This window comes from Arachis stenosperma, chromosome 8 (genome assembly GCF_014773155.1).
Source record: "Arachis stenosperma cultivar V10309 chromosome 8, arast.V10309.gnm1.PFL2, whole genome shotgun sequence".
NCBI lineage: Eukaryota > Viridiplantae > Streptophyta > Magnoliopsida > Fabales > Fabaceae > Arachis > Arachis stenosperma.
Genome location: NC_080384.1, coordinates 13,254,763 through 13,310,478, shown reverse-complemented (window position 1 = coordinate 13,310,478; position 55,716 = coordinate 13,254,763). Strand labels below are relative to the sequence as shown.

The 55,716-nt window shown below is 35.8% G+C and overlaps 1 protein-coding gene and 1 non-coding gene across 2 annotated transcripts; both read left to right on the top strand.

Moving 5' to 3' along the window:
- The first annotated feature begins 26,587 nt into the window (after window positions 1–26,587).
- LOC130947077 (small nucleolar RNA R71) lies at window positions 26,588–26,695 on the top strand. The gene has a single exon (XR_009072489.1). It is a non-coding gene; the product is annotated as a small nucleolar RNA R71 (small nucleolar RNA).
- Window positions 26,696–48,396: 21,701 nt separating this feature from the next.
- Window positions 48,397–54,313, top strand: LOC130945420 (long chain acyl-CoA synthetase 9, chloroplastic-like). The gene is made up of 11 exons (XM_057874141.1): window positions 48,397–48,849; window positions 49,493–49,573; window positions 49,669–49,932; window positions 50,035–50,166; window positions 50,281–50,454; window positions 50,538–50,767; window positions 51,177–51,294; window positions 51,855–51,986; window positions 52,913–53,047; window positions 53,125–53,331; window positions 54,139–54,313. Exons 1-11 carry the CDS (start codon window positions 48,397–48,399, stop codon window positions 54,304–54,306), a joined length of 2,094 nt encoding a protein of 697 aa, XP_057730124.1. The 3' UTR covers window positions 54,307–54,313.
- The last annotated feature ends 1,403 nt before the right edge of the window (window positions 54,314–55,716 follow it).

Sequence of the window (55,716 nt, the reverse complement as noted above, 5' to 3'; positions counted from 1 at the left end):
TTACTTTATCTTCTAATATTTGCAATAGATAATTCAGTGTATAATTTACCCTCTCTTGTCTTTCAACGGGGAGTAGGCACGAAATAATATGCTAAAAAGAAATACCTTTCTCGTTTTTAATCCCTAAAGCTACAAGATCCACCTCTTTCATTTTGTATCCCACATAACGTTGGGAGCAACTCTGGCCTAGTGGCAATGTCGTTTGATTAAAACTTTTGCAACCTAATTTGGATTTGCCAAATTGATCAGGTTATTAGTTTGTTTAAATAAATATAAAAACTTTGTGTAAATTTATTATAGAATAACGATGACATTTAATTATTTTTATTTTTTAAAGCATTGGAGATGAATGAATTAATAATTTGTGAACAAACAATTTATATACTAAATTAAAGGTATCTGGCGAAATATTCTAGAACTTTTTTTACGGCATTCGAAACAATTATTGAAATGAATGTCACTGAAAACTTGTCATGGTCAGTGAGACAGAGACGAAAAGTTTTGGCCTTCTTCTTTCTGTGATAACCATGCATTCTCTCGATCTTTTTTTTTTTCGCTCAGCTATTTTGTTAAATATAATATTTTTATTATTTAATATTTTTTTTGCATATTCTTTTATTTCATTTAAAAAATATAAAAAATATACTTAATAAAACAAATAATAAAAAATATTTAAAAAAATTCATTACGTCATATTTATTCAAAAGTTCAGACATATATTTACAATTTAGATCGAACTATTTTAAATCCAACAAATTTGTACAAGAGTCGGACCATAAAATGTTTATCAATGCTAGTGAGGTAAGAATTAAAAACTAGGGCAAAACATTATAATAAGACAAAAAGAATGAAATTTTATACAAATTAATCAAGTAAAAAATTGGTTTATGAATCTATTAATACATATTATTATATAGTTTGAATTAGTATGTTTTGAACTAGAATTACATGTAATTTGAATCAATATGATTCAAATTACTCACACACATAGACACATTATAATTCGAATCAATCTTATTCGAATTATACTCACAGTAATTCAAATTAGAGTAATTTAAATTACACTCACACACGCTGCACATAGTAATTCGAATTGTCCAGATTCAAATTACTCATGATTTAATTATGTCAATTCTTTTATTAAAAAATTAATAATTGATTAAAAAAATTAATAATTTAAAAATTAAAAAATATATATTTTATTTCATGCATTAAAAAAAACTAACAAAATATTTAATTACGAGATTTCTTTAAAATATTAATGAGCTATCAATTCGAATTTCATACAATACTCTTTTGTCCATTTTTAATAGCTCATGAAATTTTTTTAATAAATTTATTTAAATTATACCACAAAAAAATATTTTATTCTATACAAAATAATTTAAAAAAATGGCTAAAAAGATGTTAGAAGTACTATAAAAATTTGTAATGTTCTAATGACTTAGGACATTAAAGAAATACTCTACATAGTCAATAATAATTTAGAAATTAAAAAAAGTATAGTTATAACCAATATTTATCTAAATTACTAGAATATTACAAACTTTTATAGTATTTCTAACATTTTTTAAGCCATTTTTTTAAATTTGTTTTGTATAAAAAATGGCTTAAAATGGCTTAAAATAGCTTAAAATGCCCTTTATTCTATGCAAAATAATTTTAAAAAATGGCTTAAAAAATGTTAGAAGTACTATATTTTTTTAATTTATAAATTATTATTGACTATGTAGAGTATTTCTTTAATGTCATAAGTTATTAGGACATTACAAATTTTTATAATACTCCTAACATCTTTTAAGTCTTTTTTTAAATTATTTTGTGTAAAATAAAATATTTTTGTGGTATAATTTAAATAAATTTATTAAAAAAATTTTCATGAGCTATTAAAAATGGGCAAAAGAATATTGTATGAAATTCAAATTGATAGCTCATTAATATTTTAAAAAAGTCTCATAATTAAATATTTTTTTAGTTTTTTTTGAATGCATGAAATAAAATATATATATTTTTTATTTTTAAATTATTAATTTTTTAATTAATTATTAATTTTTTAATAAAAAAAATGGGCAGAATTAAATCATGAGTAATTCGAATCTTGCCAATTCGAATTACTATGTGCAGCCAGTGGCGGAACTTGAAATAAAATTTTGGGGGCCGGGGCCACATAGAAGATAATTTTCAAAATACTTTTGATATGGACCCATTTAAGATAAGCTTGTCTAATCTCATCTCTCTGGTTTTGGTGATATTGCCAAATTTAAAGCCGTTTTTCAGGGTCTCGTTCCAAAAAATTAAGGTCAAATTCATCAGATGTAACTTTTTGAACTTTTAAAAGTTGTATCTCACTTTTTTTGCGATTCATTAAAGTAAAAAAACTATCTACATGTGTTGATATTGTAAAAATTATATGTTCTCCTTCTTAAATATTAGCGTTCCTCTTAAAAAATACATCAATTCTTTGATTTTTTTTATTATTATTTTATAATAAAATTTGAATATATATCCTATAAAATATGTAAAGAAGAAGTTAGAAGGACAAATATTAAAATTTATAATATTTATTAATTTTTTTAATCAATTTATACAAATACAATAATATTAATACTTATTGAATATTCAATTATTTTTTATCATATAAAAAATTAAATTAAATAAATAATAAAATATAAAATAATATTAAATTAAATTAAATAAAAAATATCTAATTTTTTATATTTAAACTTAAAGGTAGAGAGAGTGTTTCTTATTAAATTTATTGGGTACTTTAAGTCATACTAAAGTATTTAAACTAATTGAATTATTTTTTTTCTTTTGAAAAAGTACTACTAATTTTTTTATAAAAAATTTGGGGGGCCGTGACCCCCTTGTCCTAACTAAGCTCCACCACTGTGTGCAGCGTTTATAGGTATAATTCGAATCACCATGATTCGAATTAGTGTGTCTGCGTATGTGAGTAATTCGAATCGCATTGATTCAAATTACATGTAATTCTAGTTCAAAACATACTCATTCGAATTATATAGTAATGTGCATTTGTAGATTCATATACTAATTTTTCATTTGGTTGATTTGTGTAAAATTTTATTCTCCTTGACTTATTATAGTGTTTTACTCTAAAAATTATTTTATTTAATGTAATATTTATATATATAATATTTATAATTATATACTTATTATATCTAACGTTATTCATTTATTACAACAATAATTAATAAATATAAAATAAAACTTCTTTAAACTAATTTTGACTAATTTTTATGTTCTGTTTAAATATTTTAAAAATATTGTGGAGTTCCGTGCGGTTGTTATAATTTGTTCGGTGGAACTTACAAAGTCAATATTACTAACCCATGCATCTCCCCCAAACATTCCAATTCCAATCTAAGTTAATGGACAATTAAATATTTGGACTTTAGCTTGTCTACTATACGTAAGAGTATTTATGAATCGGATTCAGTTTGTATATTTATGGTATTTATTCGAATTTAATTTAAAAATTATGAATATTAATATGAAGCTAAATAATTTAGATATGAAAAATATTGTGGTGTATTAACTAAAAATAGAAATATTGTATGTATTACACATAAGTGGACGTATCAGATGAAAGCATAACACGTAAGAGGCGTATTGTCTGAATCACGTAGGGGACGTGAAAGCTAGGTGGCATGATGTGAATGAGCCAACTAGACAACACGCAGGGGACGTACTTAGTTAGCATGCAGGGGACGTGCTGACGTGGCAAAGGCTGGTTGGCTAGGAGGGGCAGGACGTGGGGGCGTGCTGAGTCAGCACGCAGGGGGCATGCTGACGTGGCGAAGATTGATTGGTCCAAGTATACAGTACGTGAAGGGCGTGCTGAGTCAACACACGGGGCAAATGTTGGACCAAGTGGGAGAATGTTAGAATTTTTATTCTAATTGTGGTCCAATTTATTAATATAGAAATTAGTTTGGGTGGTGTTGTAATTATTCATTATTATATTAACAGTTGGTCTGTTTTTTTATAGAAAGAACACGACTGTTCATCATAAACTTTATAAAGTTCGGATCCCCAATTTTGATCACAAGAACAAAAAAATACACCTTGATTCCATCTGGCTCTCTGTGATTCAAGAATTGGAAGTTTCAAATTGAATCAAAAAATTTATTGGCAATGGCAGGAGGTCCGTAAATTACTGATTTTATAAAATATCTAACAGAATCAAGCAAATCAAATAAAATAGTAATGATATATCCAAATAAATATCCACTTTAGAATTAAAAGAACAATCCGCATACATAGTAAAATGAACATCCAACTTAGTTAATAAGAATCATGAACAGCAGTGATGGCGGGAGCACGGATCGCGAAACAACCGTGGTTGTGGCTGCACAGGTATCGCAAGACAGTGGCACTTTCGGACGGACAAGCACCTCGCAGCAAAGCTTTCACCGGCGGTGACGACGACGGCGAACTGTGGATGTGGACTAATGGAGTACTGTGGAGGCGGCACGCAACCCTGGGATAGTGAACAGCAGCGTAGGCGGGAGCATGGGAATCATGGGACAACAGCATTCTTGGACATTCAAGCACCTCGCGTCAAAGCTGCCTCCAACAGTGATGGCAAAATGTGGATGTGGACCGGCGGGACCCTGTGGAAGCTGCGTGATAGAGGTCGAAAATGCTGTTTCGGTGGAATGATAGAAACCATGTATAGTGTGAATGTGTTTATGGGTGCTAATCCTAAATTTTCAAATTTTAAAATATGATAATATTTAATTAATTAAAAATCTAAATTTTAAAATTAATTTTACATTTTTTTAATCTATTATTCATGTTGTATATACGTTGTTCTCCTATATTTTTTTATTCTAGATATATTCTAACAATATCTTTGAGACAAAAATATAAAAAAAAAACATAAATAGAGGGACAAATGAGTCTGACCAAACTTGATAAATCAATCAAAAAGTTTTATTTTTAACTATATGTATTACCCTTTTAGAGGCCATTTTGTTTTAGTGAATTGGTAGATGATAAATAATATTGGGTAGTGTAAATTGGGCAAAGTAAAGTGCATGCACATGCAATGCAATTGATGAAATTGAATCATTGATGGACGTACCACAGCACAATAGGGACCTCAAATTTTCTCGGAGCTATTTTATTGCATGTGATTTGTTTATGCAACCTACGAGATCACTTACTTGCCAGCTTCATGAAAAATAGGCCACGCCATAATTGTGTCAAACAATATTGGGGAAGTTAACTCATACGGCACCATGCCTGCCGGCATATTAAAACCTTGGTTACGTTAGGAAGGAAAAAAAATAAGGTTAATATTTATTTTATTTAGTTTATTAAACTAAGTTTGGAGAGTTAATATTTAGTTTGGTTCTTAAAATTTGAGGTCGGACTTAAATTGACTTCTAAAATTAGGATTGACTTAATTCGACCACCAAAATTTATAATAGTAACTCATGTTATTTATGTAAATGGCGTGTTGATTTTGTATGTTAACTTGTTAAGATTTGGACTCTTCACCTAAATTTTATGTGACTGAGATTTACTAGACTATCTAAAAGTTTGATTGACTTTTCAACATTCTTACGAAGAACATAATAATAAGTTCAATTTAAAAATTTTGATCACATGGAACCTGTGCGAGGAATTCAAATCGCAATAAGTTAATATACCAAATCAACATGTCGTTAACAGAGATTAGCTCAAAGATCGATTAACGTGAGTTATGATTGTAAATTTCGGAGTCCAATTTGAGTCTATTAAAATTTTGAGGGTTAAATTAAATCCAATTTTAAATTTTAGAAGCCAAGTTTTGAGTATTAACTCAAGTTTGGATTATTTTAACTAATTTTTTTGTCTTCCAAATTTTAAGTACAACTTTTTTTCTAAAGAAGAAATAAAATTATAGTAAAGATCAGAAGAATGCTGGTTATATCTATCACCTTTTAATATAACAAAAATATTAGATGAATAGCATTTTTATATTTATCTTGTATTTCAGTCAACATTTATAATTATAATGATTTTTTTTACATCTTTACAAGAATGATCCAAAGGTTATACATCTTTACAAGAATGATCTTTTCTAAGTCGTTTTTTCACACCAACAAATTGGTGAAATTCGAATAATGATGGAGCAATTGGCTTTTCTTTCTTTCTTTTTCTTTTCCGCATCTACAAGGCCTAATAATAATAAATTAACAATAGGCTACAATGTCATAGCGAGGTCCTGAAAGCTATTGAAGTGCATGAAATTATGGTAAATTTAGTTTTAATTAACTCTTACTTGATTTGCTTCCATATATAGTATCCCTTTCATACTGTGCATCATTTGCAAGATTTAGTCTCGTTAGGCAATTGGATAGTGTTTGGTCCATGTTTCATGCCATGACCACGTGGCCTAGCTATCTCATGTAATTAAGAGAATAAATGGAGCATAATTTAAAAAGTGTAATAAATTATAATGTTAGGAAGACAAAAGAAAAATTAGAATTTTATCTCACTTAATATTTATTAATTATTATTAAAATTAATAAATATTAAAAAATAAATTTTAATTATTTTTGACTAATTTTTTTTATTATTAAACATTTTCGATTAAAAAAATGGTATGAGGGAGATGTTCACTCAAATAATCAAACTGTTAAATAGTAGCAACTAAATTAATAGATAAGAAGATTCGTGTTATCAGAGTTTAATTAAACCCGGCCTCTCTAGACTAGGTCAAGTGCATATATATAACGTTGATGAAGGAAAAAGGGCATTCAATGGTTCCCCCAATAAAAAAACGTTTAATCCATTGGAAAAACCATGGGAGGACTTCTTGAGTTAGGTGTATATACTCATCTAGTCATCTTCTATAAAATATAAGAATTCAATTCTTGTAGAGTGAGAAAAAGGGTTAATGGTTAAAATAATTTTTGAAAGATGGATCAATCGCTAATTTCGTTTTCAAATGATTTTTTTAATTAAATTAGTTCTTCAAAAATTTAAAATCAATCATATTTGTCCTTCCATCAATTGATTAACAGTTTTTTTAAAAAACTAATTTAATCATTAATCTGTGAGAAGAATGATAAAATGAAAAAGTAATATTCTTTCATTCTTAAATCTAGTAATACGCTTATATATGATAAAAAATTATGAATTTAATGGTGATTAAATTCTGATTTTATTATTTTGTTATTTTTTTTTACTTTAAAAACTATTTTTTCTAAAATATAAAATATTACTACATCAGTTCATTCGTTATAATTAAATAACTTTTAGTTGGGTTTATATTCTATTAATATTTAATAAAGAATAATATATGAATTAACTCATTGTCTTATGTAAAAATAAATTAATAGGACTAACATTTTTCTCTGCAAACAATGCAAGTGTCCCTTTATTATCTCAGTTATTTCTTCCTTCTTTTTTGTTCGAAAGTTGTTGACTTATTGTAGCAGCATTGATGATGGTCAGTGATGGATTCAAAAATAATTTTAAAATTGTGGAGGTAAATATATAGGGCTTCTTTATTTAAATAAATATCTAAAACTTATTAATTTTCAAAATGGCTACGGTTAATAAGGGAAATAGAAATACGTATGGCCATCTCACTGGTACTGGTTGTTAAATGAGTTTTTTCTTTAACTCATTCCAGGCATAATGGAAGATGGCGCCTGCGAGTTGAAGTCGGCACGTCCAATTATCGATGAGGCGCTTGCGAATTGGGGCAATTCATGGGCTGTGCCAGTAAAATGGAGCACCTCCAGGTGGCATCCGCGAAATGGACCATGAATGAGCATTTCATTATTAGGATCGTCTTTTGATAGTGTATTTTCACTGATATTTTCATAAAATTTAATATTTGATTCTCTTCATTTTTTTTCTAAATAATAATTCATTAATTTAGAATAGAATAAATTTTAGATATGTGAGACAAGCTAATCCTATTTTCAAGTCAGAGCATATAGAGACATATTTCAGGAGAATGAACAGCTAAAACTAGATATCTGATACAAATATGAGCAAAATCTACATGAGCAAAATCATGATACAAACATGAGCAAAATCATGACATTACATCTTCTATAATCTTTAAATCTGCAACAATAAAAAAGTTCAAATTCCATGAGCAAAATCAAAAGTAATTATTTTTACTTATCAAAATGTGCAAAATAAGATTAGAAAATTAACAAAATCAAGACATTTTTATTTAATTATCCATTCATTATTCACAACACAAAGATAATATAGTTCAAATGTAATCTTCTAACAGTGCACTCACTATTCATATAAAATTCTGATTTGGGTTTTTTGATCTTCACTAAAAGTATGGACTCTTTTTTTAACTGGCTGTAAAATATAGATCTGAACATAAATTCAATAGAAAAAAATTAAAAAATAAAAATATTTCTTGAACTAAGAATAGAAGAAAAAATTATTTTTTCATATCCAGCTAATATGAATTTCAAGAAAAAAAATTCAAACTAGAAGTTGAAAAATACACTCATCTTGCAGGCGCGAGAAACAGCAATCATATGCAGATCTGTACAGATTTCTATTTTGCATATGACACAACTGAGTTGGTCTTGACACTTTTACTTTCATTTTGTGGATGCGTAGGCTGAGTTGAAGGTGAATTTCATTTCGCAGCCGGTACTATTGAGATAGTCATGTGTATTTCTGTCTTACTTTTTAATCATTCGCATTTTGAGAATTAATAATTTTTAAATATTTATTTAAACAAAAGAGCCATCATATAAGAATAATAAAAAATTTTATATAAATATATTGAAGTATATAGAATTAAATAATATGAAAATATTAAATATTTAGTAATCTTTTATTATTTTTATTACTATATTATCTATATTTAATATTTAATATTAAATGTTAAATATAAATAATAATAAATATGAGATTAACCAAGATAGTAGATTAATTATTTTTTAACCAACAATAAATTTTTTATTTGAGAATTTGAAATAGTGAAACGCACTTGTTAGATGAATTATTTGTTCCATGTGATGAATGATATTTTAAAAAAATGCACCAAATTCCTCGTATTTCTATTATATATTTTATAATTATTTAATAATTATTCAATTATTTAATAAAAAAGACAAAATCCGATTTCTGATAATAATAATAATAATAATAATGAAATTGAATAGATTGATAAATAGATGGAAGTACAAAATGTTTTATTCAACTAGTTTTTAAATGTTTTTTATTCAATTTGTGTTTGAGAATTGATCTGATATTTTAAAGTCTGTCTAAAGCAACAAATTTGGAATCGAAAATCATTAGACGAAATAACTTCTCCAAAAATATCTCCAACTAAACCACTAAAAGCTCAATCACTAGAAAATCAGCTAAAAGACTCCGAGAAACAACTAAAAAGATATGAATAATCGTCTCAAAGTAACTCAATATATATGAGTGACTTACTAAGTCACATGTATGATTTATTGTTCCATATTCTCTTTATAAATCATCACACTCTTTTTTATTTGAGCGTTGAAGTCTTTTTACAGGTGTCTACCACTGCCGTTCTTGGAAGAGATCAAAGTATTATCCCCTTTGTCTGAGGAAAGCAAGTTCAGGCACCAACAGAACGAGCTATACCTTGGAAGCAGTACTCATACAGGAATATTTGGCACCCACCGTGGAACCAAAATTCATCTAACCCCACATTCTTTTATTATTTGTTGTAGTGTCTCCACTTTTTTGCAGGTTGCAGTCTATGGTGGACGAACACAGTCACACTCCTTTAAATCCCACTCCAGCTGGGCTAATGGCCATTAACGAATTCCTCCGAGAGAAAAATCAAAAGATGGCCGAACTATTACGCCAAAGACAATACAACCAAAACAAGGAAAGAAAACAGAAAAATACCGAAAACAAGGATGACCATGACGAGCATACGTTGGAGGCCAAACATGTCATACCGACCCCCTCGAAGGCAATAGTGAAAAGAACCAATCCCTTTTCAAAGGAATCATGAGGTTTCAAATGCTTAAAAATTTCACCCTACCAATGACCCTTAAACCTTACGAGGGAATAGAAGACCCCAATATACATGTCACCAAGTTCTATATAATGATGTTCATGAACAAAGAGTCCGATCTGATTCTATGTCGAACTTTTCCCACCTTCTTAGATGGAGCCGCTCTAATTTGGTTCTCCAACTTACCTGAAGGATCCATTTCCAACTTTGATGAGTTGGCTAACCTTTTCGTAAACAATTTTGATGCATCCAAAATATATATACACAACTCTGCTTACCTAAGTACTATAAAACAAGGACCGCATGAGAGCCTCAAAGACTATATGACAATATTCGCTGAAGCAACTACAGAGATACCTAATTTAAATCCGGAAGTCCACTTGCATGCCTTAAAGAGTGGACTACGCCCTGCAAAATTTCAGGAGACCATAGTCATAACAAAACCAAAAATCCTAGCCGAATTTAGAGAGAAAGCAGCAAGCGAGATCGAAATAGAGGAACTCCAGCAACTCCGAAAGACAGAGGAACCCGTTCCGAATAAAGATGATGGAAAACAAAACAAACATGCAAACAATAAAACAGACCAAAGGCCATTCAAGCTTATGCCAAAGTTCGACAGTTACACTCCCCTCAACACAAAAAGAGAAGACATTATCAGGGATATCTTGCATTCCAAACTCATCAAACCCCCAAACAAAACAGGCACATACCAAGATCAACGGATGACGGCGTTATAACCAAAGACCTCCTTGAGAAGCTAGCACGCTAAGGCCGGTTAGAGAAATACATCGATACCCGAGGATGAAAGCGAAACACGGAGGATTTTGGCCAACATTCCAAAGCAGCCAACAATCCTCAAGACAAAGAAAAAAAGGCAGACGAAGATGTCAATTCACTCCGACGTATAATAAACTGTATTTTTGGTGGTTTTGCAGGAGGCGGATGCACCAACTCAGCCAGAAAAAGATCCTACAGGACTATGATGTCGGTAATGGGTTCAAGCTCGTCCTACACCATCAACTCAGACAAACCATAAATTTCATTCTTGCCCATGGATTACAAAGCAAACGACCGAAACATCAACGATCTAGTTGTGGTATCCGCACAAGTCAGAGAACCATAGTGAAGAAAGTTCTCATGGATCCCGGGAGTAGCGCAAATGTCCTGTTCTACTTAACATTCCAAAAAATGAAGTTAAGTGATAAATTTCTCCAACCATCATCAGGAGAACTGGTAGATTTCTCAGGTGAGTGAGTTTCAATCCAAGGTTACATTTGGTTACAAACTACACTTGGTAACTATCCTGACTGCAAAACTATAGATATATAATATTTAGTTGTCAACTGCAAAAGTCCCTACAATATAATTTTAGGGAAACCTTCTTTAAATGCTTTCAATGCTATTATATCCACTGTGCATCTGTGTATTAAGTTTCTCTGATAGGATAACAAAGTAATCACAATCCATGGTAACCAAAGAGAGGCCAGGCAATGTTACAATGCAAGCCTAAAGGTTGAGTACTCAAGACAGCTCGAGTAACAATATGTCCAAGTAATATACAACTCAGAACATCTACTACCATTGGCAAACTTAGATCCTCGGGCCAATAATCAAGAACGACCAATGCCCACAGACAACCTGACAAAGATCCAATTAGCAACCGAAGAAAGCAAGTATACATATCTAGGGAACACACTTAAAGACGAAGAAAAAGAACAACTCTTCAAACTACTGAGACAAAATATCGACCTCTTCGTTTGGACACCAGTAGACATGCCTGGCATAGACCCAAACGTCATCTGCCACAAGTTAACTATTAATCCATCAATCCGACCTATAGCTCAGAAAAAGTGACATCTTGGCACAGATAGAAGAACAGCTTCCCTAGAAGAAACCCAAAAGCTCCTTAATGCTGGGTTTATTAAAGAGCTCAGATACACAACCTGGCTAGCCAATGTGGTAATGGTTAAAAAGCATAACGGTAAGTGGAGGATGTGCGTGGACTATACCAATCTTAATAAACCATGTCTGAAAGACGCATACCCCCTCCCATGTATTGATAAATTGGTTGACAGCTCTTCTGGTTTTCAATGCTTAAGTTTTATGGATGCTTATTTCGGTTACAACCAAATACTAATGTATTCAACTGACTAGGATAAGACTGCTTTTATTACTGACAATGAAAATTTTTGTTATAAGGTCATGCCATTTGGACTAAAAAACGCAGGTGTAACACATCAAAAACTAATGGACAAAATCTTTTCAAACCAAAGCGGCCAAAACATAGAAGTATACATCGACGATATGGTGGCAAAAACACAATCTGCTGCAAACCACATTAATGACTTGAAAGAAATTTTCCAACAACTTTGACTGTATAACATGAAGCTCAATCCTGAGAAGTGTGCTTTTGGGGTACAAGGAGAAAAATTTCTCGGCTTCATGCTCACATGCCGAGGTATAGAGGCTAACCCCGAGAAGTGCCAAGCTATATTAAATATGAGAAACCCGAGCACAGTCAAAGAGGTGTAACAACTTACTGGCCAGCTGGCAACGCTATCACGTTTCCTGCCTCGGATAGCACACCAGTCACATCATTTCTTCAAGACACTATGGAATCAAGAGGAATTTGCATGGTCCGACGATTGCGAGAAAGCATTTACCGCACTCAAAAAACATACTGTCAAAATCTCTTGTTCTTCACACACCTAAACTTGGTAAACCCCTCTATCTTTATCTATTTGTTACTAATCATGCTATCAGTTCTGTCTTGGTAACAGAAACAGGGAAGTAACAGCACCCGATATACTTTGTTAGTAAATCACTACAACACACTGAAGTCAGATATCCAAAGCTAGAAAAATTAGCTCTGGCACTAGTAACAACGGCCAGACGATTAAAACACTATTTTCAAAGTCACACCATCATAGTTCGAACAGAGCAACCTCTAAGGCAAATTTTAACAAAACCCGAACTCGTTGGAAGACTAATCAGATGGTTTATAGAACTATCAGAGTATGACATCAAATATCAATCCCGAGGAGCTATAAAATCTCAAGCATTGGCAGACTTCATAGTAGAACTTACACTGGATGAGCCTAACCCAATGAAGAATGATTGGACATTATATGTCGACAAAGCCTCAAACATGCAAGGTTCCGGAGCAGAAATATTACTCAAAGATAACCAAGAGACAACAATAGAACAATCCCTACAATTTACTTTCCATGCAAGTAATAATCAGGTAGAATACAAAGCACTTATAGCAGGATTAAGACTAGCCCACACCGTCGGAATAATACAACTGAAAGTTAAATGTGATTCTTTACTTATGGTACAACATGTAACAGGTAACTTCTAGGTACGGGACACACTTTTAGAAAAATATAATACTATTGTCCATACCCTTATAAATGGTTTTCAAAAATTTAAAATCTCTCACATACCTCGGGAGCAAAATAACAGAGCTGATATCCTTTCAAAGTTAGCAACAACAAGAAGCCTGACTAAAATACCCAGCTTATCCCAATTGACACTAGATGAACTTGGTGTTATGCTAATAATAGTTCTGAGTATTTCACAAGAGGAAGACTGGCGAAGGCCTTTCATACAATATTTACAAATAGGGCAAATACCTGATGATATCCAAAACAAAAGGAGATTCAAGAGAAGATCCAGCTTCTATACATTAATTGGCGCGGAGTTATACAAACGAGGATTCACAAGACCACTTTTATAGTGTCTTAACATGAAAGACGCCAAGTTAGCAATCGATGAAGTCCATGAAGGTGTCTATGGAACGCACGTTGGAGGACGAAGTCTAGCTTCCAAAATACTCAAAGAAGGCTACTATTGGCCTACACTACAAAGAGACTGTATGCACAAGGTCAAATATTGTGACCAATGCCAACGGCACGCCCCAACTATCCATAATCCGACCAAGCAGTTGCACTCATCAAAGGTAAGATGGCCCTTCAATAAATGGGGGTAGACATCGTCAGCCCTTTTCCACTAGCCCTATGACAGGTTAAGTTTTTAATTGTTGCTATTGATTATTTCACAAAATGGATAGAGGCAACACTGTTAGCGAAAATCAGTTCTAAAAAATGATATCTTTTTTATGGAAACACATACTATGCAAATTCGATATTCCTCAATCCATTATAACTGATAATGGTAGACAATTTACAGATCAAAGATTCACAATTTTTTACAAAATTTCAAAATTATTCAACAATTCTCATCAGTAGAACACCCACAAACTAACGATTTAGCTGAAGCTGCCAATAAGATTATATTACAAGGACTTCGGAAAAAACTTGAAGATTCCAAAGGAGAATGGGCCGAACTCATTCCGGAAGTACTTTGGAGCTATAACATAACAGAACAATCATCCACAAGATAAACCCCTTTCAGACAGGTATATGGGTGTGACGCCATGCTGCTCGTTGAAATTTCCCTTCAATCTACTCGAAACCAATACATAGATGAAGATAACAACATTAAAAATAGAAAAACCGAACTGGACCTCATCGAAAAGGACCGTGACTAATCAACACTTCAACAAATTGCAACAAAACGTGCTATAGCTCAGAAATATAACAAGAAAATCAAGCCAAGGACGTTTGAAGAAGGAGACCTCGTATTTAGGAAAATAGAAGAAGCGCGAAAACCACAAGGACATGGAAAGTTAAGCGCCAACCGGGAAGGACCATTCTGAATAGACAAAGTCATCGGCCAAGGAGCATATAAACTCCAAACACTAAAAGGCGCAGCGCTACCAAACAACTGGAACATCTCTTCTCTAAAACTATATTACAGTTAGTCTATAAGTCTATTATGGTGATGAACTATTTTTTCTACTATCAGATTTCATCCCTAAGTTAGGTTTTGCTGGAGAGGTTTTAACGAGGCATACCCCCTGCACTTTTACAATTGCTAAATGTTCTTACTCTAACAATTCAATCAATACATACTATCTCCTATCAGCACAAATGCATTTGTCTCCTATACCATTCAACTAAGTACAATAACACAATGTATTATTTCACGAGAAAACAATCAAACCATCCAAATAGATTTTCAAAATGAAAATCACATAGCAACTACTTACCGAAAATGCACTAAGTGTGTAATCAAATTTTCAAGCAACGTACTAAATATCTTTTGGCTAAAACTACAATCCAACAGTTTCAAAATCCATAACAAACGCATAAATAAACTACCTTATTACAAAGATAAAGGGACATTCGGGTTCTCACCCTCCCCCTCTTCATCATTATCCTCATCCTCCACCAATTCTCCACCTGAAACAACCTTGCATGAATCCATGGAAGACAAATCCACCTCAGGAGCCAACAACTTTGCTTGCTCAACTGCCCTATAAAAGCCGGCAGCAAACATTTTAAGCCCATGGTCCTCTTTGTCAGTCTCCAGCTATTTCTTCTACACACCGAGCACCACCAAAACCTAGCCTCTAGTGCATTCTTCTCCTCTTCAAACTTCTTTCTAACACTTTCAGCTAAAGCTACTTTCTCCTCTAAGGAATTCACCAGGTCTAGAGCCTCACACAACTTCTTACTTTTCTCCGAGTTTTCTTGCACTAACTGTTTAACAGCCGCCTTATCAAAAGCATCTGGTGCACATTTAAGCTCCTGAGATCGGGCAATGCACATCATCCGAGCTCCCATTACCTAACAAAATAACATACAACAAACATAAACTCAGCAATACTAACCACAATCAAAACTATCCCAAATATAATACAAAGATACCTAGAGGTAAGAAATACCAATATCTCCAGCATCATGAACAAGCTTAACATCAGAAGGACTCTGGCCATACTCGTCAGCCACTATAGAGAAGGGGAAATGCTCACTTCATAACGAGGTCAAGTCCTGGTCACCCCTATACCTATGCAGCATTCTTTGGTTCTCAGTAAACTTCTTCACCTACTCTAAATCAATCTCTTTCCCGCCGATCTTGTCCTCGGTGACACCTACAACCTTCTCCCTTTTACTATCTGCTCTTTTTCTTTTATAACTAATCTTCTTAACTGGTGAAGGTTGATCAACTTCTACACCCTTCTCCGCCATAGCGTGGCTACTCAAACCTTGCCTCTCAACATTTTTTGTCCGAAAGAAAGCTCGCAAACTACTAGAAGTCACCTTCGGAGCTTTCTCAACTGCAACAAAAAACACATATAAAATGTTACACCAACAAAATAAATCAAAATTCATATGATTATTACCTATATACTCCGATAACGCATCTTTATCTGATTTCAACTCAAGAAGTTCCATAACAGACAACAAATCAGACAAAGAAATGTTGTTTACCAAAAATTCAACAATCATTTCATTATTATTCTCCATTTTTTCCATTCCCAATATCTGTCTAGGCCTCGAAACCCAAAACAACGGAAACTTCTCTAACAAACATTCTTTAACATACCATGGAAATTCATTTTCAGCAACACCAATTTTCAAAAATATCGACTTAAAGCCCTTATAAGAAGATTTATACAAGCTAAAAATGGCACAGCCAAGAGCACTAGCCAAATTTAACCAACACCCCTCTTAACACATTTACATTGGAATAAGGTGAAGAACACCTCCAATGACGGTTCTACCTCAAGATAATTCATCAACACTTCAAATGCCCTCACAAACGCCCAAGAGTTTGGGTGTAACTGTGAAGGAGCACACTTCAATTGCATCAATACTCCACATTCAAACTCTGAAAACGGGAACCTAACACCCAATTCCACAAAGACACAACTATACATAAAAAAGAATTCAAAACTGACATCACAATGGTATACACGAGCAGCAGCATAACAAGTCAAAAACCTAACACTAATACCTGAACCCTCTCTAACCCACGACGATGCAAACCCCAACTGAGATACACTACGTTCATTGTCAAAAACCGATACCCACTTCTTTACTGAATCAGCGACCCAAGCAAACGGATCATTTGGATCCCACACAAATACTTCCTCAACTATTTTATCACCTTCTTTCTCAACCTCCTTATCCTTCCGACCCCTAGTACTCTTCTTTAACACACTTTTCCCTTTCTCCATCCCAGAAAACACGCTGAAAAACAAAAATGGAAAAGAAACCGAATCAAAATCACTAACTTTTTATGCTCATCTTCAGCAAATACCCAACACACAAAGTCCGAATAGATAATTAAAGGTCCAAACTTCCACCCACTAACCCACTACACACACCTTCAGAGGACCAGTAAAACATCCCCCAACAAATCACAACTGTTGATCAAAAGAGCACTTCATAAATCAGTGGACGATATTAATAACCGTTTCATTTTCCTAGACACATTAATTACAGATGTCCTTTCAAATAATTTCTCTCTCCTCTACACACTTTTCGTATATATATTCACCACCAAAATATCATGTTTTTCCTATTTTTCAAAATCTCCCAATAAACAAGTCAACCTTGGGGGCTTCTACTATTTCTGACTCCGAGCTATACATTGAAAAGCTCAACCTGTTTATAGTTCGGCTCCTCAAAACAGGTCCAGCTTGGGGACTATGATATGTTACCTCAAAGTCGGTCTAAAGCAACAAACTCGAAATCGAAAACTATTAGACGAAATAACCTCCCCAAAAATATCTCCAACTAAATCACTAAAAACTCAGTCACCAAAAGATCAAATGAAAGACTCTGAGAAACAAGTAAAAAGATACGAATAACCATCTCAAAATAACTCAATATATAATAGAGTCACTTACTAAGTCACATGTATGATCTATTGTTTCATATTCTCTTTAGAAATCATCACACTCTTTCTTACTTGAGCATTGGAATCCCTTTGCAGGTGCCCACCGCCGTCGTTCTTGGAAGAGATCGAAGTATTATCCCCTATGTCCAAAGAAAGCAAGTTCAAGCAACAACAGAACGAGCTATACCTTGGAAGCGGTATTCATACAGGAACAAGAACTAATCAAAATACATATGTAGTTTATTAGTAAATATTAAAGTTGAGCAAAAAATACAAACTTCAACTAAATAAATTTATTAATTAAATATTATTACAATATTTAATTTTTTGTTAAGTTAATTTAATATATAGAATCTCGATAATATGTATCTTAAAGATATATTTTAAGAATATTATAAAAAAATTTACTAGAAATAATTAAAAAGATATTATTTTAATATTTTAATGCATTGAACACATTAAAATCTAAAAAAATTAACTATTATACTCTTAAAATATATTTTTAAGATACAAAATAGTTAAATTTATTAAATAAAATAATTTTTTAATACCAAATTTAATAAAATAAATTTTATTTTGATATGAGACAAACATAATTTTACAATGGGAGATGTGTATATATAAATATGTATTTTAATTTTCTGTATATTTTAAAAATGTTATCCCCACTAATTTGAAGGTGGATCCATTTTTGCTGTCGATGGCATTCGTCTCTCAAAAAAAGTTAATTTAAAAAAAATAAATCATATTTTCACTCTTTTTTTAGAATATAATTTTATATATGATTTTTTTATATTATATGTTGATATAATTTAAAAAAAAAATGATGACGTAATGAGTACTCTCAGGTCGGGTGAATTTTATAATAGACGTCTGTTGGCATTTCAACCTTCCTTCTCCTATCAGGGCTATCCGAAAAGAAAGAGAATTTAGTACTTTTTGGTCGTAAATATCTAAATAGGACATCCCTTCTTTGCTTATTTTGATTCGTGTAGAAGTTATTAAAAAAAAAAACTAAGATGAACGTAATGCTCATAACTTTCCTCTAGACCTAGCTGCAGTCGAGGCTCCATCTCTAAATGGATAATATTTTTATCTTCGGGGATACGAATTTTTGAGAGTAAAAGAGCAATATAAAAAATAATATCATTTTAGTTTCATTCGTGGTTTTCGTAGCTGCTCTTTTTGTAGTAAAGATAATTACTTTATTGATTTGTAAAAAAAAAAATTAGTTGATCCATGGTTAGATAACAACAACAAAGAAATGATTTCACCAAAACATACATAGTAATGATCCATGACCAATTAAAATAGCAACTAAAGAAAGAGAAATTGAGAAAAATAAAGCTAATCTCAATAACAGGAAATATTCCTTCTTTAACGATAAAATTCCTCCGAGAGCTTTCTTGCAACGGCAATGATTTCAAGACTATTAGTAGGTTTCTGCTCAAACACCAGTGTATTCCGGGCTAACCAAATCTTCCATGTAATTCTGGTGATGAGGCTCCCGCGATGCTTATTGTGGGTGCCACCTCCATGCTTGCACACTACCTCCTTCCATTATTTCCAAAAACTAGAGTTTACTCTAGGTATGTGCTCCAGAATATCAATTTCCTTCCATACTTGAACTGATTGAGAACATTAGATTAAACAACGGAATACTGATTCAACTTCCTCTCCAAACCTAGGGCATTGAGGGTCAACATTAGGGATTCGAGCTTGGAGCTTCAATTTGACAGGGAGACCTTTATGCATCATCTTCCAAATAAATAACTTTACCTTCGTCGGAGCACGAAGCGACCAAATTAATCTCCACATTTTCTTCTATTTGAACACTTTCGGTTGGAACTCATATGGAGAATGGAAAAAGTAAAAGTAACTCTGTAACCAGAGTTTACTATGTATGTTCCTTTCTTTTCCTTTTTCCAAATGATCATACCTTGATTCTGCATTCTTTGAATCTGCATTATTCTCTGAGTTGTTTCTCTGAGAAAGTTATCATTAATTAATTGAGAATTTCAGTCACCATTACGTAATAGGAGTTGGTTGACCCAGTGAAGATTGTTAACCTCATTGAGCATCTGATGTCTATAAATCCCTCCTTATTAGCACTCTATAACTCTCCAAAAATAGGCACCATATTCCAAAAACCCACCTGCCACTTGACCCTCTTTTCCAGCACTTTCCGTCCTTCTAATATACTTCTGCAGCCCTATGAAGGGTTGTTACCAAGTTACGCCTTTATGAAATTGAAGAAAGGGAATTATTTGCTCTTCATCACTTGTATAGCAGTGAATTAGTTTTAGATAACCTTGTTTTCCTAGCATAGCCAAATTCAATGCTTTTAGGTCTTTAAAACCAAGTCCACATAGTCTTTATCTCTGTATAATGTGTCCCATTTAATCCATTACATCATCCTTTCATTGCCTTTTTGTCCCCACCAAAATAACATCATCTTTTTTTACTGCTTTCAATCAGTGTATCTGAAAGTTTAAAACAACTCAGTGTATAGATTGGAACTGCTGTGTGGTGCGCGAAATTGTGAATTATACTTTTTCACAACTCTCATAATCCCTGGTAATGGCTCCAAAAACTTGGTGCGCTCAATACCATGGCATTACACAACTTCGCACAACTAACCAGCAAGTGCACTGGGTCGTCCAAGTAATAAACCTTACGTGAGTAAGGGTCGATCCCACGGAGATTGTTAGTATTGAAGCAAGCTATGGTCATCTTGTAAATCTTAGTCAGGCAAACTCAGATATATATGGTGATGAACGAAAATAACATAAAAGATAAAGATAGTGATACTTATGTAACTCATTGGTAGGAACTTCAGATAAGCGCATGAAGATGCCTTCCCTTCCGTCTCTCTGCTTTCCTATTGTCTTCATCCAACCCTTTCTTACTCCTTTCCATGGCAAGCTCGTATAGGGTCTCACTGTTGTCAGCAGCTACCTCCCATCCTCGCAGTGAAAGCTAATGCTCAATACTCTGTCACAGTACGGCCAATCACCGGTTCGGTTCCCTCCCCTACCGGAATAGAATAACTCTTTTGCGTCTGTCACTAACGCCCAGTAGGTTACAGGTTTGAAGCACGTCACAGTCATTCAGTCATTGAATCCTACTCAGAATACCACAGACAAGGTTAGACCTTCCGGATTCTCTTGAATGCTGCCATCAGTTCTTGCCTATACCACGAAGACTCTGATCTCACGGAATGGCTGGCTCATTTGTCAGGCGAGCACTCGGTTGTCAGGCGATCAACCATGCATCGTGCAATCAGGAATCCAAGAGATATTCACTAAGCCTCAGATGCTTGTAGAACAAGAATGGTTGTCAGTTACCTTGTTCATGGGTGAGAATGGTGATGGGCATCAATCATCACCTTCATCATGTTGAAGAACAAGTGATATCTTGGACAAAGAACAAGCGGAGTTGAATGGAAGAACAATAGTAATTGCATTAATACTCGAGGTACAGCAGAGCTCCACACCTTAATCTATGGTGTGTAGAAACTCCACCGTTGAAAATACATAAGAACAAGGTCTAGGCATGGCCGAATGGCCAGCCTCCCAATGATCTAAGAACTAAAATGTCCAAAGATGATCTAGAGATCTAAAAGTGATCAAAAGATCTCTATACAATAGTAAAAGGTCCTACTTATAAGAAACTAGTAGCCTAGGGTGTACAGAAATGAGTAAATGACATAAAAATCCTCTTCCGGGCCCACTTGGTGTGTGCTTGGGCTGAGCAATGAAGCAATTTCGTGTAGAGACTCTTCTTGGAGTTAAACGCCAGCTTTGGTGCCAGTTTGGGCGTTTAACTCCCAATTGGGTGCCAGTTCCAGCGTTTAACGCTGGGATTTCTTGAGGTGACTTTGAACGCCGGTTTGGGCCATCAAATCTTGGGCAAAGTATGGACTATATATATTGCTGGAAAGCCCAGGATGTCTACTTTCCAACGCCGTTGAGAGCGCGCCAATTGGGCTTCTGTAGCTCCAGAAAATCCACTTCGAGTGCAGGGAGGTCAGAATCCAACAGCATCTGCAGTCCTTTTGAGTCTCTGGATCAGATTTTTGCTCAGGTCCCTCAATTTCAGCCAGAAAATACCTGAAATCACAGAAAAACACACAAACTCATAGTAAAGTCCAGAAAAGTGAATTTTAACTAAAAACTAATAAAAATATACTAAAAACTAACTAGATCATACTAAAAACATACTAAAAACAATGCCAAAAAGTATACAAATTATCCGCTCATCACAACACCAAACTTAAATTGTTGCTTGTCCTCAAGTAACTGAAAATCAAATAAGATAAAAAGAAGAGAATATGCAATGAATTCCAAAAACATCTGTGAAGATCAGTATTAATTAGATGAGCGGGGCTTTTACTTTTTGCCTCTGAACAGTTTTGGCATCTCACTCTATCCCTTGTAGTTCAGAATGATTGGCTTCTTTAGGAACTCAGAATCCAGATAGTGTTAATGATTCTCCTAGTAAGGTATGATGATTCTTGAACATAGCTATTTATTGAGTCTTGGCTGTGGCCCAAAGCACTCTGTCTTCCAGTATTACCACCGGATACATACATGCCACAGACACATAATTGGGTGAACCTTTTTAGATTGTGACTCAGCTTTGCTAAAGTCCCCAATTAGAGGTGTCCAGGGTTCTTAAGCACACTCTTATTTGCCTTGGATCACAACTTTATTCTTTCTTTTTCTTTCTTTTTCGTTTTTTTTTTTTTGAAATGCTTTTTCTTGTTTCAAGAATCATTTTATTGATTTTTCAGATCCTCAGTAACATGTCTCCTTTTTCATCATTCTTTCAAGAGCCAACATTCATGAACCACAAGTTCAAAAGACATATGCACTGTTCAAGCATACATTCAGAGAACAAAAGTAATGCCACCACATCAAAAATAATTAAACTACTATAAAATTCAGAATTCTTGCAATTCTTTCCTTTTCTCAATTAAGCACGTTTTTATTAAGAAAGGTGATGGATTCATAGGACATTCATAACTTTAAGGTATAGACACTAAGACACTAATGATCATAAGACACAAACATGGATAAACATAAGCATTAAAATTCGAAAAAACAGAAGAACAATAACAAGGAAATCAAAGAACGGGTCCACCTTAGTGATGGCGGCTCTTTCTTGCTCTTGAAGATCCTATGGAGTGCTTGAGCTCCTCAATGTCTCTTCCTTGTCTTTGTTGCTCCTCCCTCATGATTCTTTGATCTTCTCTAATTTCATGAAGGATGATGGAGTGTTCTTGATGCTCCACCCTCAGTTGTCCCATGTTGGAACTTAGTTCTCCTAGGGAGGTGTTTAGTTGCTCCCAATAGTTTTGTGGAGGAAAATTCATCCCTTGAGGAATCTCAGGGATCTCATGATGAGTGAGATCTCTTGTGTACTCCATCCTTTTCTTGGTGATGGGCTTGTCCTCATCAATGGGAGTGTCTCCCTCTATGTTAACTCCAACTGAATAACAGAGGTGACAAATGAGATGGGAAAAGGCTAACCTTGCCAAGGTGGAGGTCTTGTCCGCCACCTTATAGAGTTCTTGGGCTATAACCTCATGAACCTCTATTTCTTCTCCAATCATGATACTATGGATCATGATGGCCCGGTCTATGGTAACTTCGGACCGGTTGCTAGTGGGGATGATTGAGCGTTGTATGAACTCTAACCATCCTCTAGCCACGGGTTTGAGGTCATGCCTTCTCAATTGGACCGGCTTTCCTCTTGAATCTTGCTTCCATTGTGCGCCCTCTTCACATATGGTTGTGAGGACTTGGTCCAACCTTTGATCAAAGTTGACCCTTCTAGTGTAAGGATGCTCATCTCCTTGCATCATAGGCAAGTTGAACGCCACCCTCACACTCTCCGGACTAAAATCCAAGTATTTCCCCCGAACCATAGTGAGATAATTCTTTGGATTCGGGTTCACACTTTGGTCATGGTTCTTTGTGATCCATGCATTGGCATAGAACTCTTGAACCATCAAGATTCCGACTTGTTGAATGGGGTTGGTAAGAACTTCCCAACCTCTTCTTCGGATCTCATGGCGGATCTCCGGATATTCACCCTTTTTGAGTGAAAAGGGGACTTCGGGGATCACCTTCTTCAAGGCCACAACTTCATAGAAGTGGTCTTGATGCACCCTTGAGAGGAATCTATCCATCTCCCATGACTCGGAGGTGGAAGCTTTTGCCTTCCCTTTCCTCTTTTTAGAGGTTTCTCCGGCCTTGGATGCCATAAATGGTTATGGAAAAACGAAAAAGCAACGCTTTTACCACACCAAACTTAAAATGTTTGCTCGTCCTCGAGCAAAAGAAGAAAGAAGGGAGTAGAAGAAGAAGAAATGAAGAAGAGGGAGATGGTGGTGTATTCGGCCAAAGAGGGGGAGAAGTGGTGTTTAGGTTGTGTGAAATGGAAGGGTTGAAGAAGGGTATTTATAGGAGAGAGGGGGGGTAAAGGTTCGGCCATTATGGGTGGGTTTGGGAGGGAAAGTGGTTTGAATTTGAAGGGTGAGGTTGGTGGGGTTTTATGAAGGATGGATGTGAATGGTGAAGAGAAAGATGGGATTTGATAGGTGAAGGGTTTTTGGGGAAGAGGTGTTGAGGTGATTGGTGAGTGGGGGAAGAAGAGAGAGAGTGATGGTAGGGTCCTGTGGGGTCCACAGATCCTGTAGTGTCAAGGAAAAGTCATCCCTGCACCAAATGTTGCTCAAAATCACGTTTTGAGCCATTTCTGGCGTTAAACGCCGGGCTGGTGCCCATTCCTGGCGTTTAACGCCAGGTTCTTGCCCTTTACTGGCGTTTAACGCCAGTCTGGTGCCCCTTTCTGGCGTTAAACGCCCAGAAGGGTGCCAGACTGGGCGTTAAACGCCCAACAGCTAGCATTACTGGCGTTTGAACGCCAGCTTCTCCTCCTCCAGGGTGTGCTGTTTTTCTTCCTGTTTTTCATTCTGTTTTTGCTTTTTTCATTGTTTTATGACTTCTTATGATCATCAACCTACAAAAAAGATAAAATAACAAAAGAAAATAATTAATTATAAAACATTGGGTTGCCTCCCAACAAGCGCTTCTTAATGTCATTAGCTTGACAGAGGACTCTCATGGAGCCTCAGAAATGCTCAGAACCGTGTTGAAACCTCCCAACACCAAACTTAGAGTTTGAATGTGGAGTTTCAACACCAAACTTAGAGTTTGGTTGTAGCCTCCCAACACCAAACTTAGAGTTTGACTGTGGGGGCTCTGCTTGGCTCTGTTTTGAGAGAAGCTCTTCATGCTTCCTCTCCATGATGACAGAGGGATATCCTTGAGCCTTAAACACCAAGGATTCTTCATTCACTTGAATGATCAACTCTTCTCTATCAACATCAATCACAGCCCTTGCTGTGGCTAGGAAGGGTCTGCCAAGGATGATGGATTCATCCATGCACTTCCCAGTCTCTAGGACTATGAAATCAGTAGGGATGTAATGGTCTTCAATCTTCACCAAAACATTCTCTACAAGTCCATGAGCTTGTTTTCCTGAATTGTCTGCCATCTCTAATGAGATTCTTGCAGCTTGCACCTCAAAGATCCCTAATTTCTCCATTACAGAGAGGGGCATGAGGTTTACACTTGACCCTAAGTCACACAAGGCCTTCTTGAAGGTCATGGTGCCTATGGTACAAGGTATAGAAAACTTCCCAGGATCTTGCCTCTTTTGAGGCAGTTTCTGCCTAGACAAGTCATCCAGTTCTTTGGTGAGCAAGGGAGGTTCATCCTCCCAAGTCTCATTTCCAAATAACTTGTCATTTAGCTTCATGATTGCTCCAAGATATTTAGCAACTTGCTCTTCAGTGACATACTCATCCTCTTCAGAGGAAGAATACTCATCAGAGCTCATGAATGGCAGAAGTAAGTCCAATGGAATCTCTATGGTCTCATTTTGAGCCTCAGATTCCCATTGGAACTCATTGGGGAACTCAGAGGAGATTGGTGCACGCCCACTGGGGTCTTTCTCAGTGGCGTCTTCTTCCTCTCTTTCCTCTCCATATTCGGCCATGTTGATGGCCTTGCACTCTCCTTTTGGATTTTCTTCTGTATTACTTGGGAGAGTACTAGGAGGGAGTTCAGTAACTTTCTTGCTCAGCTGACCCACTTGTCCTTCCAAATTTCTGATGGAGGACCTTGTTTCATTCATGAAACTTTGAGTGGTCTTTATTAGATCAGAGACCATTGTTGCTAAGTCAGAAGTATTCTGCTTAGAACTCTCTGTCTGTTGCTGAGAAGATGATGGAAAAGGCTTGCCATTGCTAAACCTGTTTCTTCCACCATTATTGTTATTGAAACCTTGTTGAGGTCTCTCTTGATTCTTCCATGAGAGATTTGGGTGATTTCTCCATGAAGAATTGTAGGTGTTTCCATAGGGTTCTCCTAGGTAATTCACCTCTTCCATTGAAGGGTTCTCAGGATCATAGGCTTCTTCCTCAGATGAAGCCTCCTTAGTACTGCTTGGTGCATTTTGCATTCCAGACAGACTTTGAGAAATCAAATTGACTTGTTGAGTCAATATCTTGTTCTGAGCCAATATGGCATTCGGAGTGTCAATCTCAAGAATTTCTTTCTTCTGACTAGTCCCATTGTTCACAGGATTCCTTTCAGAAGTGTACATGAATTGGTTATTTGCAACCATTTCAATTAGCTCTTGAGCTTCTGCAGGCGTCTTCTTCAGATGAAGAGATCCTCCAGCAGAGCTATCCAAGGACATCTTAGATAGTTCAGAGAGACCATCATAGAAAATACCTATGATGCTCCATTCAGAAAGCATGTCTGAAGGACATCTTCTGATTAATTGTTTGTATCTTTCCCAAGCTTCATAGAGGGATTCTCCATCCTTCTGTCTGAAGGTTTGGACTTCCACTCTAAGCTTACTCCATCTTTGTGGTGGAAAGAACTTTGCCAAGAAGGCATTGACTAGCTTTTCCCAAGAGTCCAGGCTTTCTTTAGGTTGAGAATCCAACCATATTCTAGCTCTGTCTCTTACAGCAAAAGGGAATAGCATCAGTCTATAGACCTCAGGGTTAACCCCATTAGTCTTGACTGTGTCACAGATTTGCAAGAATTCAGCTAAAAACTGATGAGGATCTTCCATTGGAAGTCCATGGAACTTGCAATTCTGTTGCATTAGAGAAACTAATTGAGGCTTAAGCTCAAAGTTGTTTGCTCCAATGGCAGGGATAGAGATGCTTCTCCCATAGAAATCAGGAGTAGGTGCAGTAAAGTCACCCAGCACCTTCCTTACATTGTTAGCATTGTTGTTGTTTTCGGCTGCCATGGGTTCTTCTTCTTTGAAGAATTCGGTCAGGTCCTCTAAAGAGAGTTGTGCTTTGGCTTCTCTTAGCTTTCTCTTCAAGGTCCTTTCGGGTTCAGGATCAGCTTCAACAAGAATGCCTTTGTCTCTGCTCCTGCTCATATGAAAGAGAAGAGAAAAAGAAAATGTGGAATCCTCTATGTCACAGTATAGAGATTCCTTGAATTGTCAGAGGAAAAGAGAAATAGAAAGAAGAAGGAGAAGAAGAATTCGAACTTTAAGTAGATAAGGTTCGAATTGTGCATTTAGAAGGAGTGGTACTCCATAAATAGAAGGATGTGAGAAGGAGGGAAGAGGATTTTCGAAAATTCAATTAAAAGATTTTGAAAACATTTTGAAAATTTGATTGATAGTTTTCGAAAACAAAAGTGGGAAAGAAGTAAAGTGATTTTTGAAAAAGATTTTGAAATTAGAAATTAAAAAGATTTGATTGAAAACTATTTTGAAAAAGATGTGGTTAAGAAGATATGATTGGTTTTAAAAAGATGTGATTGAAAAGATATGATTTGAAAACCATTTTAAAAGATATGTTTTGAAAATTATTTTAAAAGATTTGATTTGGAAAATTAGTGACTTGCCTAACAAGAAAAGATATGATTCAAACATAAAACCTTCCTTAACAGAAAAGGCAAAAAATGTTCAATCAAATCATTAATTGTTGGTAAGTATCTTTGAAAGGAAAGAAATTAATTTTGAAAACATTTGATTGAAAAGATATGATTTGAAAAAGATTTGATTTTGGAAAACTTGAAAAAAATTGATTTGAAAACAAAATCTTCCCCCTAGCACCATCCTGGCGTTAAACGCCCAGAATGGTATACATTCTGGCGTTTAACGCCCAAAATGCTACCTTTTTGGGCGTTAAACGCCCAACCAGGTGCCCTGGCTGGCGTTTAAACGCCAGTCTGCCTTCTTCACTGGGCATTTTTGAATGCTCAGCTTTTTCTGTATAATTCCTCTACAGTGTGTTCTGAATCTTCAATCCCTTGTATCATTGACTTGAAAAGACACAAATTAAAAATATTTTTGGATTTTTAATAATTAAAATGCAACAGGAATCAAATAACAATGCATGCAAGACACCAAACTTAGCAGTTTGTATACTACTGACACTAATGAACTGAAAATGCATATGAGACACACAAAATACTCAAGTCAATAGAATTCAAAGATCAGAGCAAGAAATCATCAAGAATTACTTGAAGATCCTTAAGACACATGAATGAATGCATGTAATTGACACCAAACTTAAGATGAGACACTAGACTTAAGCAAGAAACATAAAGTCTTTTTGGTTTTTATGATTTTGTAAATTTTTTTTTGTGTTTTTCAAAAATTAAGTGGAAAAAGGTATCAAAATTCTTAATGAGAATTCCAGGAATCAGTGCAATGCTAGTCTAAGACTCCGGTCCAGGAATTAGACATGGCTTCACAGCCAGCCAAGCTTCCAAAGAAAGCTTCGGTCCAAAACACTAGACATGACCAAAGGTCAGCCAAATCTCAGCAGATCACTGCTCCAAGAGCAAGATTGATACGAAATCAACAAGCTCTTGTGGTGATAAGTTGAAACCTCGGTCCAATCAGATTAGACATGGCTTCTCAGCCAGCCAGATTTCAACAAATCATCATGAAACTCTAGAATTCATCTTCAAGAATTTCGAAAAAAAATACCTAATTTAAGCAACAAGATGAACCGTCAGTTGTCCAGCCTAAACAATCCCGGGCAATAACACCAAAAATTTGATGTTGTTGCCGGATCTTGGCACTGATGTTACCAAAGGCTTGCTCAAAACTAGAACAATCCCCGGCAACGGCGCCAAAAACTTGGTGCGCGAAATTGTGAACTATACTTTTTCACAACTCTCATAATCCCTGGTAATGGCTCCAAAAAACTTGGTGCGCTCAAAACTAGAACAATCCCCGGCAACGGCGCCAAAAACTTGGTGCGCGAAATTGTGAACTATACTTTTTCACAACTCTCATAATCCCTGGTAATGGCTCCAAAAACTTGGTGCGCTCAATACCATGGCATTACACAACTTCGCACAACTAACCAGCAAGTGCACTGGGTCGTCCAAGTAATAAACCTTACGTGAGTAAGGGTCGATCCCACGGAGATTGTTAGTATTGAAGCAAGCTATGGTCATCTTGTAAATCTTAGTCAGGCAAACTCAGATATATATGGTGATGAACGAAAATAACATAAAAGATAAAGATAGTGATACTTATGTAACTCATTGGTAGGAACTTCAGATAAGCGCATGAAGATGCCTTCCCTTCCGTCTCTCTGCTTTCCTATTGTCTTCATCCAACCCTTTCTTACTCCTTTCCATGGCAAGCTCGTATAGGGTCTCACTGTTGTCAGCAGCTACCTCCCATCCTCGCAGTGAAAGCTAATGCTCAATACTCTGTCACAGTACGGCCAATCACCGGTTCGGTTCCCTCCCCTACCGGAATAGAATAACTCTTTTGCGTCTGTCACTAACGCCCAGTAGGTTACAGGTTTGAAGCACGTCACAGTCATTCAGTCATTGAATCCTACTCAGAATACCACAGACAAGGTTAGACCTTCCGGATTCTCTTGAATGCTGCCATCAGTTCTTGCCTATACCACGAAGACTCTGATCTCACGGAATGGCTGGCTCGTTTGTCAGGCGAGCACTCGGTTGTCAGGCGATCAACCATGCATCGTGCAATCAGGAATCCAAGAGATATTCACTAAGCCTCAGATGCTTGTAGAACAAGAATGGTTGTCAGTCACCTTGTTCATGGGTGAGAATGGTGATGGGCGTCAATCATCACCTTCATCATGTTGAAGAACAAGTGATATCTTGGACAAAGAACAAGCGGAATTGAATGGAAGAACAATAGTAATTGCATTAATACTCGAGGTACAGCAGAGCTCCACACCTTAATATATGGTGTGTAGAAACTCCACCGTTGAAAATACATAAGAACAAGGTCTAGGCATGGCCGAATGGCCAGCCTCCCAATGATCTAAGAACTAAAATGTCCAAAGATGATCTAGAGATCTAAAAGTGATCAAAAGATCTCTATACAATAGTAAAAGGTCCTACTTATAAGAAACTAGTAGCCTAGGGTGTACAGAAATGAGTAAATGACATAAAAATCCTCTTCCGGGCCCACTTGGTGTGTGCTTGGGCTGAGCAATGAAGCAATTTCGTGTAGAGACTCTTCTTGGAGTTAAACGCCAGCTTTGGTGCCAGTTTGGGCGTTTAACTCCCAATTGGGTGCCAGTTCCAGCGTTTAACGCTGGGATTTCTTGAGGTGACTTTGAACGCCGGTTTGGGCCATCAAATCTTGGGCAAAGTATGGACTATTATATATTGCTGGAAAGCCCAGGATGTCTACTTTCCAACGCCGTTGAGAGCGCGCCAATTGGGCTTCTGTAGCTCCAGAAAATCCACTTCGAGTGCAGGGAGGTCAGAATCCAACAGCATCTGCAGTCCTTTTGAGTCTCTGGATCAGATTTTTGCTCAGGTCCCTCAATTTCAGCCAGAAAATACCTGAAATCACAGAAAAACACACAAACTCATAGTAAAGTCCAGAAAAGTGAATTTTAACTAAAAACTAATAAAAATATACTAAAAACTAACTAGATCATACTAAAAACATACTAAAAACAATGCCAAAAAGTATACAAATTATCCGCTCATCACAACACCAAACTTAAATTGTTGCTTGTCCTCAAGTAACTGAAAATCAAATAAGATAAAAGAAGAGAATATGCAATGAATTCCAAAATATCTGTGAAGATCAGTATTAATTAGATGAGCGGGGCTTTTACTTTTTGCCTCTGAACAGTTTTGGCATCTCACTCTATCCCTTGTAGTTCAGAATGATTGGCTTCTTTAGGAACTCAGAATCCAGATAGTGTTAATGATTCTCCTAGTAAGGTATGATGATTCTTGAACATAGCTATTTATTGAGTCTTGGCTGTGGCCCAAAGCACTCTGTCTTCCAGTATTACCACCGGATACATACATGCCACAGACACATAATTGGGTGAACCTTTTTAGATTGTGACTCAGCTTTGCTAAAGTCCCCAATTAGAGGTGTCCAGGGTTCTTAAGCACACTCTTATTTGCCTTGGATCACAACTTTATTCTTTCTTTTTCTTTCTTTTTCGTTTTTTTTTTTTTTGAAATGCTTTTTCTTGCTTCAAGAATCATTTTATTGATTTTTCAGATCCTCAGTAACATGTCTCCTTTTTCATCATTCTTTCAAGAGCCAACATTCATGAACCACAAGTTCAAAAGACATATGCACTGTTCAAGCATACATTCAGAGAACAAAAGTAATGCCACCACATCAAAAATAATTAAACTACTATAAAATTCAGAATTCTTGCAATTCTTTCCTTTTCTCAATTAAGCACGTTTTTATTAAGAAAGGTGATGGATTCATAGGACATTCATAACTTTAAGGCATAGACACTAAGACACTAATGATCATAAGACACAAACATGGATAAACATAAGCATTAAAATTCGAAAAAACAGAAGAACAATAACAAGGAAATCAAAGAACGGGTCCACCTTAGTGATGGCGGCTCTTTCTTGCTCTTGAAGATCCTATGGAGTGCTTGAGCTCCTCAATGTCTCTTCCTTGTCTTTGTTGCTCCTCCCTCATGATTCTTTGATCTTCTCTAATTTCATGAAGGATGATGGAGTGTTCTTGATGCTCCACCTTCAGTTGTCCCATGTTGGAACTTAGTTCTCCTAGGGAGGTGTTTAGTTGCTCCCAATAGTTTTGTGGAGGAAAATTCATCCCTTGAGGAATCTCAGGGATCTCATGATGAGTGAGATCTCTTGTGTACTCCATCCTTTTCTTGGTGATGGGCTTGTCCTCATCAATGGGAGTGTCTCCCTCTATGTCAACTCCAACTGAATAACAGAGGTGACAAATGAGATGGGGAAAGGCTAACCTTGCCAAGGTGGAGGTCTTGTCCGCCACCTTATAGAGTTCTTGGGCTATAACCTCATGAACCTCTATTTCTTCTCCAATCATGATACTATGGATCATGATGGCCCGGTCTATGGTAACTTCGGACCGGTTGCTAGTGGGGATGATTGAGCGTTGTATGAACTCTAACCATCCTCTAGCCACGGGTTTGAGGTCATGCCTTCTCAATTGGACCGGCTTTCCTCTTGAATCTTGCTTCCATTGTGCGCCCTCTTCACATATGGTTGTGAGGACTTGGTCCAACCTTTGATCAAAGTTGACCCTTCTAGTGTAAGGATGCTCATCTCCTTGCATCATAGGCAAGTTGAACGCCACCCTCACACTCTCCGGACTAAAATCCAAGTATTTCCCCCGAACCATAGTGAGATAATTCTTTGGATTCGGGTTCACACTTTGGTCATGGTTCTTTGTGATCCATGCATTGGCATAGAACTCTTGAACCATCAAGATTCCGACTTGTTGAATGGGGTTGGTAAGAACTTCCCAACCTCTTCTTCGGATCTCATGGCGGATCTCCGGATATTCACCCTTTTTGAGTGAAAAGGGGACTTCGGGGATCACCTTCTTCAAGGCCACAACTTCATAGAAGTGGTCTTGATGCACCCTTGAGAGGAATCTATCCATCTCCCATGACTCGGAGGTGGAAGCTTTTGCCTTCCCTTTCCTCTTTTTAGAGGTTTCTCCGGCCTTGGATGCCATAAATGGTTATGGAAAAACGAAAAAAGCAACGCTTTTACCACACCAAACTTAAAATGTTGCTCGTCCTCGAGCAAAAGAAGAAAGAAGGGAGTAGAAGAAGAAGAAATGAAGAAGAGGGAGATGGTGGTGTATTCGGCCAAAGAGGGGGAGAAGTGGTGTTTAGGTTGTGTGAAATGGAAGGGTTGAAGAAGGGTATTTATAGGAGAGAGGGGGGGTAAAGGTTCGGCCATTATGGGTGGGTTTGGGAGGGAAAGTGGTTTGAATTTGAAGGGTGAGGTTGGTGGGGTTTTATGAAGGATGGATGTGAATGGTGAAGAGAAAGATGGGATTTGATAGGTGAAGGGTTTTTGGGGAAGAGGTGTTGAGGTGATTGGTGAGTGGGGGAAGAAGAGAGAGAGTGATGGTAGGGTCCTGTGGGGTCCACAGATCCTGTAGTGTCAAGGAAAAGTCATCCCTGCACCAAATGTTGCTCAAAATCACGTTTTGAGCCATTTCTGGCGTTAAACGCCGGGCTGGTGCCCATTCCTGGCGTTTAACGCCAGGTTCTTGCCCTTTACTGGCGTTTAACGCCAGTCTGGTGCCCCTTTCTGGCGTTAAACGCCCAGAAGGGTGCCAGACTGGGCGTTAAACGCCCAACAGCTAGCATTACTGGCGTTTGAACGCCAGCTTCTCCTCCTCCAGGGTGTGCTGTTTTTCTTCCTGTTTTTCATTCTGTTTTTGCTTTTTTCATTGTTTTTATGACTTCTTATGATCATCAACCTACAAAAAAGATAAAATAACAAAAGAAAATAATTAATTATAAAACATTGGGTTGCCTCCCAACAAGCGCTTCTTTAATGTCATTAGCTTGACAGAGGACTCTCATGGAGCCTCAGAAATGCTCAGAACCGTGTTGAAACCTCCCAACACCAAACTTAGAGTTTGAATGTGGAGTTTCAACACCAAACTTAGAGTTTGGTTGTAGCCTCCCAACACCAAACTTAGAGTTTGACTGTGGGGGCTCTGCTTGGCTCTGTTTTGAGAGAAGCTCTTCATGCTTCCTCTCCATGATGACAGAGGGATATCCTTGAGCCTTAAACACCAAGGATTCTTCATTCACTTGAATGATCAACTCTCCTCTATCAACATCAATCACAGCCCTTGCTGTGGCTAGGAAGGGTCTGCCAAGGATGATGGATTCATCCATGCACTTCCCAGTCTCTAGGACTATGAAATCAGTAGGGATGTAATGGTCTTCAATCTTCACCAAAACATTCTCTACAAGTCCATGAGCTTGTTTTCCTAAATTGTCTGCCATCTCTAATGAGATTCTTGCAGCTTGCACCTCAAAGATCCCTAATTTCTCCATTACAGAGAGGGGCATGAGGTTTACACTTGACCCTAAGTCACACAAGGCCTTCTTGAAGGTCATGGTGCCTATGGTACAAGGTATAGAAAACTTCCCAGGATCTTGCCTCTTTTGAGGCAGTTTCTGCCTAGACAAGTCATCCAGTTCTTTGGTGAGCAAGGGAGGTTCATCCTCCCAAGTCTCATTTCCAAATAACTTGTCATTTAGCTTCATGATTGCTCCAAGATATTTAGCAACTTGCTCTTCAGTGACATACTCATCCTCTTCAGAGGAAGAATACTCATCAGAGCTCATGAATGGCAGAAGTAAGTCCAATGGAATCTCTATGGTCTCATTTTGAGCCTCAGATTCCCATTGGAACTCATTGGGGAACTCAGAGGAGATTGGTGCACGCCCACTGGGGTCTTTCTCAGTGGCGTCTTCTTCCTCTCTTTCCTCTCTATATTCGGCCATGTTGATGGCCTTGCACTCTCCTTTTGGATTTTCTTCTGTATTACTTGGGAGAGTACTAGGAGGGAGTTCAATAACTTTCTTGCTCAGCTGACCCACTTGTCCTTCCAAATTTCTGATGGAGGACCTTGTTTCATTCATGAAACTTTGAGTGGTCTTTATTAGATCAGAGACCATTGTTGCTAAGTCAGAAGTATTCTGCTTAGAACTCTCTGTCTGTTGCTGAGAAGATGATGGAAAAGGCTTGCCATTGCTAAACCTGTTTCTTCCACCATTATTGTTATTGAAACCTTGTTGAGGTCTCTCTTGATTCTTCCATGAGAGATTTGGGTGATTTCTCCATGAAGAATTGTAGGTGTTTCCATAGGGTTCTCCTAGGTAATTCACCTCTTCCATTGAAGGGTTCTCAGGATCATAGGCTTCTTCCTCAGATGAAGCCTCCTTAGTACTGCTTGGTGCATTTTGCATTCCAGACAGACTTTGAGAAATCAAATTGACTTGTTGAGTCAATATCTTGTTCTGAGCCAATATGGCATTCGGAGTGTCAATCTCAAGAATTCCTTTCTTCTGACTAGTCCCATTGTTCACAGGATTCCTTTCAGAAGTGTACATGAATTGGTTATTTGCAACCATTTCAATTAGCTCTTGAGCTTCTGCAGGCGTCTTCTTCAGATGAAGAGATCCTCCAGCAGAGCTATCCAAGGACATCTTAGATAGTTCAGAGAGACCATCATAGAAAATACCTATGATGCTCCATTCAGAAAGCATGTCTGAAGGACATCTTCTGATTAATTGTTTGTATCTTTCGCAAGCTTCATAGAGGGATTCTCCATCCTTCTGTCTGAAGGTTTGGACTTCCACTCTAAGCTTACTCCATCTTTGTGGTGGAAAGAACTTTGCCAAGAAGGCATTGACTAGCTTTTCCCAAGAGTCCAGGCTTTCTTTAGGTTGAGAATCCAACCATATTCTAGCTCTGTCTCTTACAGCAAAAGGGAATAGCATCAGTCTATAGACCTCAGGGTTAACCCCATTAGTCTTGACTGTGTCACAGATTTGCAAGAATTCAGCTAAAAACTGATGAGGATCTTCCATTGGAAGTCCATGGAACTTGCAATTCTGTTGCATTAGAGAAACTAATTGAGGCTTAAGCTCAAAGTTGTTGCTCCAATGGCAGGGATAGAGATGCTTCTCCCATAGAAATCAGGAGTAGGTGCAGTAAAGTCACCCAGCACCTTCCTTACATTGTTAGCATTGTTGTTGTTTTCGGCTGCCATGGGTTCTTCTTCTTTGAAGAATTCGGTCAGGTCCTCTAAAGAGAGTTGTGCTTTGGCTTCTCTTAGCTTTCTCTTCAAGGTCCTTTCGGGTTCAGGATCAGCTTCAACAAGAATGCCTTTGTCTCTGCTCCTGCTCATATGAAAGAGAAGAGAAAAAGAAAATGTGGAATCCTCTATGTCACAGTATAGAGATTCCTTGAATTGTCAGAGGAAAAGAGAAATAGAAAGAAGAAGGAGAAGAAGAATTCGAACTTTAAGTAGATAAGGTTCGAATTGTGCATTTAGAAGGAGTGGTACTCCATAAATAGAAGGATGTGAGAAGGAGGGAAGAGGATTTTCGAAAATTCAATTAAAAGATTTTGAAAACATTTTGAAAATTTGATTGATAGTTTTCGAAAACAAAAGTGGGAAAGAAGTAAAGTGATTTTTGAAAAAGATTTTGAAATTAGAAATTAAAAAGATTTGATTGAAAACTATTTTGAAAAGATGTGGTTAAGAAGATATGATTGGTTTTAAAAAGATGTGATTGAAAAGATATGATTTGAAAACCATTTTAAAAGATATGTTTTGAAAATTATTTTAAAAGATTTGATTTGGAAAATTAGTGACTTGCCTAACAAGAAAAGATATGATTCAAACATAAAACCTTCCTTAACAGAAAAGGCAAAAAATGTTCAATCAAATCATTAATTGTTGGTAAGTATCTTTGAAAGGAAAGAAATTAATTTTGAAAACATTTGATTGAAAAGATATGATTTGAAAAAGATTTGATTTTGGAAAACTTGAAAAAAATTGATTTGAAAACAAAATCTTCCCCCTAGCACCATCCTGGCGTTAAACGCCCAGAATGGTATACATTCTGGCGTTTAACGCCCAAAATGCTACCTTTTTGGGCGTTAAACGCCCAACCAGGTGCCCTGGCTGGCGTTTAAACGCCAGTCTGCCTTCTTCACTGGGCATTTTTGAATGCTCAGCTTTTTCTGTATAATTCCTCTACAGTGTGTTCTGAATCTTCAATCCCTTGTATCATTGACTTGAAAAGACACAAATTAAAAATATTTTTGGATTTTTAATAATTAAAATGCAACAGGAATCAAATAACAATGCATGCAAGACACCAAACTTAGCAGTTTGTATACTACTGACACTAATGAACTGAAAATGCATATGAGACACACAAAATACTCAAGTCAATAGAATTCAAAGATCAGAGCAAGAAATCATCAAGAATTACTTGAAGATCCTTAAGACACATGAATGAATGCATGTAATTGACACCAAACTTAAGATGAGACACTAGACTTAAGCAAGAAACATAAAGTCTTTTTGGTTTTTATGATTTTGTAAATTTTTTTTTGTGTTTTTCAAAAATTAAGTGGAAAAAGGTATCAAAATTCTTAATGAGAATTCCAGGAATCAGTGCAATGCTAGTCTAAGACTCCGGTCCAGGAATTAGACATGGCTTCACAGCCAGCCAAGCTTCCAAAGAAAGCTTCGGTCCAAAACACTAGACATGACCAAAGGTCAGCCAAATCTCAGCAGATCACTGCTCCAAGAGCAAGATTGATACGAAATCAACAAGCTCTTGTGGTGATAAGTTGAAACCTCGGTCCAATCAGATTAGACATGGCTTCTCAGCCAGCCAGATTTCAACAAATCATCATGAAACTCTAGAATTCATCTTCAAGAATTTCGAAAAAAAAATACCTAATTTAAGCAACAAGATGAACCGTCAGTTGTCCAGCCTAAACAATCCCGGGCAATAACACCAAAATTTGATGTTGTTGCCGGATCTGGCACTGATGTTACCAAAGGCTTGCTCAAAACTAGAACAATCCCCGGCAACGGCGCCAAAAACTTGGTGCGCGAAATTGTGAACTATACTTTTTCACAACTCTCATAATCCCTGGTAATGGCTCCAAAAAACTTGGTGCGCTCAAAACTAGAACAATCCCCGGCAACGGCGCCAAAAACTTGGTGCGCGAAATTGTGAACTATACTTTTTCACAACTCTCATAATCCCTGGTAATGGCTCCAAAAACTTGGTGCGCTCAATACCATGGCATTACACAACTTCGCACAACTAACCAGCAAGTGCACTGGGTCGTCCAAGTAATAAACCTTACGTGAGTAAGGGTCGATCCCACGGAGATTGTTAGTATTGAAGCAAGCTATGGTCATCTTGTAAATCTTAGTCAGGCAAACTCAGATATATATGGTGATGAACGAAAATAACATAAAAGATAAAGATAGTGATACTTATGTAACTCATTGGTAGGAACTTCAGATAAGCGCATGAAGATGCCTTCCCTTCCGTCTCTCTGCTTTCCTATTGTCTTCATCCAACCCTTTCTTACTCCTTTCCATGGCAAGCTCGTATAGGGTCTCACTGTTGTCAGCAGCTACCTCCCATCCTCGCAGTGAAAGCTAATGCTCAATACTCTGTCACAGTACGGCCAATCACCGGTTCGGTTCCCTCCCCTACCGGAATAGAATAACTCTTTTGCGTCTGTCACTAACGCCCAGTAGGTTACAGGTTTGAAGCACGTCACAGTCATTCAGTCATTGAATCCTACTCAGAATACCACAGACAAGGTTAGACCTTCCGGATTCTCTTGAATGCTGCCATCAGTTCTTGCCTATACCACGAAGACTCTGATCTCACGGAATGGCTGGCTCGTTTGTCAGGCGAGCACTCGGTTGTCAGGCGATCAACCATGCATCGTGCAATCAGGAATCCAAGAGATATTCACTAAGCCTCAGATGCTTGTAGAACAGAATGGTTGTCAGTCACCTTGTTCATGGGTGAGAATGGTGATGGGCGTCAATCATCACCTTCATCATGTTGAAGAACAAGTGATATCTTGGACAAAGAACAAGCGGAATTGAATGGAAGAACAATAGTAATTGCATTAATACTCGAGGTACAGCAGAGCTCCACACCTTAATATATGGTGTGTAGAAACTCCACCGTTGAAAATACATAAGAACAAGGTCTAGGCATGGCCGAATGGCCAGCCTCCCAATGATCTAAGAACTAAAATGTCCAAAGATGATCTAGAGATCTAAAAGTGATCAAAAGATCTCTATACAATAGTAAAAGGTCCTACTTATAAGAAACCAGTAGCCTAGGGTGTACAGAAATGAGTAAATGACATAAAAATCCTCTTCCGGGCCCACTTGGTGTGTGCTTGGGCTGAGCAATGAAGCAATTTCGTGTAGAGACTCTTCTTGGAGTTAAACGCCAGCTTTGGTGCCAGTTTGGGCGTTTAACTCCCAATTGGGTGCCAGTTCCAGCGTTTAACGCTGGGATTTCTTGAGGTGACTTTGAACGCCGGTTTGGGCCATCAAATCTTGGGCAAAGTATGGACTATTATATATTGCTGGAAAGCCCAGGATGTCTACTTTCCAACGCCGTTGAGAGCGCGCCAATTGGGCTTCTGTAGCTCCAGAAAATCCACTTCGAGTGCAGGGAGGTCAGAATCCAACAGCATCTGCAGTCCTTTTGAGTCTCTGGATCAGATTTTTGCTCAGGTCCCTCAATTTCAGCCAGAAAATACCTGAAATCACAGAAAAACACACAAACTCATAGTAAAGTCCAGAAAAGTGAATTTTAACTAAAAACTAATAAAAATATACTAAAAACTAACTAGATCATACTAAAAACATACTAAAAACAATGCCAAAAAGTATACAAATTATCCGCTCATCACTGTGCTAACTGCTTTAATAAGTACTTCTCGACCACTTGCTGGAAGTAAGGATCTTTTCCACAAGTTTATCTTCTTAGTAGTCTTGTCTTTGATATATCTGAACATTTCTTGCTTTGATCTAGTGACAATTGCAGGGAGACCCAAGTATTTATCCTAAGAGCCAACGTTTGGAACCTGGAGTAGCTAGTGAAGTTCAAATCTAAGGTGCTGAAGAGTGTTCTGATTGAAGAAGACTCAAGATTTAGTCAGGTTAACCATTTGGCCACTTAACTATATTCTTGTAGAATTTAAAGTAGGTTCTGGCATGTTTGTATGTTTACTTTGTTGAATAAGATAGAATTGTCTGCGAAAAATAAATAACTGATCGTAGGGCATCTTTTATTTAATTGTAAACCACTAAACTTTTACCTCTGTTCTCCTCTGTGAAGAAAATGGGATAATCTCTCTACCCAAGCAAGGAATAAATAGGGAAAAAAGGATCCTCTTGTCGGAGTCCCCTTGATAGTTTAAAAAAATCATGTGAATGACCTTGCACAATAATAGAGTAGGATACCGTAGTTACACACTCTTTCAACTGATCTATTCATTTATCATAGAAACCCAATCTTTGGTTCCCACTGATGATTATGTTCATTACTCTTTGTATCTCGTGGACTAGAATTTTTGAGATGATTTTGCAAAATATCATGCTTAAACTGATTAGTCTAATTTTACTCATTGAATATGCTCCTTGAATCTTAAGAATCAAACAATATGGGTATGATTTAGGGATCTTAGCATTTTTCCCCCGAAAAGAAACTCCTAACAGCTGCATTAACATCCTATTTGATGATATCCTAATAGAACTGGAAGAACTTAGTTGTGAAACCATCATCCTCCAGAGCCGAGTATGGATTAATAGAAAACACAGTCCTTTTAATTTCTGTATCATATATCAGTCTTGTTAACACCCTATTATCACCATTGTCTATCATTGTAGTCATACCCTCCAAGGCCTCCGTAGAATCAATAGGTACAGATGTAGTAAATAAGGTCTCAAAAAACTCCTGAGCTACTTTTCCAATGCCCTCTACTTTAGAGTGAAGTTAACCATTTTCATCTCTAAGTTGTTCAATCTTATTGTGTCTGTTTTTATATCGGAACTTAGAGTGAAAATATTTTGTATTTTGGTCACCTCACTATAGCCATTTAACCCTGAACTTCTCCTTCCAGTACCTCTCCTCCTTCTCATATGCCTCATGAAGCTCTGCCTTTAAAGAATCAATTCTGATCTTGATTGCCTCCGCTGCTTTTTGTAACACCTTTACTACTAAAATGTCACACTTCCAACTGCACCACTCTGATAGTGAGGATATTACGACGACTTTTAAATATATCTTTACATAGTAGGAGCCTTTAACTGAAAATCGCATTGACTTTTTTTGAAAAAAAAAACGGAAATACTTTTTCTTTCTTTAGATCAACCACCCATACATACAAATCATCAACAACACTAATATATATTCACAAGAAAACTTATACAAGAAACATGCCAATAATACATACATATATCATTACAACTCCTATCCCTCTTTACAAAAATATGAATATCGATAACAGAGGAAAAAGACATCTATAATAATAAAACCAATAAAGCACAACCAGATGTGCAAATGAATATTCACAGGCTTCTCGTCCATTTTCAACCACAGTGATCATTACTCATCTTATGAATCTTTTCGAACAACAATAATTAATCATCCAAAATCCAAATTCATATCTCACTTATAAGAATTCCAATCTCGATAATATCCCAGAACATTTTCCTACATATCAAAGAAATAATCTAACCAAACTTACCAATAATTTATCTAATCACGGCTCCCAGTCCAAAATATAATCAATCACGACCTCCGGCTCAAAATATAATCAATCACATTCAAACCATCATAAGGAGATCTTTTACAAGCCACCACAATCCACCATAATCCAAACCAAAAAGTCACAATCACAAGCAATTAAATAGACAATCAGACAATCACACATAGAGAACAATTATAACAAGTAGTACAATTAGCGATTAACATAATATCAATTAGGCAAACTAAAATAATTATGCAAACCCAAGCAATTTCAAACAAATGCATTATGATGCATGCCTATCCTACTGGCCATGAGCTTATGTGTCAGTTAAACTGTCAGACCCAACACATCCGGTAGCTAACCCAAACATAATCTATTTGTCGTGCATCTTCAGGAGAAACAACAAGAAGGGATTTCTCAATCTTCTAAAAGGGAATCCTCAACCTTCCATCATCTCACTAGAGTCAGCGCTATCTGGGATATAGTTTCTGCCACACTTCACAATCAGAGAGAGACTGTGATGCAATGATAGGAAATTCTCAACCTAACTCGTTCACATCACATCCAAAAATTGAATCGAAGGGAATCCTCAACCTTCTATCCAATTTTCCGATGTAACAAGAGAGTGAGTCCTCAACCCCGCCTATCCACTGCAATAAGAGAGAGAATCCTTAACCTCAACTTGTCTATCGCAGCAAGAGAGAGAATCTTCAATCTCAACTTGCCTATTCATGGGTAGGACAGTGCCACCGTTCTCACCGTGGACAGGACAAAACAACCATCCTCACAATATCAACAAAAATCTCATTTCAAATCATAATTACAATCAAACATAATCAAGATCAAAATTAAAACTGCAATTATATATAATCATATTTCAATCGAACATCATCATAATCAGAATTTATATTGTTCACATTTATCACAAGTATAATTATCCTCAAACTGTGAGCAGGATAAAACCACCGTCCTCACTATAGTTGGGAATTGAACCGAAGAGAATCCTCAAACTTCTATCCAATTCTTTGATGCAACAAGAGACGGAATCCTCAACCTCAACTTGTCTATCTGTGAGTGGGACAAAGCCACTATCTTTATTGTAGATGGGATAAACCGTCGTCCCACAACGTATGTAAAACCTTTATAAAGATCATTTTTCATCTCCCAATCAAATCTTAATTGAAAACATAATCCTTTATTCTTAAACATTTACTTAAAAAAAATTCGATAAAATGCCCAAAACATAATCCTTTTTCATGGTTAATCAGGCTCACATCAGTTAACTCTTCAGTTCACTTCTATTACTTTAGGGTTCTTTAGAACTCCACAAAAATATAGTCCTTAAATCAAAATTAATCAAACAAAACTCATCCCTATTTAATCAAGTACCCAAAACTAATTTTAACCTCATTTCTTTAATTCAAGACTTTTCCAAAAGACTCGGAGATCATTTCATTTCACCGATCAAGTTCAATTACCTTTAAATTCACTAAAAACTTCTCAAAACCAACTTCAACTTTTTTTTTCAAACTCAAAACTTTTTCTCAAAGACTAAAAAATTATTTATTCTTAAATACCCATTTTCATTACTTTATTTTTCGCTTAAAGCACCCCAAAATATAATTCTTTTCATAATTAACCAAACCAAAATAAATTAATTCTTATTATTCAATTTTACTTAAATACTTATAAAAATTTCAGCAGCATCTTCTGATCTCCTCTAAAGTTTGGACTTTGCCACCCTTCAAAGTTTCTAACCAAACTAGCATCTCTTAACCAATTCACAATCACCAATTCAGAAATCATTTTTTTCAACAATCAGGAAATCATTCGCAATTCATAACCACAAAAAAAGTCAACTTAAAAAATTCATAACTAATTCTCCAATTAAAATGAACATTTAACCCCATGCAGTTTTGTTCAATATCAAGTTACTATTTTGTTTTCAAAGTTACTAATTTATTTCAAAACTTAGGTTTCCAAGAAAACAATTTAACATTCAGATTTCAATGTTTTTAACAAGTCTCAAGATCAATCCTACATCAACCAAATCAACATAATCCCGTCAGGATTAGAATTCCAACCAAACCATCAAAATAATCATTAAATAAAATATAATCCACATTTCACATATAATTAACCAACAACCGAAAACCATGACATCCATAAGACTCGCACAATCATAGAAAAATGCACTTTTCACATTGATATCGATTATAAAAATTTCTCAAATAAAATAAGTTTTTAGAAAAGCCCCTACCTCAACAGCAACGCAACAACGCAACAAACTCCATTTTATCCTTATTTCGCAGCAATAACATCAATTCCAACTATTTTTCACGGTAGCAACAACCATTAAACACAGCATGCAAGCACCGTGACTCAACCCTAAGACATTAACATCGTAAAATCTTCAATAATATATAACAAGACAACAGCGGTAAGAGTTTCGAGGTAAGAGTTACTCACTGTACCAAAATAAACCAAAGGATGGAGCAGTTGCAGCTTCGGTGATGACCTCCAGTGACGACAGCACCATTCTTGGAGACAAAGGGCTCCCTGTTCTCTCCCATTCGTGCTCCCCTCCACGGCAGACCATGGCGATGGCGGCGGAGCAGCTTAATGGCAGCAGCGGCTTCCTCTGGTGGCAGCTCCGATGGCAGCATCGGCCATGAAGGCTTCAGTGATGACGGAGCACGACCTTCCCCTCTCCTCCATTGCATTTTCGGTCTTTCTTGAGATGTCTCCATCTCTGCGTGTCACAATGGCGACGATAGATCTGACGGCGACGGAGACACGACAGCGACACTGGAACGACTGCTATAGAACCCTCACCGGCAACGATCATGGATCCAGCAACAACACCATTTGTCGATCTCTCTCTCTCCCTCGAGCTCATCCCTGGCTCGCATCCCTCTTTTCCACAACAGCAACGGTGACGGCACTCCTTGCCAGCACCGCGCCGTCCTCTCCTCCCTCTCTTCTTCTCCTCTGTGTATATGTGTCTTCCGTTAATATGAAAGGGGGTAGGAGGTGGCGGCTGGGTGAAGGAGCTAAGATTAGTGTTTGTGTGTGTGTGATTAAATTAGGGTTAGAATAGGTATTTTTATTAAAATTAAGGATAACGTAGTAATTGAAAACCTAATTTAGCCCCATAAAATTATCTTTAACAATATTATTTAATTATCAATATACAAATTATTTTCAAATAAATATTTTAATTCAAAAATTAGAGATAATCAAATTAATTTTCCTTTATTCATAAAATGAAATTCAAAATCTCAATATTCATATTAAGCTATATAAAATTCTTATTATTTTTCAATTGCTAAAATTTTAAATTATAAATAAGAAAATACTCAATTACTATGAAAATGATATGAGTTCTAATAAATTTTAAGCTTAAAGCCTCATAACTTTGCTTTAATTACGTTTTTGTACGATAATTTTTAAAAATAAAATCATAAATAAATATCATAAATCTCAAATAAATTATAATTTAATTTCCAAATATCTGGAGTTTTACACCTTCAATTTTTTTTCCTCTAGTACCTGATTAATTTCTTCAATAATTCTTGCCGAATTCCTATTTTTGTTCTTTTGCCACTCAACAACACTATGTCTGCAGTGCTTTAATTTGTTGAATAGTATAAACATAGGAGACCTAGCATACTTCGACCTCCATGCATCCTTGACTATGTTGGTAACTTCTTCCTCCTCACACCACCTTTCTTGAAAACAAAACCGTCTCTTTGGTTTTCTACTGCACACTTCTGATTCTAGTAACAAAGGGCGGTGGTCTGATCCTTGATCGTTTAGGTGCAACACCTTTGCTATTGGGTAAGCTATCATCCAAGCCGTTGAGACTAAGCACCGATCAAGTCGTTCTCTGATAAAGTTTCCTCCAAACTTCCTATTATTCTAGGTAAACTGGTTACCCTCATACCCTATATCGTACAACCCTCCACCATTTAGGAAATTGTTATGACTTTTAATAGAGATGACCGACTTGGTTCTTCCTCCTTCTTTTTCATGGTGAGCCAAAATAGAGTTAAAATCACCAACAACTAGAAAAAATTCATCCCCTGACTTCAGAATCTGAAAAAGTTTTTCAAATTGAGGATTCCTCAGATCTTTTTCATTGTGCAAAAATACACTCTTATAACATTCCAGCACTTGTTTTGAGCTATATCCATCCATTGAAAGTGAATAAAAAAACTTTCAGCCTCCACCACTGTTATTTGTACCTCTGATTTCCATGTAAAAACTAATCCACCAGTCATGCTAATTGGATCAATACAATAAAAACTATAAAAGCCCATTTTCTCAAACTGACCTTTCACAAACGAAGCATTGTTTTTGGTTTCACATTAGAACAATACTTCGGAGGAATGAGATATTTAAATTCCTTGAATGTTGTGAACTACTAGAGTCTTTTCCAAACCCTGGCAATTTCACGTTAACATCTTCATTGAGAGTGGGGTGCCAATTTTAGGCTGACACTCTCTCCCAACTCAGCAATATTCATATCTTTCTTCTCCCTACTTGGCCACTACTCTTCTTCTTCTTCTAACTCGATGTTTCTTCTCTTCACTCATGCCACCTGTATCCCTCCTAGTTCTAGTTTTCTTGCCAACTGTTTCAGTTTTGGCTTTTTATTGCTGTATCGGTTGGCTTTATATATACTTTTACTTTGACTTTCCTGAATTACAGTCGCTATCTACCCTGTGTTGACATTTACATTGCCCTCATTTTTCAAACAAATAACAGTCCCAAGTTCCTCCAGTTCTGTCCATGTTACTTGTTGATTGGATTTCTCTTTTTCTTCCATTGATAGACCTGCAAAGCTCTTTAGTAAACTTCTATTATTATTCTTCCAGTCAGCCTTGAATTTGTTAAGATTAGATTTCTTCTTCAAGTCTTCCACCCTTCTACCTACCTGTTTTACCTTCAAGTGTCCCCCCCAATGCTCTTCTATTGGTGTCCGTTCTATTTCATTATGTGCTACATTGATATAATTTCTAACTTCATGGCCTAAATAGCCACAAAAATAGAAAAAATTCTAATTCGCTCATATTTCAGTTGGACCTCCATGATTTTCTTATTAGGACCAACAATCTTCACTATTTATTGGAGTTTTTTAGTAACATTGAGATTGATCTGCATCTTAACAATTCTTATTTCTCTTCCCCTCATAGAAAAAATAGCAACATTGAGCACCTCACCCATAGATTCTTCTATTTTCCTTTCTAGCTCCTTTGTTTTACAATACTCTGGCATTTCCTAGAGTTGGATTCAAATTGGAACAATCGAGAAATCCATATTTGGTACCTCTTCATCTTCTGTCCATCTTCGAATGTTCAATATAAAGTTCTTAAACAGCTAGGGCACGTCTTTTTCGATCCTGATCAGGTCTTGTTCATGATCGAAAAAAAATTAGAATGTGTTGTCACCATGATCAATAATCCTCAACCCATCCGGTAGTCGCCAGATTGTAGACATAGCTGGTTCAATCGTACCAATGCAGAGCAATCTATCTACCATTAATCTCCCTACCAAATTCCTTTTTGGCATTCCTCCAAACCCCCTTTGACATTCGTAAAATTAAAGAAGATTATACCTTCTTTCTTCATTCCTCCCTGCTCTTCCTTACTAGTCATTCTTAAATCTTTGTTTGCACTAAATACTAGCACTACAAATTAGTGTTATATCCTTAGAAGATTAGAATTAAGATTCCACGTAAAATATATACAAGTATACGTAAATTCTATTAGAGTACCTAAACCCTAAAATATATACAAGTATACAAATTCTTTGAACGTTGACAAATTATTCATAAAAATTTAAAACTAAAGTTATACCCATAAAAAATAAAATTCAATCGACAAAATTACCAAAACACTATGAAATAACTCAAAATCTTTAAATTACTCATTTTTCTAACCTAATCAAATCTCAAATTTCCACTCACATCTCCTTTCCACCCCACCACATGGTTACCCATTGTTAAGAAAGATTTTTTTTTTCTTCAATTCTAAAGAAAGATAAAGAAGAAAACTGGATAAGATAATGTTAGTGAACAAAGAAGCCCAAAGCCCAATGATATCTGTATCTTTCTCTATCAAATACCCATCTTTTTTGGATCCAAAATCCTTTGAAACTTGTAACCTTAATAAATAACAGTAAGACAAATCTATTGTTACACCAGTCCAAAAAAATACCTATTGTAGTTAGACTTTTATAAAATTTAGAAAAACGTAAAGACTTTGGGCTTGGCCCCCTGTTCACTTGCCTAAAAGAAATGGAAAATAAGATAAATAAGCATGACTTGACCAAAAAACAAATAAAAAAGATAAATAATCATGACAAAAAAAAAAGATAAATAAAAAATAATATTATATATATAATTAACGTGTTTATTTTTTATTTTTTTATTAAAAATAATTGACATAAAATGAAATAAATATTTTATGTCATAAAAAAATTATTCAACCATTATTTTTTAATAAAACTTGAGTGTGTTTACAATTAATTTAAAATATGTATACAAATGTAAAATAATATTTTAGTTAGTGAATATAAATAATTAAATATTTTTTAATTCTATCTACATTAAAATTATCTATTAAAATTAATTATTAATATAAAATAAATATTATAATATAAATACATATTAAAAATAAATTAAATCACATATATATTACCAATAACATTTTTAATTTCTAAAAAAAAAACGGAAAACACTTGTTCTTGTTTTATAACACTAAAATAATCTAAACTGATTATACTGTGTGACTTCGTCTGAGTCACTGAGTGGAAAGCTCAACACTTCCTTAAAACTCTCATCCCATCTCTTTCCGATTCATTAACGCAACTGCTTCTTCTTCATTCCCTTCCATTCTTCTTCTTCTTCTTCTTCTTCTCCTTCTTCTAGCGCACTCTCTAACCATGAAGACCGTTATTGTCGGCTTCATCTTCCCACTCATCTTCCTCTCCCTCCGCAACCGAAACCGCAACCGCCGCCACAAGCGCCAAGGCGTCTACGTCGACGTCGGCGGAGAGCCAGGTTTCACCATCCGTAACGCCCGGTTCGAGTCGCTAGTGACGTCAGCGTGGGATGGCGTAACCACCCTCGCAGAGCTTCTGGAGCATTCATGCAAGAACCACGGCGATCAGATCTTTCTCGGGAGTCGCGAGCTGATCGCGCGTGAGAATGAGGTGGCTCCCGACGGCAGATCCTTCGAGAAGCTTCATCTCGGCGGTTACAAGTGGCTCACGTTCCGCGACGCCTTCGAAGCCGTGGTTCGTTTCTCCAATGGTTTGGCGGAGCTTGGGCATTCCAGGCACGAGCGTGCCGCTATCTTCGCTGACACAAGAGCCGAGTGGCTCCTTGCATTGCAGGTGTTTGTTTTCATGCCTAACAGAATTGTGCTTTTTTTTTTCTTAAGACTTAAGAGAAAAGAATCCTAATCATTTTCATGCACAATGTGAAACAACTTTACACTGTCAAATACAACCGCGGCATGCATGTTGTGCAATAACATAAACTTGAGATTTCATATGTAATCAGAGCTTTTTCTTATTATTATATTAGGATTATTATTTGAGAAATTATCATGTCACTCCACACGTGATATATTTGCATTTTATGTTTGCATCAATTTATAAGAAAAAAAAGTGAACTATTAAAATAGGGATGACAATATCCATTTCCTTATTATTTCTGTATCCAAAACACGAAGAAATGTTTCCATTTTCATTACACTCATTTATGAACTTATTCTTCGCGGTAATGAAGCAAGCGTGGCTCCATTGTATTGTATCGTCTGTTATGAATTGACAACTTTTGAAAGTGATGAGTATATAATGAGTACAATAACAAGTGATATACTTAAATTGTATTCTATTGTATAATTATGAAGTGACAAACATATAGTTGTGAAGTGACCGATATATTTCAGTTTTACATAAGTCTCTGGTTTTTTCCAAAAACAGAATAATTTGAGGGTTTTTTTTCTTTTTCTTTTTTTTTGGGTTTCATCAGGGTTGCTTCAGAAGAAATGTGACGGTTGTGACTATATATGCATCCTTGGGAGAGGAAGCTTTGTGTCATTCTTTGAATGAGGTTTTTCAATCTATATCTCTCTTTTGCTATGGTTTAAACTTTTGTTCTCTATTAGTGTGTATTGTTCGTAATGAGAATGTTGAAATGTGTACCAGACAGAGGTTACAACTCTGATTTGTGGGAGCAAAGAATTGAAAACACTTGCTAAAGTTCGTGGACAACTGGAGTGCGTAAAACGTGTGATATGCTTGGATAACGATATCCCATCTGATACTTCATCTGCTCTGCATGGATGGAAAGTACTTTCCTTTGCAGAAGTTCAGGCACTTGGTGGCAGAGTCATGGTTGAGGCAGATCTACCCCTTCCAGCAGATGTTGCAGTTATAATGTACACAAGTGGAAGTACAGGAATGCCTAAGGTTAATCAGAACCACCATTAAGACTGAAAAAACTTATCAAGTTATCATAAAATGGAAAAATAAAAGGGTTATTTACTTCAAATTCTTTCTTTTGCATAATAGGGTGTCATGATGACACATGCTAATATGGTAGCCACAATTAGTGCTGTGATGAGAATAGTTCCTAACGTTGGGAGAAATGATATATATTTGGCATACTTGCCCATGGCTCATGTCCTTGAGTTGGTAGCTGAGGTATGGGAAATTAACTTAGTCAGTGGATTATGTAAATAAAAGTTTCAATTTAAAAAAGACATTTTTTTTTTCTTGTTTCCTCTGACAAACTCAACTCATCACAACTTGTTTTAGCATATAGTTGTAGCTGTTGGGGGTGCTATAGGGTATGGAACTCCTTTGACTCTGACTGATTCATCAAACAAGATAAAAAAGGGAACAAAAGGAGATGCTACTGTATTGCTGCCGACCTTGTTGGCAGCTGTACCGGCCATTATTGATCGCGTACGGTATGGAGTCCTCAAGCAGGTATTTCATTGTGTTTGTTGGTGAGTTTGGTGAATGATTCTTTAGCTATGCTTCAAATTAATTTAAATTGAGTGATCATGCAGGTTGATACAAAGGGAGGACTATCAAAGAAATTGTTTGATTTAGCCTATGAACGGAGGTTGCAAGCACTTAATGGTAGCTGGTTTGGTGCTTGGGGATTGGAAGCATTTCTATGGAATCTTTTTGTTTTCAGGAAGATCCGAAAAGTTCTAGGTGGTCATATCCGTCTTATGCTATCAGGTGGTGCTCCACTTTCTGCTGATGCCCAACGATTCATCAACATATGTTTTAGGTTAGTGTTTTCAATTTCGAGCCTGTAACCAAACCATCTCTATTTTTAATGGTGGCTACTCACATGAAATTATCAGGTGAAAATAATAGATAAAATTGTTAGACGACATATACTAAGTCAAATTGTTTAACCATTTTCATCTATGGTTTTCACAGGAAAATAACTTCAAGTAAATTGATCACAATTTTTAATGCAAGAGGTTGTTCGTTATTTTAGATAGAGTTAGGTAGGAAGTAGGAACAAATCATGCATGCTATCCAAAATAAATCTTATTATTTATTCGCACTAGAATGATCTAAAATATAGCTTTTTCCATGTACTGCTGCTAGTCTGCTAGTTCTATTGTGCTTTCCAAATTTTTCTCGATCATCTTTTTCTATCCAATTTGAAATTTAATTGTCGACTCTAGTGCTGGAATAGGTCAAGGATATGGTCTCACAGAAACCTGTGCCGGTGGAGCATTTTCTGATTTTGATGATTCAAGTGTTGGTCATGTTGGACCACCTGTTCCTTCTTCATACATCAAGGTAGTGACGATCAAATCTAATTATCCTTTTAATGGCTAAACCCAATGCAATTTGTATAAGGATATCTTTTTTGTTCATTTGAAATTTATATGATCTTTATTTCCTTATATTTTAAATGAAATCGTACCATTTCACCCTCATTTGGTGTAGCGATTCCTTGCATTTTATATTATTTCACATCATATCATAAGGACAATTAACCTGCATTTCATATCTAAGATATTCTTCGTATAGGAGCTGATTTTGTTTTCTAGTAGTTTCCTGCTTTTAAAACCAATTATCACTATTAATCTTGTCTTAAACTTTGAATTGTCATTTATTTCTGCTTCCTGTAACGTGCAAATATGTTAAAATGTTGTTGTTGATTACCTTGCAACCGAATATATAACATGAATAGAAATGCTAAATCTAACCCTCTTTCCCGTGATCGACCCCTTAGAGTTATATTCTAATGATTTGGCTTTTATTTATATGATTATCTTAAAACGGGGGTTTACCGTCCCGTTATATATGCATTCGAAAAATATGTCTTATGTTAGCATTTGGTATTATTTACTCAGCTAATCGACTGGCCTGAAGGTGGATATTCAATTAATGACTCACCGATGCCCCGAGGTGAAATTGTAATTGGTGGTACTAATGTCACCCTTGGATACTTCAAAAATGAAGAAAAAACTAGAGAGTCTTATAAGGTATGGCTTCATGTTCTCTTCCTTTTTTTACTTCTGGGGGGGGGAAATCTGAACTGGCATAAGATTTTGGTTACTATTTTCCTCTACTTTTCAATTTCTGTAATGAGAAATTATATTTGTACCACTTTTAGATAAATTATGGCATCATATAAATTTTTTACCAATCACTTTTAATAATAAAAGTAGAAAATATACGCATAAAATTTATACAATAGTAATTCATATAATATTCTTCGTAGTTTATATAACAAAGTAATCAAGAGTTTGATCATGCACTCCTATTATACTTAAATTGAATGTTTAACACCAAGTAGACATGTCAAATCACTATACAATACACCCTTTAGCCTAAAAGTCTCTTGTAGAAGGCGGTGTGTTAGGTAAAATATATTTGTGAATCTCGAAGTTGGTCTTAAAGTTTTGTTGATATTGAGATAATTGGTTTGTAATGCATAATTATTGAAAGAGTTGGTATTTTTTCTCAATATGGAATTAATTTTTTTAATTATTATTATTGAACAAATGTGATAGTCACATACTCACATTTGTCAAAAAGAGAGGAGAAAAATGAAATCTGAGATTCGGAAAAGAGTGAGGTCCACAAATTTTAGGATCAAATTTGTATATTAAGTATTTTAAAAATTTTCGATGCACAAATTTGGGGGTTACATTTGTGCATTATAAAAATTTTAAAAATTCAGGTACACAAATATAAGTGTTAAATTTGTGTTTTAAATGGCAAATCTGTTGGTCCGATATGTGTTTTTCACATCCTGGTCAAACACATCATACTCCAACAACATTGCAAAATACCGTTATCTTTTCAATATCAAAATTAAAAAGTGACAATTTTGCATAGTGACATTGAAACCTGTTACTTTTATATATAATTATACATATTTATTGTTGTATGTTTTGTTGTAAAGGTTGACGAAAGAGGAGTGAGGTGGTTCTACACTGGTGACATAGGTAGATTTCATGCAGATGGTTGCCTTGAAATCATTGATAGGAAAAAGGACATTGTTAAATTGCAGCATGGAGAATATGTCTCTTTGGGAAAGGTATGGATGAATGCTGGATTGTGGAATGTAATATAATGTTCTTCATGTTTTGTTACTAACAATTTATTTGAATGCAGGTTGAGGCAGCCCTTATAGGCAGCTCCTATGTGGACAACGTTATGCTACATGCTGATCCTTTTCATAGCTACTGTGTGGCACTTGTGGTGGCTTCTCATGAAGCATTGGAAAAATGGGCTTCAAAGCAGGGAATTACTTATTCTGATATTTCAGAACTATGTAAGAAAGAAGAAGCTATGAAGGAGGTATATGCATCACTTTTAAAGGTATAACTTCTGTATTACCATTCTTTTTACATCTTTTGAGTTACAACAGAAACTCGAATAGAAAATTCTCATTGATCCTTATTGATGATCCATCTGTTACAAAAGAAAATAACGGCACATTATTATTAATATCATAAATAATGAATGAGAACCAATGATATCTCCATTTTTCAATGGAAGAAATTAACTTATCCCACACATTTATAATTCAATTTATATTATTCTTTTAACTTTAAAAAATCAGAGTTAATAGTCAAAATTGTCTGAAGAAAATTTCACATTTGTTGATTTGATCTTCAAAATATCAAACAGCTCAAATTGGTTCCAAAATATACAATATTAAATCAAATTAGTCTTCTGACTAATTAGATGGTGATATATCGCAACTGATTATATCATATCATCATCTAACTTATAAAAAAGACTAGTATGATTTACAATGTATCTTTTAAAAATCAAATTGATGCGCATTTATTCTTTCAAAAATTATTTTATTATTAATCCAAAAAAAAACACTTACCACACTTTTCACTCTTCGTCAGGGATCCTATATATTATTATTCTCTCATCTTCCCTCAATTATCTCTAATGGGCAAAGCCTCTATTCTCTTAATATAAAGAGAAAATAGGGACATACAAATAAACACACTGGAATTGCTCTAATGATATATACGAATTAGTTTGTCGCAATTTTAAAGCAAAATGTACCAATTTACTTTAATGAAGGCAAGTTTTATGAGGTTAACATCAATTTATCATTAGATAATTATCTCTTACTGTGCTGGTTTTTGACATCATTCTTTGTAGGAAGCTAAGAATTCTCGTTTGGAAAAGTTTGAGATTCCTGCCAAAATTAAGTTGCTTTGTAACCCATGGACTCCTGAGTCTGGCCTAGTCACTGCAGCTCTCAAGATCAAGAGAGAATCCATCAGAAAAACTTTTGATAATGAGCTCAAAGAATTGTATTCTTCATAGATTACCACTATTGCACTACATTAGGATCTAGCTTTCATCCTATTGATGAAAGAAGCTACATCTATTTTGCAGTTTTTCAAATCAATATTTTTTCTTTTATTTTTTGAGTTGAGGGACATAGGGGTGGGTACAAGAATTTGGTTTTTTGTTTTTATATTTTTCGCATATTACAATTATTCTGTTGGTGGGCCTTATAAATGAGAATGCCAAAATTTTGAATGTGTTAAACAGAAATGCTAGATATGAATTATTCACTACTTGATTCAAATAAAATATAAGAGACTTAATTACTAAGTTGTAGATTAAAATACAAATAGGTAGTTTAGCAATATCATATTACCATGATTAAAAGAAGAAGGGAAAAACAAAAAGAAGAGTTTTTGTAATAGCAAAGTAGATTTCCAACTTAATTTTTCTACATATATCACCATGTTTATTTTGGTGAAAACATTAAATTGTGAAGGTAGGGTTGAAATTGGGGGGAGACTATGGATGAAAGAGCAACGGTGAATGAAAATAAAGCAAAACCACACCCAACTTTGGGGCATGATATGAGCATGACTTGAAAGCCAACCAAATCCGAAATAGTCCCCACCATTTCTGCCCATGTGACTATTACTTTGTTTTTTATCACCTTTATTTAAAGCCTTTTAGGATGTTTCATAGACACTTCATATTCACAATTCGTTGTTCATCTCATGCCCACTACTATTAACTAGCCTACTACCACTCTCCTTCCCTTTTCTTCAATTCATTTTTTTTAGTATACTTTCTTCCCTTTCCTCCTTTTCCCCAAAGTACTTCTGATTTTGGAACAAGTGAATGCATCTACGGTTCATCATATTCACATGTTTGACAAAAACAGAGAGAGATCATAAAGAAGAAGATTTGCACGAATTCCCTAACTAGTTAGTGCCTAGCACATGCCCCCACACTCAAACTAGCTTTGCCTAATTCATTGGAGGAGGTACCACAATCTACGTACATATGATGCTTATGTGGATTTTTACTTCAAATAGGGACTCCTTTTTTAATTACACACTCTGTTTTAAAATAAGTATTGTTTTCACTTTTTTGTTTCATTGAAAAATTAATATATATTTAAAATTTGATAAAAGAAATTGACACTTAATTATTTTACAAAGGAGGGAGTACCACTTATTACTTCAATTGAATGATGAGCTACGCTGCTTACAAATAAAACAAAATAAAATAAACATAATCAATGTATTATTAGTTTGACTATCTTTAGTGGTGTATGGTGTTATGAGAAGCCCTTGCTCTTGCTGAATGCTGAGTGATTTGGGTGTCTATCATGAGATTTTAAACTTTAAATAATTGCCATCTTTTAAAAGAAAAACTTTCCTTTTTTTTTCATCCTTTTTTCTTTTTTAAGTCCCGAGAATAAAG

Coding starts and splice junctions, on each gene's coding strand:
- LOC130945420 (XM_057874141.1), top strand. CDS start 48,397: ATGAAGACCGTTATTGTCGGCTTCATCTTCCCACTCATCTTCCTCTCC. Junction 50,455..50,537: donor GGTATGGAGTCCTCAAGCAG/GTATTTCATTGT, acceptor GTGATCATGCAG/GTTGATACAAAGGGAGGACT. Junction 51,987..52,912: donor AAACTAGAGAGTCTTATAAG/GTATGGCTTCAT, acceptor TTTGTTGTAAAG/GTTGACGAAAGAGGAGTGAG.